At 40.0% G+C, this 72,089-nt stretch overlaps 1 protein-coding gene across 2 annotated transcripts; it reads right to left on the reverse strand.

The window, feature by feature from the left end:
* Positions 1-25,622: 25,622 nt before the first annotated feature.
* On the reverse strand, positions 25,623-42,947 carry DIO2 (iodothyronine deiodinase 2). Of its 2 annotated transcripts, none has more exons than XM_075103636.1 (2): positions 42,221-42,947; positions 25,623-30,914 (listed from the first exon to the last, which is right to left on the reverse strand). In XM_075103636.1, exons 1-2 carry the CDS (start codon positions 42,440-42,442, stop codon positions 30,297-30,299), a joined length of 840 nt encoding a protein of 279 aa, XP_074959737.1. In that variant the 5' UTR covers positions 42,443-42,947; the 3' UTR covers positions 25,623-30,296. The 2 variants fall into 2 exon arrangements, with proteins under 2 accessions (XP_074959737.1, XP_074959738.1); XM_075103637.1 differs by having other exon boundaries at positions 30,342-30,914; positions 42,221-42,910.
* Between the last annotated feature and the right edge of the window lie 29,142 nt (positions 42,948-72,089).

Here is a 72,089-nt window from a genome sequence, read left to right on the forward strand (position 1 = left end):
TTTGCCTAAGTTAGCACTGAGAAAAACAAAGTCTTCTAAACATGGTCCAGTATTGGTTCAGCTACATAAAATTGTGCCGAATCTAGGTATTGCAGTGCCTTTCACCCTTTGACCACCATGCTGTTTCTGAGGAACTGTTTGATATTTGTCCCAATAATTTTTTTTCAATTAAGGGCACTCAAAATTATTTTAAAGCTCAGTGTAGTGAGACACATAGCCAGAACAGATGTCTAGCCTGAGACATCTGGACACAAGATGATCGGATAAGGAACACCAGGTGGCAGCGGGACCCAGGAACATGCCAGCAAACAGAGGTTGAACAGGGGTGGGAGACCTGTCCTGCAGAGAGAAGCAGTAAAGCAAAAAGGCTCAGCTGGTCTTTCCAGACTTCATTTCTAAAGATACCATTCTTCACATTAAACTTTAGGACAGAATTATATTCAAATCTGAATGTGACATATAAACTGGGATTTTCACCAGATCTACCATCTTCAGAAGCTTCTGCGTTCTACAGCCTGGAGAACCAAGTTTGCAAGAAGCAACTTCTCTTTTCTAATGGCTTTGGCAATTCTCCAGTGCAGGACTAGATATGTCTTCCCATGGCAATCGAAGAGATTCCTTTACAAAACACTGTTCAACATAACTGCTATATCTCAAAGCTCTTTTGCTTGTTTATTCTATGTTTCTGTGTCTCTGGGCAGATTTTTGCGAGAAAATTGCTGGCAGTGCTCACATGCCTGCACGAGGGGGCAGGACAAGCTAACAGTTTCGGCAGCAAAAGCTGCCTGCGACAAGAGAAGCAACCGATAAAAGTGACTTTTGCACGGCTGGTCCCTCTGGTTCTTTACCCTTCTTCTCTCTCTGAAGACAGACCTTGCTGCAAATTTACCTTGTAATAGAGACTGGAAAATGAATGGACTTGCAATAAAGCTTGTGTCAACACATATCTGCAGATTTGGCTCAAATGTACACAAGCAGCAGAGATTTTTAGTAGGAAAAGGCCATTTTGCATAGTCATTTCCGTTCCTGTAATTACACTTTGAAATAAATACCAGTAAGAACTGCAGTTAAAAGACAAATCAGGACATTCCCTTTCCTTATGTCTTTTCTCTGACCATAATTAAGACATTGTGCTTTAAAATCAGGAAACACAAACACCATGGCCTGGGAGATGTGAGGAATAGGGTTACAGAAGAAATCAGTGGGATGCCACTTTACAGTTGCAAAGTAGTCCAGTGGAGAGGAGCTTGAGTGAGCCAAGCCATGATCCCATGTAAATCGACATCATTCTCTTGATGCAGTAATACACAATTTACACCTAATAAAGAGTGGCTCACATTCTTCTGCGGGGGAAAAAAAAAAGTGCTGAGAAGAAAAAAGTCTTGTTCATATGTTTACGAAATCCAACTATTTGCTACAGTAATAACCACTAAAATTTGTTTTGGAGCACTACCCTTCAGCCTTCTCATCTCCCATACTTTTTTTTTTTTTAAATAAGTGTATGCACAACAACCATGGGAATAACTGATAGGTCTGAAGCTGAAACCAGCTACTTTTTCCAGAAAATAAATAATTTATGCTTGCAATGCTTTTAGACAGCAGAAAGCTATTGTTTTCCTGTAAAGAGATGAAAACAGGGTCTCATGAAGGCAAAGTGACTTGACATGGGCTCTATAAGAAGACAGAGTAAAGGAGGAGCTCCTTGTCTCTCAACATCTGCTCAGGATCCATCACAAGTGCTGCACTAACCACCTTCATTCATCTGCACAGTAATCCTCAGAGTCTCAGTCCTTCTGCTGCATTACCCTCCATAGGGAGGGATGACATGAACCAGGGTAGATCATTGTGCTCTGAAAATACAGATGGTGCTACTGGGGCAAGAGATATGAAAAAAAGGTGACCTCGCAAGAAGCGGCTGCACTTGTCTAATTGCTGATGCAGAGAGAGGGCCTTTCCCTGCCACAGCTGTGGACAGCTGCTGCCCTTTCCTTTGCACCCATCCCGATGCTTGTCTAACTTGTGAGCTGACTCAACTTGCTAAAGGACCTAATAATAAAGCTAATAAAATACCAAGCTCACCTCTTGTAAAAAGTGATGAGATAGCAGGCCAGCTTCAGTGTCCTACAAAACCTTACCCTGGTGTGTCCAGAAAGCACACCAAGTCATTGTAAACCAGGTAGACTCTACTGACAATGCTGCTGCACCTTCTCAGCTTAGGAGACCCATGAAGAAAGCACTAAGTGTGATGCCAGCACAGACAATGGATCAGACATGCTATAGCTGCAGGAGGGAATCCAGCTCCAGTCTTCTATTGACTTTCTGCATCCATAGCAATAACTCAGGCAGAGGTTTGTGTTCTAGTACTTAGCCCTGGGACTGCTGGTCCTCTTTAAGTACTTTCTCTCCATCGATAGGCTTATTTCTGCCACTGACTATCTCCACATCAATCCTGTCAGCTATTCCTTACTTCAAGGCCATCTCTTTCTTCCATTCCTCTGCCAAGTGAGTGCGTGCTTTGTGTCAGCTCCTTCAACAAACTGCCTCAGAGAGAAAAGTGTCCCGTCTTCATTCCCCAATAACACAGTATTAGTTGATAGTAGTAGTAAAAAAGAAGACTGCCAGATGTGGGTATGACTGTTCTGACTCTTTTCAGTTTTTAGGACTCAGGTAAGAACCCAAGTAGTCCCTGATTTACACAGGCTCATAAACTGACTTAAAATTAAGAATGTGTTTTAAGTACCTTGTTAAATCAGACTTCACTGAGTGACATTGCCTGTGAGGGATACAACAATAAAAAAATCCAGCTGTTGGCACTGAGGAAGCTTTCTTCATGCTGGGTGGCCAAGACTGCATTTTCAAAGCAGGGAGATGAAGGCTATAATTGAGGCTTCCCATGTGTGTTCAAATCAGAGCTTTACACAAAACCTGTTAGAAACAAAGAGAAGCTCTGCAGTGACTTGAAATCATTTTGGACAAGACTGTTACACAGCAAACAATGTGGATAAGGCCACCACAGATTGGCACCCAGGCACTGGAAGCAGGTTGCAGATAAAATAAACCAACTTGGTCCAAACACACCATCAATGAGAAATAGCTCTGCCCCTTATTCCCAGCTGATCCTTAACACAGCCTGCAACAAAATCTCAAGTCTGTGTGCTACATCTTGAGTATATCATTAGTATTTCACTTGGAGAGCTCTTCATATTCCACCAATTCAGCCAAGCCGAATAGATTTGCATAGTGCAGAAATTAGTCATTGGGTAAGTTCATTGGTTTTATTATTTAAGTGCAGGGCTGTATTGTGGCAATGGCAATTGCAGGACAGAATTGCTCACTGCTGAGGCAGAGGTGAAACAGCAATAGTTAAATGCTCCTCCTGTGAAGGTATTAGCATGACTGCTAGGAAATATGTGCCTGAAAATGCCAGAGAAAGTGATTTGTCTGTGACAGAAGCTGTTTTAAGAAGAGAGAAAATGAAACCCACAACCACACTAGAATAAAGCCTCTTTTAATGAGCTTCGGATGCCTTCTGGGAAATTGAGAAAAGCTTTTAATGCATAAATGGTTCTTCTGGTGTATCATTATATTTTCTGGTGGAGGGTTTTGTTGGTTTTTTTTGTTGGTTTGTTTTGGTTTTTTTACCAAGTATATACTTTTTTTTCTTCAACTGAGAACAGGACCTTTGTTGTTAGAAACAGAAAGCAGGAAGGACCAAATTGCTCCAGTCATCACAAGAACCAGTGTGAGAGATGTTTACCTGAACCTAACCTAAATTCCTGAGGATACCCACCAGTATTTCCTGGAGGATGGTTTGGTAATCAATTTAACTTTGTGTTGCTGAGCATGAGTCATTGGAAATCATAATGATCAAGTGTCTGTATCACCCTCAGGTGAAAGTAAGAAGAGGGGAGGACATGGAAAAGAAATCTAATATGCCTTTGCAGACCCCACTTCTGAGCACAGAAAAAGGCCTGCAACACACTTGGAAAAAAATGACACCTCCTGACGGTGTGCTGGTTTTCAGTCTATTTGACTGTTGCAAACCAGCTGTATGCCAGTCTACTGCTCTCCTGTTGAATTCTCTCTTGTGATATTGCCTGCTAGGAAGAACAGACATAACTATGCCATTTTATGTCTTATGTTACCTGTTCTTTAATCTGCTTCATTTTAGACCACTAGAGCCATCAGTGGGATCCTATTAGTGCTATATATGTTGACAAACCAGCATTTTTATCCTTCACTGTAACACTGAAAGTGGGAACCTGTCATTGAGGAAGCAATCCTGAACTTGTTAGCTATTGGTATGCCAGCATCTGACAGCTTCCCAGCCATATTTTTGCACAAAATTGTACGAATATATAGCTCCTGCCTTCCAAATGAATGGAACAGGTAAATCATTGAAAACTATTAACAATCTAGTGTTTCAAGGTGCAATCACTGTACTATTCAATCATACTGTATTCCTGCTTGCTTTCCAGTGAATCTGTACACACTGACCCAGCCTCAAGAAATGCTGAAACTTTTCCCATATGAGGGTTATTTATGGCATCACTGCAGGCAGAAGGCCTATACTCATCTTTAACACTTGCTGAATGAGTAATCCAGCCATGAAACAAAGGTGGTTGCTCCTCCTTCAAACAAGTTTTATGAGAAAATAGCAGTGTTTACAAAAAAAAACACAGGCCAGGCACATATCTGCCAGAAGCAGTTTCAGAAGCTGAATGTCCATTTCAGAAACACCACCTCTGAGATCACTCTCTAAATCTAGGCAATACAGAGAACGTAAGATTCCCCGGTCTCATCAGCATTGCCAGTTGGCTGGATTAGACTTTCCCTCATCCCCTCCATTCGGTATGACTACTATTCTTAGACACCTAAATTTGTTACGTAATGATCTGAAGTCAAGCTTTTGCATTCCTGTGCTGTAAGCAAGCTTTTGAACTGGGGGGGAGGGGTAGGGGAGGAATTGCTGTATTAAATGTTATAATGCCCAAGTCCTAGTCTGGATCTGGTCCTAAGAAAGAAAGGCCTCAGATTCCCTCCTTAAAGAGGAATTTGTTGCGCTTGATCAGACTGTTGAGCTTGATATTTTCTGAACTCTGGCTGGTCATTAACATGCAGGCTGTATGGCAAACATTTATTATTTATTTTCCTCAAGTCCAACTGCCCAGTTACATCTCAAGTTTCCCTTTGCTCATTCCCTCTGCTTGTTCCATGCAGTGGGTGTCCAGGGCAGGAGTGAGCAGGCAGCTCTGCTGCCGTCTGCTGCACAAACAGCAGAGAGAATGGGAAGAGGAGTCATAAAATCCAAGTGGGGAGGAACATCTTATTCACCTATGCAAAGGGTATGTCACTAGCTTTTCTTTTTTTTGTTCTTTTTTTTAAAAAAAAGGCTTTTCAGTAATCAACTGTCTCAGTAGAGACACCTGAAAGGATTTTGTCTGGTAGAAAAGAGACAGTCACAAGCTGCAGAGTTGGGTTTAAGTTTATTTTATTACTTCAGCTTGTGCTTTCACAAGTTGAAGTAATTTGTGATGGGGGTCTCAGAGAGAGCAGAGTCAGTGCTTGCTTTGCTCATTTACAAACTCCAGCTTCCTCTTAGTAAGACGCCTTGTAGTGTGTCTTCACCAAAGACAGTTTTGATTCATGTCTCATCTGTCCTTAATATCTGGCCTTGAAAGTGTGCTCAGCCTCCTGGAGAACCTATTCCATACAGGCTTTTGACTACATGTTCACCAGCAACTCATGTAATTGAAACTCTCTGTAATTAAATGTTCTTTCTCTGAGCTGTGTCAGTGACAGAAGTGTCACTGAGATTCAGATCCTTCATTATCTGCTACCTTCTGCACAGGCTCTCTAAGGCCAATCCATATCCATCCTCCTGCAGCAGTCCTGTGACAACTCCTCTCTGCAGGAGAGAGTAGAAATGCCTTGAGGTTTCAAGCTGTCATGCTCAGGCTTCGGCCTCCATTTCTAATTTGAGCATCAACAAGATCCCATCCAGAAGGGCTGATGAGAAAGAGCAGGCTTGCTGATGAGCCTGGGAGACCTAGTTATTCAATATCTGCCCCCATCTCCCTCTTTACTCCCATCACTTCCTGCCTTACTTCTTTCCTTTTGTCACAGTTTGCCCAGAAAGTAAGGAGGGCATTTGACAGATGGAGGCCTAGCTTGTTTTCTCTTCTTCTCTTCTAGGTGCTACCACACTATGACTATTAATACATAACAGTGAAACAAGGCTGCAGTTTCACAAGCTCATCTCACCAGGGACTGAAGAAGAAAGTTAGTAGCTAAGTCATTAACTCCTCTTGGCTGTTACTAAACTCTTCCTGGCATCAGTGAGAAAGAGCCAAGAGAAGTCCTTAGGAAAAGAAAATGTCTGGTTATAATTACAATGCAGGTGCCCAATCTGTCACATGAGAATCCAAGTCGAAATGATTGAACTCACTCCTGGATAAATGAGACCTAAGTTTGCAAGTTAACTACAAAATCTGTACTACAAAATTAACTACAGAATCAGTGGCCCATGATGAGAAACAGCAGCTGAAGAATAAATTCAAAGAAAACCACACTTCTTGCTCCCCTCTGAGTTACCTTTGCTTTTGCTTTAGAGGTTCTAAGAGTCAACTGTCTGCCTGCATCTGTTAATGACCATTCAATACCTTATCCCTCCAGCTGCCAAGATCGCTAAAACCTAGCATCACTTTTTGCCTACAGCTGGCCAGCTGATTGCCAGAAGGGTGGAAATCATTACAGATTTCAATCACATGCAACTTTAAACCGGCTGGGCAGGATATCACCAGTTTCTCATTCACCTGGCAGTGTACTCAGCGCTAGGAATTGGAGGGGTGCAAGGAACCACATTGCTGTAAAGAGCACAGGAAAGAGTAAGAAAGGCTGCTGCCTTCCATTCAGAAGGCAGATGTATGTCAGTGGTAGATTCAGTGATGCTTACGTATGTTGCAACAAATCCTCTCTGCTACTGCAGCAAATATGAGTAGCTGCACTTCCAAAGAGGGCTTTTATAACGGTAAAAGAAGAGAAGGAAATCCCTTCTGCACAAGCTTGTTGTGCACCACTGCTAGTTGCAAAAATGCATAGCAACTGCTAAACCCACACAGGGCATGATGCACCAGTCATATCTGCACGCTGATCTTGACCCAGTGCCCAGTGTCTGTAGGGTGTGGTTGCCAACACTGCACCCACACTGCTCACTCTCCATAGCCTCATCCCTACAAGCTCCAGCAGGAGAGTTGCAAGAAGTTTACATTACAGGTGTGTTTATGTCCTCCTTATATAAAGAAAGCCACAGGTCTTTAGGGCTAGATGTTTGTGTATTTACACTCTGGTTCATCAACCTCAGTATTTAATTGCTTCTCCCAAATTAAAGCAGAGGAGAAAGACAAGTTCAGTTAATGAATAAACTGTTCCCATTGTTAATTAATCAGCAGCAGAATAATGATTCAGGATCAGAGCTGCTCTGTTCTAGCCCTGCTCAAAAGGAGATCAGCTCACCTCCTCCCAAACACTTGAGAAAGCCTGCATTCAGAGGTTGCCTAGCAAGTTAGCCAACACAGGCTGTGATACAGAGTGTGCTGCCACAAACATTGTCCTGACGCATTCTCACTCCAGCTCCCTCGTCACTAGTACTGGGTATGTGACACTGAAAACAAGGAGCTTCTTCCAGGTAATCAGGGCCTTAAATAGTGAGGACTAAGTTTTGGCCCTGAGTCCTGGCATGCCACCCATATTGTAGAACCCTGGTGTGCAGTGCTCCTGGTAACATGCTTAATAAGCAAGCCACCACAACCCACACTTGTCCTACTCTCCAAATGGTCTCAAGGTTTAACTTTATTTGTTAAAGCCATTAGGGTAGCCCCAGTAGTTAGTGCTGGACACATTCAGGCTTCCTCCTTGAAGCTGTTGCACTGTGATTATTTTCTAGCAAGAATTAGCTGGAAATATTTTCCAAATCAAGTTATATCAGATCTGAGTCTATCTGCATAATAATAAGTAGTGCAGAGCAGCCAGTCAAATTGCCAGGCAGGACAGGAAAGCATATGGCCGGTGAGAAGGAACAGTTCACCTTCATCACAGACCAATTAAGATGGCATCTGCTGAAGGTCTGCCAACTGCTCACATTTCCCTGCCATGAGTTCACCTGTGGCAGCACAGGCAGGAGGGCTGGCTTTGCACGTGGTCAGAACATTTTGCTTTGTTTGAGTACTCGGCAGTCCATTGACCTGGAGTTTTACAACGAACTCCAAGCACAGTTATCCAGAACACTGGGAGACTGAGGGCTGGAGGGCTATTCCAGGAGCTGAACTGACTGAAGTGGATGTTGTCATCGTTTATGGCTTAATCAGTTTAATCATTGTGTCACCAGGGCATTACAAAAATATCACCATCTTCCAGGCTGATCGATACTTTTAGAAGCTTTTTGTACATTGACCTTTTAAAATACAGCTGTGTAATCTGCCCTGATTGAAGAAAATGGCATTTTATCACATTTTGAAAAAAAAGTTTTGGCATGGCATTACCACACTCCAGAGAGAATAGTTAAACTAAAGAAAGGAAGGTCATAACAAGTGTGCTCATGTGAGGATGAAAGGAGTGAATATGAAGTCAAAGAAAAACAGGAAATCGAATTTCCAGGGAGACTGGCAAGCCTGTGGGTGTTTTCTGTGTGCAGTGAGACAGTGATGAAGCATCCACAAAAGGAAGGAGGTCCTTCCAACAGGCTACAACTGAAGACGTTGACAGTTCAAGTTCAGGTACTATGAAGAATGGCATGAGAAGCAACAGGGAAATTTGAGGGACAGAGGTGAACAAAAGGGTTATTAAAGGGAAAAATAAGTGAGGGCAAACTTGAGAGGTGCCCCAGTCAGTGTATACTAAAGAAATCAGGGGCAGGGCAAACTCATTTTGAAAGCTCATATTTTGGGGACCAGGTACACAGTGATAGAGTTAAAGGCCTGGGATGCAAGCAGATCAGACAGTAGTTTCTGAAGTAGCAACAGCAGGAAGTTATGTGGGAAATTAGTAGCAGACAACCTCTTCAGAGACAAATATCCTGTTTTCCTACAAACTTTCCTAGTTAAGAAAAAGAAAGAACCCAAATAAATCCCATATAACGAAGTCATCAGATTATTTTTTTTATTTTTTAAGTAAACAATATGTTCTTTCAAGTTCTGTGAGAGGCATTAGTGGATTTTAAAATAAGAAAAATTAACACCACATTTCCCACAACTAGGCTTGCAGACCACAAGGGTTTTACTGCCCACTCTCTTTTCCTTTGTTATGTTAGTTGTGCTCCACATCAGAAACAATGAAAAATTTTTTTAAAAAAATCTTTCAAATTGAGCTGTAAACCACTCCTGATGTATGTGAGTGTGGATGTGTGGGGGTGTGCGAGCAAGCTTGTTTGTGAGAGCGAGGAAGAGTGGATATATGTGTGGTAGGGGAAAAATGAGAGCTAAGAAGAAAGAAAATCCAGTCTAGGGTGGAATTAAGCAGTAAAAAATGAGTTGTGAAATAGGATTATAACAAGATGAGGTTATTTTTGTGATTTTAGGCCAATTGGGGAAGTGGGAAACCTAGAAATTCTCTCAGTTAATAGCAAGGCAATTCAGAGTTCATTAAATACTCTTGGTTGTTTGGCTGTTTGTTTTAAATCTCCCAGCAACAAGGGGAAGAAGATTTACAAAAGCTATAGGAGATAAAAGTTCCATGAGATTTAAAAAAAAAAAAAACCAAACCAAAAAAACCCACAACCCAAAAAAACCAACTTTTATCCATATGAAAAAAGCTTTCTCTGTGCTGGGCTTCTTTTCACAAGCTTTGCTCATGTTGTCAGTTTCTATATTGTAACAGCTGGGCTGCATTTTTTACCATTCCTTCTTAAACAAAAAAACAGGCATATTAGTGGGACCTAGTGCAGATTACAACAGATCAGGGTAAGTAATCAACTGCCGCTGGGTCAGAAAGAAAGATCCACTGCTGTGAAATGGCAGGAATAGTGCTGTGTGCTGATTCCTCCTGGCAGTTTCTGTACTATAAGGTTTTCTTTTAAAATCATATTTACTTTTCCAGCAGTGATTTAGGCAGTTACTTAAAATCCTGCAGCTAAATCAAATATTTAATTTTCATCTAGTGTCAGTGAAAGATAACAGAGCTCGGCAGGTACTCAGCATCAACAAATTGAGATTTCGATTACTACAAGTACTTCTATCTTCTCCAGATAGCCATAGATACAGTCCATTCAGGCAATGATAAAAGTTAGAGGGACATTCTTCCTAAGATCCATTTTGTCCTTGCTCCTTTCCCAAGGCTGCTGATAGAGCTAGTGCTTACTTGCAATGCACACACCTGATTCCACTGGGCTGAATCCTACCACATGGCATGCAGCAGTCATCTGAGACCTGCGCTCACTGCTGGGGTAGCACAGAGATGAAGTACTCACCTAAAGGTTAAGCAGTCAGTATTCCATTTCCAGTCCTGCAAAGCCATCCAATTACTCACCATGTAATTACTGGGTAGTCAGTAAATAAAGTTCACATGATCAGAAAAATACTGCTTTGTTAGGGAATGGAGGAATGGGATAAATAGAAAATTAGGGGGTTCTTTTCCAGTAGAGAAAAACATCAGTTTCAAAGCTTGTATCCATATTTCTTCTCAAGTTCAGGGATGTTAGTCTGGATCCATTTCTAGTTTTAAGCTGCAGGATGACTTACCATCTAAAAAAAGCCTCACATTTGGGCAATGTGGCTCAAGTCCTTTTCAACTAATTCAGCCTGCAGCTTCCAGAAGCTGGGCCACCTAGGATTTGCTTCATGTGCTGCTAGAAACTGGCAGTGTGTAAGGGAATAGAAGTATTATATGAAATCCTGGTAATGGCTGAATCCTGCCTGCCAGCTTTAATAACTTAATTAAAAAAAAAATTACTCAAGTCTAGCAAATCTGCTGGAAATCCAAAGTTGGAAAGGACCCAGATTTACTTTCTGCCCTGTGTTTAAAGCCACTATTTGAAGACAACTGAAATAATAACAAAAAAATTAGACAGCACACTGGTGTTGAAGAGAACTTTAGTTCTATTCCCCCCACTAGAAACAATGCAGAAAAGTCAAACCCTCATCACCACAAGAGATACATCTGGTTTGTAGACGTATAGGAAAATCACGTGGGATGTTTAGCTTTGTAATATAATGACCTAGGAGTTCTTCCTACATGGCAGAGGGAGAAGTGATGCCACTTTCATTCAGGTTCAGCTAGGTTTGGGGATATGAAAATCTAGTTTAGGTTCAGATAGCTGTAAGGTTACGTGGAAACATTGCTTTAGCAGAGTGGGTGGAAGAAAAGTTTTATAAAGGCTTTGTCCCAGGAAATCCTACCAGGAATTTACATGGGAATGGGCTCACAGTGATCTGTTAAAGAAAGAGGACTTGCTTCCTGAGCTTGTGTTCAGAACAGGTACATAGGCCATGCAGACCACTTCCCTGCCTCAGCAGGTTTCCCCCTACCCCTCTTCTGCTATTGTAGTGAGATGTGCTTTAAAAAGGCAGTGGAGAAAGAGGGGACAAGCACAGAAAGTGTTAGCAGATCCTTTAGATATTCTACAGATAGAACCTATAGATATAGTTACATTTCCAGTGTATTTCTAATCTAATGCTGAGTGTCCTAAAGAGCTAGGATTATGCAACTATACTTTGAACTCAGCTGGACATATTTTAATTCCAGGATTTTTCTTATGATCTTCCATCTCAATTTTCCTTTATACTTATCCTGCCTACCATCCTAAATATTTCCTTTCCCCTGCCGCCTCTCCCCTTGGTATTTTTATCACACAGTTTTTCTGACTGTTATATCTTTCTATCTTAGCATCCCTAAACTAAGACAGATTTAGAATCTTCTCTCATAAATCAAACCCAACATGACAAAAATAACACATCTCTTAAAAGTGGGTCCTCTCACAAAGCTGGACTTGAGAGGTTGTAAAACCCACAGCCCAGGACTTCCTAAATTAGGTGGTACAACTGTAATGAACAATCTCAGCTGTGTATTTCCTACCTTTTTTCCTCATGAAAGCATACATTAATAAACTGATGCAGAGAATCTCCAAAAAGCAGATCATGGAGTTTAGCCCCCTGAAGAAGAGGCAGAAGCCTCAATTTGAATACACAAATCTGAAAATGTTTTACCCTCTGACTTCTTTTACTGCTTTTGGACAAAAGAGAAGAAAAAAATCCCTTCTGTATTACAGATGTGTGAAACAATAAAAATTTGCTGTTCTGCAAGTGTGAAAACTCTAAGCCATAAGGGGAAGGTGGGAGATTTCTTTGCATGTTCCAACCTGCTATAGCAAATTTATCATGTAGACTCTTGGGAATAAGAAGCTGGCATGTCTCAAACATATCCTACTTCTTTGAGTATCACAGTATTGGAAAGAGACATCCAGTGCTCCAGGCTTCTTCTGTACTACAATTAGGTGCAAACCATGCATGGAGACCAATTACTTTGCCCCAGAGCTATTTGGCTCTCGAGGCTGAAAAACCACTAACTGTCTGAGAGCAACTACAGAAATCAAATACACAGCTGGCTCTTTGCAGGTCTTCACACCATGCTGGAAAACAGCATGTCCACCCTTGAGCTTTCAAGGAGCTCTGCGGGAAAATAGTGTGGAGGAATAAAGGGTAGGCATGGGAATTATTTTGCAAGGCAGTATGATTCTGTAATTGCTCAGGAATTAAGAGGAGATGTAATTAGTCACTACAACTAATTCACTGTTTAGCCTTGACAAAAACCCCAGTGACTGATTCTGTGCTCAGGTTTCCCTGTGCACATATTAGGAATATTAGCTAATGCAAAGCAAGAGTCACCCAGATTTTTGAGGAACTTTCAGGAACTCTCTAAATCCAGCCACAGACTATAGAATCACAGAATCATAGAATCATTAAGGTTGGAAAAGATCTCTAGGATCATCAACTCCAACCATCAACCCAACCCAACACCACCATGCTTCCTAAACCATGTCCCCAGGTGCCACGTCTACACATTTTTTGAATAACCCCAGGGATGAAGACTCCACCACCTCTCTGCGCAACCTCTTCCAATGCCTGACCACTCTTTCAGTAAAGAAATTTTTCCTAATATCCAATCTAAACCTCCCCTGATGTAGCTTGAGGCCATTTCCTCTTGTCTTCTCGCGAGTGACTTGGGAGAAGAGACCAACACCCACCTCACTACAACCTCTGAAAGGTGGTTGCAGAGAGCAAGAAGGTCTCCCCTCAGCCTCCTCTTCTCCAGACTAAACAACCCCAGTTCCCTCAACCTCTCTTCATAAGACTTGTTCTCCAGATACTTCACCAGCTTCATTACCCTTCTCTGGACACACTCCAGCAACTCAATGTCCTTCTCGTAGTGAGGGGACAAAAACTGAACACAGTATGCAAGGTGTGGCCTCACCGGTGCTGAGTACAGGGGCACGATCACTCCCCTACTCCTGCTGGCCACACTATTCTTAATACAAGCCAGGATGCTGTTGGCCTTCTTGGCCACCTGAGCACACTGCCGGCTCATGTTTAGCTGGCTGTCAACCAGCACCCCCAGATCCTTCTCCACTGGGCAGCTCTCCAGCCACTCTTCCCCAAGCCTGTAGCATTGCATGGGGTTGTTGTGACCCAAGTGCAGGACCCAGCAACCTTGCCTTGTTAAACCTCATACAGTTGACTTCAGCCCATCTCTCAGAGTACCCCACTTACAAGTTATTATGTAAGAGGTAAAGCAGTCATTTAACTGTAGCCACATTACTAAATCTCCTCACGTGATACTATTTCCAGACTTAAGTACCAGTTGCAAAGAAGTCATACCCCAGATCTGAGAGCCCTTTCCCACCATCTCATTGTCCCTGCACAGCACAGCTGTTACAATAACCCTGAAGACAAGGCCAGGAAGTCTGTGATATACCCCAGGCCCTGACCATCACTGTTTTAAGCTGGCGAATTTTGAGGGCAGTCAGTCTGGAGCATAGGGATGATAAGTGACTGTCATCTTTGTTGTGGGGTATTTGAGTGTCTTCAAGCTTGAACGCCAAATGCTCCTTTAAAGACTGTTATTTTAGCTCCCTTTACAGTGCCAAAGGGATCATCAACACTGAAAGTACAAACATACTTGAGCCAGAGGATAAAAAAATGCTTCTACTACAGAATGCAGCAGACATATGCTAGGGGACACACATATGAAGAGAGGTAAAAGCTCTTACCCTCTTTAAATTTCTTAGTTCCAGACAGCATTTTGGCATGTCTGGATTTGATCCAGTATAAGCAATGTGCTTTTTCAGATTTTGGAATAAACCATATGCCTAAAAGATATTCATGACTGTACCCTTCCCCCTAAAGGATAGCCCAAGCCTTTGCTAAGAGCACATGCCTTGCACTCTGTCCAGAACCTTTATGTAAGAAGATATCAAAAAATAAACTCTCTTCTTGTATTCCTCTGCAGAGGCAGCTCCACAGCCAAACCCTCAACTATACTGGGATGGAAGCACTAGCGTAGGAATCAGAGTCGAGTCCTTTTGAGCCTGCTGTGTCAGGGGCAGTGTAAATTTACACCTGCCTCAGGTTTAATTTAGCAATTAGGAATTATTTAGTAAATTAAGGAAGGCAGGAGAATTTCCTCACAATAAGGCTATTATTAAACAAGAGGAAAACTCAGCACTGGATGAACTGAGCATGTTAGCTCTGCCCTCACGGAGTACCAAAGAGACTAGGGTAGGTTTGTAGAGTTTTAGGGTTTTGGTTTACAAAGATATCTTAGTCTCTTCCATTTTCAACTTTGCTAATGCTGTTGTTGATATTTTGCTGTGCAAATCCACATTCTTTCAAAACTTTTCTTCTGTCTTTGAAAATCATGATTGGCCCAGTCTCCTGCAATACTCAATGGTCAGGTCTTTTTACTGCTTAAATACAAAGCTGGCTAGCAGCAAGAAGCATGTCTCTCCACAGTGAACTGCACAGCTCTGCCCAGTCTAACAAAAATAACCGTATAGCACTAGTACCTGAGGATGTCTCATTTGTTCAAAGTAATGTATAGACATGTCTTTTTACTTACCAAAACCAGCAGAAGACAGTCAGACCAGGTCCTGGTTAATACAAGCAAGTACTTTTTTTTGGTTAGGTGTAAGGTTCACCTTATCTCTTCAGTTAAAAAAAAAAACAAAAAAAACCCTCAAAACTTTTCTGCCCTGAACAAGGCATCCAGTTGTCATGGGGAGAGCTCAAAGGGAGTGGCATTCACTGAATAACAGCCTCATGCAAAGGCAAGGATTTAATGTCTGATTAAATTTCCACCTGTTCTGGGCTGCAGATTAGGAGAAACTCAAGAAAGGCGTGGCAGAGTGTAAGTCAGAAAAAGGCCTGGTCCAGGGCCTGCTGCCATTCAAAGACAAGCAAAGAGCATCAGCCTGTATTAAGGAAGACAAGAATAAGTCTAAGGAGTTTTCTTTAATACCCATCACCTGAAAACCAGGTCCTTATAATATGCTTTCTAAATATTTTTGACTGTGACTTAGTGTCTGTTTGATGGAGCAATAAGCAAAGCTCTCAGGTTTTTCATACTCAGAAAGCCCACAAAACTCTAATGGCAGATTCTCTGGCCCATTTACTTCCAGTTCACAAAACTGGTGGGTCAGGCTTTTCTGGGAATTTGGTCTTTTATGAAGCAGGTATGGGAGGATAACTCTAGAAAATCAGCCCCTTAACATATGAAGGGCATGAGACGTCTTTTGATGTATAGGTGTGCGCTTGTGTTTGAGGGTAAGGAATAAAGGAATGTAACGTTTGAATATATTGTGCCCAGAATTAAAAAAAAATATATATATACAAAAGAAGCACTGTCAGGTAGTTTCACAAGAGTCAGTTAAAAATAACAAAACCTGTAGTCCTTACAAACAGAGGGCCTGCAAGACAAACAGCAGTACTTCGGTCAGTATATGTGATCACAGGTCCTGGTAGTACTGTTTGTTTTCATGCCAGGGTCTACGTACTTGGTAGGTCTTCTCTAGGTTGGCAATGATTTTTGATGCACTATTTACCCAGGTTTGGGTCAGGGTTCTGCCAATTCCACTTGCTCTGACCTTTCCTCCACATACAGCTCAGCAGCGAGTGTGACACCCAGGCAGCACTCAGAACAGCATTATCAAACCAGCACTGAGAACTAGTTTATCAGCAGTTGTCCTCCAACCACCTGCTACAGAAATACAGCAAGAGCTGGCCTGTGCCTGAGCTTCATATGAAAGCCCAGAGTGCCAGGACTGAATTTGTAATAAGCAGGACTGAGTCCCCTGCCTGGCTGGTCAAATGCAAGGAAGGAAAAGGGACTTGCACAAACTAATATTTTGAAAGAGAGTGGGGAAATACCACTACTCTTGTGCAAGCTTAACAGAAATTCAGTAGTGCCCAGGGTCATGGAGGCCTGCCTGGCAGCAGCAGCCTCCAGACTTGTGTTAGAGCATCTCTAGTGTAATACCAATTCAGAGACTGCCCTAACTGATCAGATGACTTCCTACAGCTGCCCAGTTTTTTGGGAAAAAAAAAATCCCAAACCTCCTAGAAAAATGTTCGTAGATGTGAGTGCTGCTTAAACAACAATGCCTACACATGCTTGTTGCATGAAAGGCAGAGATCCCTAGTAACATAAATGCATAATTAATAGTCCAGGAACAATGGCAGACCTGGAAGGATTAATGCTGAAACAGAAAGTATCCAGTGTTGCAAGAAATAAAGATTTATTTTTAAATATCATAGTCATAGAAAAGGGACAGATATGTTTTTCTTGCTTCCCTAAGAAATATTCAAGTGGTGGTGGAAAGGAGAGATTCACATCTTTTATGGAAATAAGGAAAAAAAAAACAAATTCTTGTTGCAAACTACACCTATAACAACCAACATCCTACAAGTAACTTCCAGAGGATACCAAGATATTCAGCAAGTATTTAGTACACAATATTCTGTCTGAATTACCAGTTTCCTCCAAAAAACCTACAGCGGCAACTTTAACACACTGTTTCTTACTTTAAACAGAGGATAGGCTAGCACAAAGTGCCTGCTTTTATGTATCCCAAGCAAAATTTTCATAAGCAAAATCTGGATTACATTTTCAAATGGCTTCTCGATTTACAAAAGACCAAGACAGAATGTTGGCTATTGATTTTCATACCTGGGATTTTCAAAATCCTACAACTACTCTAAACCTTATTTATACATAAGTGACACTTAACATAGATTTCGGACTAGGCAGTGTGGTCTAAGGTTTAAAGCAAAGGGCTGAGAAACAGGAAACTTGGAAGAATTGGGTTGGATGATAGCCTGGATAAATGCATGTGGTTTGTTTGCCTGTTTTTCAGTTAATAACAAAGCAGATTGGGTGTCTCTGAAAATTCAGAAAAGGGAAATAAAACTTTATCCTGCCAGTTAGAAAAAAACCAGAAGACCTTAATATGAAGGTAACCAAACTTGTAAATAGTAATGGAAAGTAGTTTAGTATCTTATCACTTAAAATTGGAACGGAGAAAGTCCTAGATAATGTGCTGCAGGGGACAATCCTGTGCCAGTTTGCAGCAGAACTGCAGTCACAGGTCAAACTGCAGAAATGTTGGGACACCATGAACAAGAACCAACCAGTGATCAGCTGAGTGCTCCTGTCTTCCCACTGACACCAACCAATGATTCAGAAAAAGCTGAACAAAATCCCTTTAATGTATTATGGAAAAGGTTAAAACCATTCTTTAGCTGTTTTCCCAAACCTGCTCTTTCATGTGAGATAGAGCCTAAAGGTATATGAGGTCTAATATGTCTTGTAATTGTTATCCTATCTAGGGCAAGTTCAGATATTGTTGTGTGTGTGTGTGTGTGCGCATTTGCAAAGGTCTGATCTTTTGAAGAAAGCTTGGAATGCTGCCCAAGAGGTTAATTAAAGGCAATGATTATTTTTAAAGGAGACAGTCCAAAGTCTCATAAATAAGGCTGCAGGAATAAGACATCCAATCATTTGAGGTGAAGAAAGGGTTAATTTGGTAGATATTTTACTGTTCCACTGCTGATTCCAAGGCTGTCTCTCTTCTTTGATCTTCTCTGACGCTCATCCCGGCCTCTAAAACCAGAGATCAACATAAGCTCAGAGCGGCTGTAGGCAAGAACAAGGCAATTGAAGGTCTGACCTTGTGACTGGTGCTGCAGATAAAGCACATCCATTTTTCTGCTTTTTTCCTACCTTTTTCCTGAATATTAGTCCTGTGCTTACATTTTCATAATAACTTCCCAATTAAAAAAACCAAAACCAAACAAAACCCAAAACAAACAAACACAAAACCCCAACAAAAATCTGAAAGTTTGTCAGTTTGCATAGTTAAGCATGTAGAAGTGGGCCAGTCTTCAGTTATGCTTCTTATTTTCCTTAAGTCTGGATTACCAGATACTTATCTGGCTTTATTTACAACCTTAAGAATGAAGACATCAATAAGTTATTGCTCCTTGCTTGAGAAACTTTTGGGTTTAGTCAATAAACATAATTTTATATCAAAGCAATCCCTTTTTACCCGAGAACTATTAAGTCAATCACACAGCTTCACTATATGGAAAATATTATTGGGTCTACTTGACATCTGCAGAGAAAATAATTTGCCAAATAGGCTTTAATTTTGGATCCCTCATGATTCAGGCAATATAGGCAGGGTTTGATCTTGGAGGTGAGAGTGCTAAGTCTGGAGTCAAGCTGGTACCAGGTGCTTAACTTAAATCTGATTCACCTAGTGCCTAAGTTCCAGGTAAAAAGGGCTTCATGGTGAATTCAAGCTGTTAAACTAAATGTAAACCTTCTTTAAAAGCTCAGACAAACTTTTTTGCAAACCTGAACAATAAAAATAATAAATTTATTTGCATCACACTGAAATTCAACAGTTTAATGCCAGCTTACTAATCAGATCTGTGAGTATTGTTGATTAATCACAAAAATATTGTTGCTTCAGTATTATTGCTTAAACTTGAGACTTTCTTTTGAGGTACTGTTATCCTTATGAAAAGGGCATGTAGATGAGTTTCTTCTGAAAATTTTGGTTTATACAGCTTACCTGTCTTAACTTTCTGTTGTAATTGCCTGAATTTTTTCTTGGTTAAAATGTCAACATCCAACGTCCTCAATAAATATTACACTTCAAGTGTGTAGAGTGTAAAAACACACTTCTCAAAGTATGTCCAAGTTGGGTAACAACCTTGTTAGGCTGAAGGGTTACTGTACACCACTGCAGACAGTGCTCATGGGTTCTCACATAGAATCCTTCTCAATTCCTTGAAGGAGACCTTCAGTCATGGGATTTTCCTTTTCTTTTCTTGTTTCTTCATATTCTGGCAACATTTCCACTTCTCTGACATTTTTTTCTAGAGTTACATGAATTACCATTTTCTAATACATAAGAAATATCAACAGATGAAAACAGGTGAGTTGAGCAGCTCACATCCTCATGTATGTGTGCAGGAATGGGGAGTGGTGGGGTAGGGTGGTCCTGAGAGCTCATCCTGTCCCTTTGTTCAACAGACCCAGAAACTCCTGGTGTTTGAGACCTGTCTTTCTCCCACCCAATCCATTGGATGAGGGAGAAGATTTTATGTGGACTAAGAAATTTGTTTATTCTTTGGTGTCTTTGGATATTTGATCTGTATGTATGCTATGCCTTATTAATATTTAGTTTGGTATGGCCCATGGCAGCAGAGAAACAGCTAGGACATGACATCTTGACACTGCTGTGGAAGAAGAAATAAAATGAAGCAAGTTATTAACATATTTCTGCAACAAATATTTACATGTGGCATTCTAGACAGTAAAGACTGTATCCACACTGTGGCCCAGATCTGCCTACTTTCTGCATGTGCCCCAACAAGCACAACCACAGGCACAGCCAGAACATGCTCTTCAGCGTATGCAGACCCTGTGTACACCGGGTGTGTTGGCATGTTCCCAGAAACACATGCACAGGCTTTCTCACTAAACAGATTACCTGTAAGACAGCCATGAAGAATAAGGTAGATGGGAAAGGAAGTATATGTATCTCCAAAGATTCATGAAAGAAGGTGTTTTCTTAGAGCAATGTAATTACATTTGCCTATTTAGGGACACAGGGAGACCACAGAATAAAGAAAAAAAAAAAAGGTTAGTTTCAGCAAGGCTCTACAGAAATAGCTAGATAGTCATAACGAGAATTTGGCTGGCCAAGGGGTTGGTTTTACTCATGGAAAGAAAAATCTTCTGAAAATAGAGACATGCTGGATGGCACGTATTTTCCAGTATCATTCCTTTAACATGCCCTGGCTTCTTTTGGAAAGCTTGCTTTAAAGAAGTCATCCTCCACGTTCATCCAGGCCTTCATCTTTATGATTAACTGATAAAGTATGCCCGTGGCAAGTAGTATCACAGTTCGTATTATGTGGTTGTCTTCCTCAGAAAAATGCTCATCTCAAATTTTCAACAGCTTGCTTGAGTATTCTTTTTCCTGAAGATTCCTACTTAAGAGTTTTTATGTGCAACATATCAGGTGAAAAATGTCAGTCATGCTTGGTATGGCCACCTCCTTTTGTTTAAGTGTGATGAAGTTGGTTTTTTTTTTCATGGGAAAAATATGTGTGCCTGTGTATCTCTGTGTGGATATATCTCTATTCTTTACCACATTCTGAAATAGCAATGTAAAATGTCCTGACACTTTCCACCAAAAAAAAAACAATAACAAAAAACCCAACAACTTTGGGATGAGTTCATGCTTGGAATGTTTCTGAAAAAAAAATCACAGAAGATTGTATTTCAAAAGAGAGTGATGAATAATGGAAAGTATGAACTGTGAAGTTCTATTATATCAGTTGTATTTAGGTTAACCACATTTAATTTTTTTTAAGCTCATAAATCCTTAAGAAATGTTAATCACATGATGGACTTATTTGTAAATGTACATACTGCCCTGAAGGAGACACTGATTGCTGCATTCTGTGGTGACTCATTAGCATCTCTGGTTCAGGCTGCCAGGACTGAGAAAACAAACTGAATAGTATGATCCCGTATGAACTGTGATTAAATTTCCAGTAGAGTTATTCTCAGGACACTCCATAACATTTTTTAACACACTAAGATATGAGAACTAAAAAGAGGCTGATATAAAGCAGTCTTTAAGTTTGAAATCTAGCATTGTTTTCTTTCATTCTGTTAAGCTGAAAATTATGCAGTCTAAGCATACATACACACCTGAACAGGAATATCCTATATTTTAGTTGCCAACTATATTCAAAATAGTCATTCCAACAAAGGCACATAAAACCCTTTCAACAAGTACATTAAATTCCTTTTCATTAATAAAGATACTACTATTACTTCTTAATTTCACTTCCAAATTCAAGTATCACCAACTGTTCACAACTGTTCTTGTTGGCTAAATATCAGAAATAAACCTGCATGCATGTTACATTTTAACACATACATATATTTTAAAATTGAATTCTTTATTACATGTCAGTGAAAAAAAAAGTCTACAATAAACTCAAAGCCCTATCAAATGATGCCATCTGTTTTTTCTTCTATTGAAAAGACAAAAAGATTTATGATATGTTTAATTAAAGTATTATTAATGATTAAATATACCATGAGTGACAATGTATGGTACTAGGCACAATTAAAAAGTAGTTACTTGGGTTCCTATTTATCTATTAAAGTGAACTGATTTATCTGCTGTCCATAAATGAACATCAGATGTGATCTAATGGCTTTTTAATAGAAGGAACCTTGAGAAAATACTGGCAGATGGTATTCTGGGTAATGATCCAGACTGCAACGATCCCAGTAATGACTTATTGTATCTATTTACCTGACCTCAAACAAAGCAGAGGGAAAAGCTAGAATGATTCAACTAGCCTAAGCTGCTCTGGCACTGTAAATGTTTGAATCACTGAAGCAGCCCATTTGCTTCTGTAGTGGAGGAAAACATGAAATTGATTAAAACAGCATAAATGCAACAGGAAAATCTTCCTCCTCCGCAGTCAGTTTGGGAATGGAAACTTACCTAGTTCTCATGGCCTTTTTTTTCTGTTGTTGCTCTGAAGTGGTCAGAGTCGGGGAAATGCTGTCCTTTAATGGAAAAAGATCTCTTAGCACCACTGGGCCACTCCAGTATGCCTCTTCTCAAGGAGTGGTGATCTGCTTTCAGAACAGGGGCAATGAGAGTAAGGATGGCTTTAGGAGTCATGAAGGACTGTCGTTTGCCCTGAAAATCTTCCTTTTGCTTCACATTGACATGGATCATGACACAGGGCTTACAATGACTGTTTTTCTGTTTCCCTCTACAACTCACAGAAACAACTCCAAACAGCCATCATAAACCACAAGGAGTATCTCCTGACTTTGTCACAGTTACAGTTTCTGAAACCTGAAAAAAATGTGTATCCTGTAAAATACCATTTTGGATACTGAAAGTCCCATTGAAGGTAGTTTGATGATCTAAGTAAATACAAACAGAAGCTTCATGGAGATTTTCATAAATACCTAAACATATAATGAGAAAACTCTTGCAAATAACATTATATAGTAAATCCCATTGGAACAGGAAAGGTCTGCTGAACTTTCTCTCCCAACCTCACCTACTGCAATACTTCCACTGCTGAAAACAGTGCTGGGAAACTTGTTGATCTACTGTCTCAGAAATGTCCATCCCAATAATAAACAGGATGGCCTGAACTTCAAATCAGCTTAGCACCAGTGTCACACAGTATAAATTAAGAGGTCATTGCAATCTGCTCAATAGGAACTAGGTGTGATGCTGGACAGTTTACCATGGTATTGAACAATAGAGAAACAACATTTCACTGAGGTACACAGGTATTAGTGACAGCCAAGAGAAATATTCTGAGACAACAGCTATGATGTTTATATGTACTTTCAGTCACGACATCCAGCCTAGTTGTTGTCAAATTAGCCCATAGTAGAGAGATATTTCTGATCTTCAAGTTCTTTGAGATGCCCTGGAAGCACAGGTGGCGAAGTTGTGCTATTTTCCATTAGGCACGTTCAGTGTTTAGGTGAACTGCTGTGGACAGTTCTGGCACTGTGAAATCCTGAGCCCCCACAGTGCCATTCAGTCCATCCACAAGGATCACTTAGAAAGAACTTCTGCAGCTAGTAAGAAAATCTGCTGCTCCTTCCGTAGCAGCATCAGCTACAAGACTTCATTTTCGCATATAGCAAGTGCTTTTCATTTACACGCATAGTCCACCAGTTTCTGGTTTGGAAGGATTGCTCTAATTGCCTGTGAGTCTCTGAGAAAAGCTCAGAAAGATTTGTCTCATAAGTTGTCTGGCCAGGTCTAATGTATGGCACTGTGGGGGGCTCAGACCTTCACTCTGTGTGAGTCTGGAGCGTTGGCTTTACGTGTTTCTACAAACTGCTGACAGACCTGGGGAGATATGAACCCTGGTAGATAGGGCTGAGATTAAAATCTGTATGTTCACTCCCTTCCAGTCTGCAGGAAGCTAAATACTTGTTCATGCTGTTATAATCTGCCAAGAAAGCCAGTGTTTAGCTCTGCAGGTTGGCATGTGGAAAACTATGTCTGAGAACAAACCTGCATGCAGATGATCTGCACTGAGCCTACACAGCTAAAGAGAAAAAAAATGCTGTATTCTTGCATATCTCACTTGACCTTCTGACAACAGACATCCTTTAAAAGTACTCATACTTGAAATGAAGTCCTCAGCTAATCTGTAGCCTTAAGCAAACTCCACAAAACCAAAGGCTGAGATGGGAGAATCATCACCAAGGATATTACAAGCTGGAAAAAGCAAGAGAGGGGAAATCAGGTGCAGGATGGGTATAACAGAAAAAGAAGAGAGTTAAAGGACATCAAAGGCTGATTAATTCTTAAAGTCAATAAGGCTCTGGAGAAAACTTCCCTTCCTATTATCTGCACACCTAACCAATAGCTAAGTCACGGTAGCTTTTGTACAGATAACACAAACATACATACAAAAATATGGGAAATACTGATTTACAAAGAGCATTTTTTCCTGCTTACTACTTCTTATTTCATTTTATATAATAGGCACTATCTTAAAGAGAACTAAAACTTTTGAAGCATTCATGTTTCATATTTATGACCTAAAATGGATGCTCCTTCTCTAGTGAAGTGACATGGTGAGGCTCACAAATCTTTAAGGCCTTAAGGATTTGAACAGGTTGCTCACTCAACGTGTTTCCACTTCACATTAGCTTTGTAAGACACATTTAAGCTGGTGGATTCATTAACATGAACGTTAGAAGCACACAGGCATATTCAGCAAGTCAAGTAATGCATCAAACCATGGAAGTGATGCTCACTTTAGCAGAAGTTGATTTGTCTGTGATCAAAGTTTTTAACCAACATGTAGGTCCTTTGTTTGAAGTTTACATTTGGAAAAGGTTTATTATGCCTCAGGAATTCTCCTCTTTGTCAGAAACTAAGTTCTTGAGCAGTAGTCAATCCTCTTGAGATACTGATCTATAAATAATCCATTTTCTATTTTTTTTCCTCCTTCTACCATGGACACCATCAACTCCAGAAAAAAACACTCTTACAAATATTTGGGAGTAGTCAGAGTCTAAGTTTTTGTAACAACGTATTTATTAATGATCCTATTTTATCATAAAACTGTTAGCTTGTCACATCTGCCTTCACCTGATTTATACAGCTGTGAAATAAGAAGCAAATTCTGAAAGGTGTTTTTATTTCTTCCAGAATATTGAGTAGCTCCTTATAGCAAAAATTGATATGAAGGTCATAATCACTAACATCCAGCCTACAGGAATATTCACACAACTCCATAGTCTCCTCTCAGTATTTTGGGGGGTTATTTTTGTGACATGAACTGGATAATATAGAGTTATTTGTTTGGTAGTTTCAAGTCAAACATACTGTTAATACATTTCTGCTAGGGAAGATGTAACCCTTTCCATGGCTTTCCTTCTGGCAATTTGTTTTATTCTTTCTTACCTATATTCACCCACAGTTTTCATATGTAGGGTCCTACAAAACTTCCTGTAACAAAAGATGACAAAGAGGAGGAAATATCTAAAATACAACTAAATCACAAAGTGAGTTTGTTTAGGAAGTTGCCAGACATTCTTCCATTTGACCTTTTCTTCCCTGTAACAGCTATTCAGCTGTGCTTTTGATTTTATTTTTCACCTTTTGTGTGTTCATTGAAATGGAAGCTGCATGTGTAGATGATGCATTCTCAACCAATTCATCCAGGTTTCATGTGCTATGCACAGCTCTGCATGCTTTCGTCAAGCATATACTTTTTTTGAACTGTGAAATGCTGTGTGGACTCAACTGCTGTCCTTGTAGGTCTCAGTTTCTCTCCCCCTTACCTTTCTTAAAAGTTGAGGAGTAGTCAGATATTAAATTAGACCCACCATTTACAAAGGGGTTTGCTCATATTGCTTAAGATCTAGGCAGCGTGGTGTAGGCTATTATATGAAATACAGTTTTAAGTTTTCTTGTCTAATGTCAAGATTCCACTGCATATTAATAACCAATATTAGAATAAGAAGACACAGAAGAGGTATATTTTTTCTTTATTCTTTATTATAATACAAGAAAAACAAATCTAGAAAGCACATATCGTGGAGCACCATATTGTAACAAAATTTTGCTGGCTCTCCTACAAAGTGTATTTTTGACATTTAAACAATGACACACACATAGTCAGTACACACAAGCATCTACACCCCAGCAATCTTATTAATGGCCCCAAAGAGACCCCTCTCTCAAATACACTAAGGTGCACAGAGGAATGCCAGTGTGAGGGCATCTGAACGCCAACTGAGTTAGCTACTCTTTTGTTAGCGATCTTCATAAACACACAAGCCTTCACTTTCATTGTCTCACCCAGTCTCTCTTCTCTGAAGCCTCCACATTGGGCCCAAAGGTCACTGAATACAGATACAGCACAGACATGGTGTAGAGTTGAACAAAACTGGCCAATATTCCCTACCTGATACCTCTTATTGCTTTGGTTATAGTACTGATTGAAAGTCTTAAAAACTCTTAAACCTACAGTCCACATCACAGAAAAGCCACTTTCACACATACAGAAACATAACCTCCCTCCGCTCATACACCCGAACGCATAGCACTGATACATTTTTGAGAAGCTTTGTGGGTTTCCCCACCAAGATCACCTTCATAAAAATGATTGCATTTTGTTTTTCAAAGTGTTCACACAGTTGTTCAACAATATTTCATAATATATTTCTTTCTTTTTAATAGACAGGGCATGTTTTCCTTCTGCCTTAAATTTATGTCATTGTCTACACAAGCAAGAGCAAAACGCTATCGTTTTCATCTGTACAAAATGTTTTACATTCATTTTATACAGTGCTAAATAATGATGCTAAGCACAGAACAATGTAGAATGATAGTCCAGAATAGCTTTTTACCTTGCTCAAAATTAAAAAGTACTGGAAATTTCCCATACTAATGTTGATACGGAGTACTGGGGTCTCTAATATATACAGTAGCCTTCCAGAATACTTTCAGGCACCTATTTTGTGAGCTATAGCTCAATCCGTATGTCACACTGAAGCACCTCAAGTAATATGGTTTAGTGCCCTCAAACAGTGAGAATAGGAGACAAAAGCAAATCCAGCCTCACAACAGACTAGACCGGTTGTGAAGTACGATGCTAGCAATGTAGAAAAATTTCTGCCTAGACCCAAAACAACCCACTGCTACAATAATTTTGGGTATCTGACATATGGCCACTTCTATCATTAACTGAGGACAATGCATGAAGTTTAGTTTAAAACGTTTTCTATAAAATGTTTTAATTTTGTCAAAAAAAAAATTTAAGAGCTTGTATTTCTATCAGCCAATTACAAAAGATATTTTCTTCCTTTAAGCCCATTTCTCTTTGAAATACTTCCCCTGCTTTCTGACCACAAATTATCTGAGGAAATGTAAGGATTTGCAAAATGTATTTCTGTCTTGACAATCAGTGAGGCTGAACTATCTTTAAGTTTTGGGCAGGGTAATGCATTCTTGTTGCCAAGAAAGAAATGAATTTTTCGTGTATTTTTTCTTGTGGAAAATTCTTGTGGATTTCCCATTTACAGGAGCCAATTTTATAATTCCTTTATACTATGTGATGAACAAGCATCTATGAATAACAAGGCAAAGTAATAGAAATTCAAAAGGAGAAATGGACTTGAAAAATAACTGTAACTTTAGATATGCACAGGGGTATTAACTAACTGAACTACTAACTCAGACTCTCCTCCAAGCTAAAGGTATGTTTCAACAGCTGTACTAAACGGTTATCTAACATTTCCCAGGTAAACAGTTCAGACTTCAACTGTATGATGGGGAAAAGAAGAAAAGACTTACTAGGTTAAGTTTTACAAAGGCTATGGAGTTGCTATGGATTAATAAAGTTTCAGATGAATGAAGAATAGGATATAATAAGGAAAAGATGTTGCGCTGGGTATATCAATACATATTTTCACTTGGACTAATGTCTACAGCTTTAATCACATGAGTAAAAGAACAGTGTAGCAAAACCAGAAGAGATTCAGAGACAGGCAAAGAATATGGACCTGTATAAGAATGTGAATTATTGTTTGGCTTAAGAAACAAACAAAAGGTATGTAAATTTTTATATAGAGTATAGAATCACTGACATACAGCTGAAAAAAATGGGATCACTCCTCTTTATACTGTTTTAGCATACAAGAGCAAGAGGTGAGAATGACATTGAAAAGCAGCCAATTTAGATCTGAAAAAAAATCTGGTTTTATTAGTTTTTCTTTGTTCTTAAACATGATGGTTTTTGATTTTAGTATTCCCCATCTTAAGAAATATTTAGATCTCAAAACTCAGGATCAGCCTCTCATAAGGATGATGAGACATCAACAATCACATTAGACAAGGCAAAAATAATAAGGGCTGAAGCTAATGAAAATTCCAGAAGAAATTATTGCACCTTCCCCTGAAGCATCTGATACAGTCAGAGGTAGGACACTGGATTAAATAAGCCGTGTAGTTTGGCTATGTTACTGTTTCTATGATATGAGGTTTAAAAAATTTCAGTTATATATCCCAGTTAGTCATAAAAATTTATAACAATCTTCCACACTAAGCAATGAGTTACAGTAAGATTAATGAATGGAAGGACAGAATAATTATTATTATTGGTCTTAGACACCACTTATGTGTGCATGCATATGTATATACATACATGAAAATATATTATATACATATAAGAGCATACATACATATATACATACACACACACACAGATACATGCCTTCTGAGAAGTGGGGTTCATCAGAAGGTCTGAAGACCATTCTTTACACCCTTTTCTGATACACATTACCAAACCATGTAAGTGTGTGTGTGTATGTTTAACAGTGTGTGGAGGAAAATGTGAGAAGGAAGGGAAGCATGAACCTGAATATGAGAGAAATCACTCATGTTACTGTCATTATTTCAGACCTGTGCTTGAAAACACATTTCCAAATGCCTTGTACATTGGCTAAATTGACCAACAGCCAAGCAAGACGAAATACATGTTATTAAAGGGACACTGTGAAAATGAAAATATTTATGTATGTATTTTCTGTTCTTTCATGTGTTAGTATTAATACATAATATTCCTGACAACTGCCAGGATGATAAATTAAAAGAACTAATTTGATTTTTGCCACTTACTGTGTTTATCTGTTTTATGTTTCTGCCAAAGTTGAGAGAAAATTTGGATAGTCCATCTCCCTATGGATTTTCATTTATCAGCTATAATGGACTAGATCATTGTAAACTTGCCTTTTCATCAGGCTTCATTTTAGTTTTAGAAATACCTAAATTTAATGTATACTCTAAGTTGACAGTATCTCTTTAAACATAATTAATAATACCTCAGACCCATTCGTACGAAAATTCTGCCATCTTTTACACTTATTCACATTAATTCACACTATTTGTCCTCCCTATTTCTCTGGGAAGGCTTTTGAGAACACGAGTGAAACAAACAGACTATCACCTCATCTGATAACAGTACTGCAGCAATCAGTTCTGAGGCTGCAAACAACTTAACTTCCAGACAAACTAACATAGATATAAACTGGTTGCAGGTATCCAAGATAGCAAAAATCAGCATGACTACATTTAACAGGGTAAATGAAAGGATAGGTTTCCATTTCAATGAGGTAAAGTTGTGTATAAGTTCCCCCATCCCCAAAATACATCTGTAAGGTCATTATCGCAAATAAAAATAAAAGACAGAAATAAGTTATTTTTTAAAAAGCTAAAAATGAAATTACTTTTAAGCCTATTGCGAATTGGAAAGAGACCGAGGTGGGTAAAGAAACAGAGAAGAGAACCAGAGAATCTTGATAAATGCATGTTGCCAGCTCTGAGAACCAAGGGCTGGTTGGGATCAGCTGAGGTTTGTCTCATGATGCATGCTCTAGATGGTTCTCGCTGTTTTGTTACAAATAGTCCAGGTCTTTTAGTTTTCAAACTGTAATGGGCTTATTTGATCACCTTTGTTATTTTGGTCCAACTCCATAGTTTTTTAACATCTTTCTCAGCAGGCACAGGCCTGCATACTGGATACACACATACGGATAGACTTACATAGTTGGTGTGCTGTGCAGAGGCATCCATAGAGAGTACAAATACCGACATGCAATGTTTCGTCTTGATATGAGCAGCCAGTCTGCCTGCACGATGCATTGCATGGTGGTTCCTGTAGTCTCTGAACAATAAAATCTCTAGGAGAGGACAATTGCCACACTCCACTGCATTTCTATGCAAAGTAATTGCAAGCCCCCGGGCTCCTCCCAGGTTGCTTGCATTGGCCACAAGAGGGTAAAGAAGCGTTTCTGATTAAATGCATGGCATTGCCTTTCCATAGATTGCCTTCCAAGCAGCAATGCTTCTGCCTTACCCAGGGCTGACGCTTCATGAGACAGGTTCCTGGGAGACAGTTCTTATCTCACCACTCTTCCTGCTCACCAGCAGCACCTTTCTGAAGAAGCCTCTTCACCTCTTCTGTCCCATAGCAAGCACAGGAGTGGGATTTGTTCCATACAATAACATTTCTGTGGAGTTAGTTTTTTGTTTTATTTTCTTTTCATAGTTAATGCTCATTTGACCTTGTTATAAAATGTGTCCTCCTGCAATCATCTGAAAGGCCTTATTCAAACCAACATATGATTTCTTCTTTCCCTTTTACATCACCTTAAAGAGACACATCTGTTGACATAGCTTCTGCAGAGAATGGATTTCATCTTTTGCTGAAGTTTTGTTCTAGCCAAAGCCGAACCTCCTGCAGATTGTAGAAAAAGGGGCCTTTGCCTCCCAAGTAGGCGATTTTTTGTCTCTGCACAATGCATACTCGCTCAAATGAAACCCCGTAGGCCACATTGGCATTGTTGTCCATGCAGTCAGCCACCACTTGGCACTGAGGTGGCAAGGAAAAGCGCTCTAGGAGCTGGTGAGCAGCTGCACATCGGTCTTCTTGGTTCCTGTGTTTCTTAACTTCAAATGAAGAGGGAGAGATTCCAGGGGCAGCCCAGCCATCTGACGGGTGAGCCTCATCGATGTAGACCAACAGAAAGTCAGCCACACCAGAGAACTCCTCCACCAACTTGCTGAAGGCCGACAGCTGGCTTGTGAACGGTGGTCAGGTAGCTGAACCAAAGTTGACCACCAGTGGCCGCTCGGAGTTGGCAAAATCCAGGAGGTGACATTTGGTTCCACACTTGCTACTGACACTCTTCCAGCTGCTACTGCTGCCATCACTGCCTTTGGCTATGTGGATTACACTGGAGTTTGGGGCTTCTCCTCCCAGTTTGACCTGACAGCAAAACAAATTAAAACATAGCAAGTCAGTGTCACTTGCTTGTCCAGTATCCTTATGGCTACTCTCTTCAAATAAATAGTCACCTGTTCAAAGAGTACGCTTAACTACCCGCATGGACACTAGCATCAGGATATAACAAATCATCAAAAGCAGCAGCTTCAAAAAGTTCATCTAGTCCATCTCCACTCACAGGGCAGGGAAATGTAGCATTCCTGACAGGTATAGTGCTTCATTATTGTTAGAAAATTTGATCTGAGACCTGTCTTCTCCTGTCAATTATGCACATAGTCCTGTCTGCCCTTACGTATTTGCAGACTCAAATACATAAGCCCTTTTGTGCTTTCAGACAGAATATCTCCAATTTCTCCTAATTTTTCTCTGAGCACCATATTTTCTAGACATGATTTTTTCTCACTGCCAACCTCTGAGTTCTCTCTACTGAGTTAACATCTTCCTTGAAAAGCAGCGTTCAAAGCTTCAAAAGAGTTTTTACTAATTCTCAGAATAATCAGGCAATTACTTCATGTATATCACAGGCTACACCTGTTTATACATTCCAGATGTTTGCTTTTTATGAAACACCATGACTGTTTTGGAAAAACAGTAGACTGTTGACTAGGGGTTAGCTAGTGAAAAGTCATAATGACTAGGTCCCTTTTTCTGCCTTTCTAGTTGCCTCCCATCATGGGTTTGGGTACTTCATCAGTACAGCCTGAATTTGGTGCTTTGCACTTGGCCCCATTGAACTGCGTCTGTTTTTCCAATTCTCCAAATCATTCTGCATTGTATTCCTGATCTTCACAACACATGCAGTGCTCTCCGAATTGAAAGGTTTGCAGATTTCATGTGTGTACATTCTCTTCCCTCTTGCAGTCCAAGAATGAAAACACTCAGGGTACCAAACACAAGAGAGAACTCTGCAGATGCCCACCCAATATATCATTCTTTTTTGACAGTGGACCATCTAAGACTGCACTCTCCAAAGGGTTTTCTAGCCGCTTTGCAGTAATTTCATCAGTGATTGAGTGACACGCTTCCTTCTACTGCAGTGTTTCTCTAGAAGATGACTGGGGACAAAGCAGCAGGAAAAGGGGAAAGTCTATATGATGGTTGAAGTAGGATGAAGTGAAATTAAGCTGTTCTCAGCTCTAAACCCAGATCTAACTCAGACCTGACAGGCAATTGTGGAAAAGTCATTTTGCCTGACTGTTTCTATTTCCCTGCCTACAGAAAAACAGATAGAATATAAGCATCTCACAGAAGAGACTGCCAGAATAAGGTGGAGCCTGCAGAGGGCTCCAAGATCCTTAGCTGATAACTGCTGTAGAACCACAAAATATTATTACATAAGACAATTAGTTTTTAATGAGGTCTGCCACAGCAATTCCTGTGTATCTGCCTTTAGCATCAAACTCTAGTACAACAATGCAATTATCTTTTTTTTATTTCCCTGACTCTTTCTATCTCCCTCTGTCTCTTGTCTTTGATTATGTTCACAAATGTTCCTTTGAAGGAAACACACAGGGCCAAATTCTGAAGTCTTTCATATTTTATTTTTTCTTTCTGAAGCTATAGTCCAATTGAAGTCAATAGAATTTAACACTGAATGAGAACTGTGTAAAAACTGAATAAATAACTGATTTTCAGTGCACTTCTATTCTACATTACATTATAGTGAGTCATGATATGGTGAGTCAGATACAGTAAGCAGCTGAGTTAACAGCTGAATACCTAACTGATGTGATTGCTGCTGCACTCAGATCCAGAAGCAAGTATATTGTAGATATTGAATCCTCCATTTCTCCCTAAGGAACCTGGCTACCTTGAACAAATCTACAGCTATTAATCACTTGGCATTATTTCATCAGTATAGCAACAGAAGAGTCTAACCAAAGCAAAGTTTGTAAGACACTGTCCTTGAAGCTGCCAGACTTCACAGCTACACAAGAAGGGCTCACAGCATGTTGGTACATGATATAAACATAATTTTGACTATTTTCTATGGGGTAAATTGAGACACAACTGTGCTGCCATTCACTCAGAGATCAGCAAGGAAGAGAGCCACAGACTGTCAGAGACCAACAAATCTCTCCGGGCCAAGCATGTGTTGATCACACCTCTGGAAGCAGGGGATGTGCAGCTGCAGCTGCACCACAGGCAAGGGAAGCAAATGATGCCCCAGAAAAGCACAGCCTCTTGTGGCATCCCTCCCCATAAACCTGCGTCTGCAGCACTGCTATCTGCTATAGCCTTGGTAACAGTTAAAAAGGAGAAAAAAAGAAAAAAAAAAGAAAAAAAAAAAAAAAGGCTTGTTCTCGTTTGCCTTTGAAAGCAAGTGAGGTTTGAAGTAGCTGAGTTTAGGACCTGCTGTGTGAGTGGGCTGTCACTTGAACTTAAGGAAGGAAAAGAGCTGTATCCCAGTTTTTTAGAAGAAAGGATCTATCTGGACAGATGCAGGCTCAGAGATTTGGGCTGTACTATTTAAGAAGTAGCATTAAGCATATTGCAGTGTTTAAGAAGTGCTGCTACATGCCACCTACACCTTAGCAGGTAGTAGGTACTCTTCTGTGCAGCTGTTGAACATCTCATTTCTCTCTCCCATTCTATGCAGCAAAATAGGCAAAGCAGGAGTGAGTAAGGTAAAGGGTCAGACTTGAGTAAAGAAATACACAGGTCAAGATCATGTGCTGGCCATATAATTATCCTAAGGGCTGCATTCAATCCATAAGCCAGCTAGACAACTCAGCATTTTGTGATAAGTTGGTAACTACGAAAAAAGAACACATCTCAAGAAACACAACATCTCCACATCTGCACAAATATTAGATCTCTCTTTACCTAGAAAGCTTAACTGTTCTTGCACTACCAAGCAAATGCTTTTTCAGAGCTAGCTTGCCCAAAATGTGCCTTTTGGGCAAAGCCTGACATGTAAGTATCTGTGCTGCACCCACTCCCTGGATGAATAATGGACCTCAGTATTTAGGAGTGTGCATTCATCCAGTCAAAGAAAAGAAGTAATAACATGTGATTTATCTCATAAATCACAATTAAGCAACACACTTTGGATTTCTGATATTTGCTGGCACTCTTCAGAGGAGAAGAAAAATAAAGGTAAAAAGGATAGAAACAACTAAAACTCGGTAATGAACAGAGCTGCTTAGAAAACAAGAAACATCTTAGCAGCTGTTTCCCCTCATTCTTCTGGTTTTATTTTAACAAAACTATTATGACTGAAAATACTCCAACAAACAGTCTTGAACTGGGAAACCACAGTCTGTTTCTTGATCAGAAAGAGAGGCTACATATTGTAAGCTCCTCATTACCAACTCTTCACTCAGGTCTCCCAAACACTTCTTTTCCTAGGCAAGTTTGCAAACCCTGAAGGAACAGACTAACAAAACAACTCCTATTGAACACCAGCATGGGAATGCCCTTCCAGTACGATTTATCATTGATACGAAGGGTGGCAACATATTTCATTGTCCTCCAACAATACAAGTTTGCATTCTGTCTCTCATGCACCTTATTGACCAAAAAATAGATGGATTTAGGAAATAAAGTACAAATATGCCCTACGTCACCTTACAGCAGTTTCTTTTCATTTCCCACAGCCATGAAGTAAGTCTCATGGCCGCAGGTTACCTATCATTTTAATTTCTGTTTCTAGGAGTGCTTGTGTTGGGTTTTTTCCCCTTAATGAGACATCCTTGCCAAGCAGGCATTCACAAGGCATTTTCTGCTCTTGTAGAGGAGTAATTAGGTCGGTGCCTTGTTCCATGCCAGTGTCAGGCACTCCAAAAAGCAGCCCTGCCCAGTCGTTAATGCTTAAACATAAGCAGCAGCATCTCCACTAATTGGTCTTGATGAAGCGCTGACGTTCCCAAAGGGACTCTTTATTTCACCAGGCTGGGGAACCGATTGACACAGGATGACAATATCATCCTTGCTGATCATCTGCATTGTAGGCTTTGGCTGTCTTCTTTGTTGTTATTTATTGAAAGAAAAAATAGCTCTTGGAAAAGAAAATCAATGCAATGAGAAAACAAACAAAAACCCCCATGTATTCAGCCAAACCGCTTTTGAAATCTTACACAAAGGCAGGCAAAATATAAATTCTGAGAAACAAACTAGCAGAATTCCCCTCACACGCGATCCAGCATTTCTATAATCACGTACTTATGTGTATGAATATTCCGGCATTCGGTGCCAGCCTTCTGGATGAGGTGGAAACCGGGCAGTATGCAGGCACCCCCTCCCACGCAGCCTGCATGGGACACACTAGGTAGGCCAACCAAGTCTGAAAGCCAGCCCAGCCATCAGCAAGAGCAAGCACCAGCCCGACACCAAAGCAGTGTCTTGCATCATTTGTGCAAATTTTGTGTTAGCTAGACAGCCTTGGTACTCCATCTCCTTCTCTGAGGCTGCATGCAGAGTGAAAAGGGAACAAGGTTGCTGATGCTTTAGCAAGCAGACTGCAAAATGAAGGAGACTTAGGAGCAGGAAAGAAAGCCCTATTCATAAACTACAAGCTAGAAATAGCACATACTGCAAACTTTGTTGTACATTCTCCGTGAGGATAAGGAAAAGCCCCACGGACAAAACAAAACCTCCTCATTTACCTTTTCCATTGTTTTGCTTTTATCAGCTTTAGTATAACCCTCCTGGGATTCTATCCACTGGAATACAGCTTTCATGCCCTGCATGAGGGATTTCCAAACAGTTTGGCAGACTCATCAGGCTGTGTCAACCCCCTAAAGAAAATAGGTGTTGCCAGACAATTAGCAGTCTGTGATATTAGCCATTTAAATATGGACATGCTGTGTTCAGGACTGGAGTCCAGCGATTGGTAATGAACTGAATCCCTGGAGCTTTTTACTCCTTTTCAAATTTTCTGCTTTGATTTGATTTGATCCCACTCAGCTAAATATAGCCTCTGAACAGCCTGATATCTCTCAGTGCTTCATCCAAATTATAATCATACTCTGGCTGGAGGATTATACAAATTATTATTTTTGTTTTCTTTATTTACATGACCCAGAGTTGTGCAGTGGATAAAAATTACAGGCGGCCCTTGTCTGGAGTAGCGTACAGGAGTGGGAGCTCTTCATTTGTCATGGGGAGGTGGCAGCTTGCTTTAAGAGACTCGATTACTCGAATTGGAGAACAGACTGGAATTGACTCGAGCTCTTCCAGAGTCCCCAGTCTTTTATTAGGATCAGGTGTGTGAAGCTGCAGAAAGGAAGTGGGAGACAAATTAAAAGGGCACAGTCCAGATAAAAATAACTAGTCAAATGCTGCTCTTTACTTAAAGACTGCCAGTCCCACAAATGAGCATGCATAGCAGGGAGAAAGCATAAAGGAGCCTTTTGCCTTGCACTCTTATAAAAGAAAGTAGATAATTTTAGTTCCTCTGATCAGGGAGCCTACAGCAAGCTTCAGAAGGGCTGATGTTTCCCTCAAGATGGGTGCATGGCCTATGACATCATGGCCTCTGGGCCACTGGCTGCCCTTGAGGACTCTACCTACAGGTGACAGAGGCCTTCACCAGTTTTTGTTAGTCAGCACCTGGAGGACATCTGAAGTTGATTTGGACAGGGCTTTTCTATTTTTTCTACTCAGCTTTAGCACTGTATGAATACACAGTGGTGGTTTTGTTGGAGAGGTAGAACTGATACGCAAGGACTGGGTACGATCCTTTTCCTGGGTGGTGCCTGTTAGCTAATTTTCTGTGTCTAACACAGCCGAACTTGCAAGGGTTTGACAGAGAGGCAAGCAGTCCTTTCAGTCAGTTTTTTGCACATAAGGGTGAAAATGGAAGACTGCAAAGAGGTGGTGTTGAAAAATTGAAGTTAGATCCACAAAATGAAATGGGTAGGATGAGACCCCTTGTGGGTCTCTTTTTCTACCCTTTGTCTTGAGTGTTTGAACTGTAACCTCCATGGGACAAACTGCTCCTCTCTTTTAGGTCACTGCCTAGTACAACGGGTCCCTGGTCTAGGTTGGTCCTCAGGCTCTACTGTAACAAACATGGTCATATATTAGTAATAATGACAATGTTTTAATAATAATGACAAGCCCAAATCCTGTTGAATTTATGTTCCAAATACTGTAGGAAAGGTTTTAATTGTGGTTTTGTTTTGTTTTTCTCACTTCTTTCAAGATTGTTTTCATTTGCAAAAGTCAATGAAAACAATTCTGCTGAGGCTAACTTTGTAAAACCAATAAAATATTTTTAATATCACACAATATCTAGTTCTAAACCCCGAAACTATATAACACATTCTTTCACAAATTCCCCTTATCATTGTCAAATGCAGAGAGAGACATTTCCTTACCTTGCCAGACAAAATAAATACAAATAATAAATATAGAGGTTATGTCTTTGTTCCAACCTTTAAAAGATTTCCCCAAAAAGCAAAGAGTTACTAGACAGCCAAACAACAGGTAAAGGATCATGCCATTTTATTACTTTCACATTTGGCTTTGTGATAATACTGTGCAGCATGCACTTAACATGACAGTTTTCAGGCTGTCCTGCCCTGCATACTGATTTATTTTAGGAATAAAAGATGTAACTATCAGGCAGGCAGAAGTAGCCAAAGGTAATTCAACTGTGCCTCCCTGAAATCTCAGGAAAATCCCACTCAGTGTTTACTGAACCAGTCTACTTGCTGCTACATCCAGAGCTGGGCCTATGCTGTGAAGTTGGGATCGTGTGCCAACCGTTCCCTCCATGCTGGGTCTGTCATGCCAAAGCTTGCTGCTGGCCCATTCTAAAGACAGTAAAAAGCTGTACAAGTACATACACACACCCGTCACCATGCATCGCTTGAGATACTGGCATCCTTCTGAGGGCTGTAATGTACATTTACACACATGGGCATATATGCACACGTGCATGTTACCCCCACAGGTGCACCACAGCATTCCTAAGCATTTGGCTGCTTCAGGGAGAAGCCGTTAAGGTCTTCCCACTAACTACCCTGCACTGAGGTGGAGAAGAGGGAGGATTTCCTCTAGGACACCCTTACAGCTCTCTACTGGAGACCAGGAATGGTAGCTCTGCATTGCTGAAACACAAAGCTCGTATCTGGCACTGGAAAAGCTCCCAACATGAGGCCTCATCACTGCGCACTGCTAATGGGTGCAAGTGTTTCTGTACCCATTTTAAAAGCATTTTAAGATACCAGTTTCTCACCTTTGGAATCTTAGAAAGTGGATTCATCCAGGTACTAAATAAAGCATGGAACTTCACAGGTTAAAAAAGCATTTAAATGTAAATACAATGTTTTTTTTTCAAAACTTCTCTAGCTTCTTCTCTGGATTTATGTAAGATATGTGACACGTTCAGTATACATCCTGTGTGCTAAAACAAATGCTTCACTGCCATTTGTACTGATGACCTATAGAAATCACACAGAAGGCACACTAATGCCCTCCCAGAAATCTCTTTTGTTTTTTCTCTCTTATCAGTAGGTGTGGTTGCATTCATATCTATACATACACATACATATATGTGTGAATACATATATACAGAGAAATGAGAGAGGTCTGACTCCTGAAAGAGCAGATTATGTATGCCTATATGTGTGTATTTTTTCATTTATACACATATATGTATATACATATATATAGACAGATACACACATGTGTATATATCTGTATACATACAAACACATATGAAGGTGTAAACACCTACACACGCATACATTATTTACTCTTCAGGAGTCACTCCATTCATTTCTATAGATAAACAGATCATAAGAGTAAATTAGAAAAATAACATTTAAATAAAATAGTTGCGCTCCTTCAATTATTAAAGGTAATGTAACTTGACTACTAGCTCTATTTATCTCTGTTACAACAATAATCTGGTCCTAAAGACTCTCTTGTTGTGATGTAAGACATGCTTGCCTCTTGGAAAAGGAGGAGGATGTTCTATAAATCACAAAGCTGGTTCACTGTAGACAATATCAACACTGAGCGTGAGATACTGAACCCAGAGCTAAGGAAGTAAAAATAAATATATTAATCATTGATAAAATTTATAAAAGAAATAAAAATAAACAAAAGACCAATCATTTATTATTCCAGTGGGACTGTAAAATATAGAGAAACCAAGTCATATAGAATGCTCCAATAAAAGGAATACTGAAGGTATTCTATTCACAGTACGACAAACTCTGCATTGCTTCTCTACTGAGGATGATAAAATCTTCAATTTTTGGTAGGTAATCTTGCCTATGAAATAATTGCCCTAACCAAGAAGTAATGTGCAGTAATACTTAATACAACAAAAAGCAGAATAAAAGCAAGTTGAAATTTGGGTAAGATAGTCAAAAGTTTTTCTAGAAAGGAAAATGCATCAGAAAAGCTATTTTCAAATATACTCTAAGTATCCCAAGATCATGTCTTGGACACACTAGTACTGAAACAAAATCACTCAATTCTGGGACAGTCTGTGTGCTTTCAAGGCACAGCTTGTGTTAAAGAGCTTGTCCTCTACCCACAGCTTTTCTGGAATGGCTTCTAGCAAATTTTTCTGTGAATAGAAGCTTTACATCAACTACTTCTGTGAAAATGTCATGAAATTTACTCAAGAAAAGTTCTGTGTAAGTGACACAAAACATAGTAAAACCAAGCAGACTTACTGCTTTAATCCTGTCTTCTGCTAACTGGTGGTCTAGCTTTGGTTTATCTCAGACATCTGCAATTCTGCTATTCTGGCTGAAAAATGGTGACTATCTCATAAATACTGCTGAATGGAATGAGCTTAAGCACCTGCTTAAGTACTTTGCTAAAACCTGGCTTCAGCTAGCAAACTGGCACAATAAGCAGTCACTGTTGTGGTATTGACTGCATTTTGCCATGCTGTTTAGTACCTTGATTCCACAATATTTTCATTTCCTACTCTTACTAATCATCTAAGATTAAGATACCACATCTGGGCAGTCCTATTTGGGGTTTAGAAAAGGATAATTCAAGGGAAAAGACAATTTATGAGACAGTATTTAATATATTTCACTATTTCTCATGTTTTTTAAATACGCCACAAAGCAGGGTATATTTCAAATTTTTTCAATTCTACCAGTACAGCTTTCCAGCTGAAACATTATTTTTCTTTCTCTTCCTTACAGAATCAGCAGAAGATTCACCTCTGTTTTAGAGGTGATGACGATTCTTCTCCTAATATTGGTCCTCAGTTTACTGTGCCTCTTCTATAATTTAATTTCTAGACATATCTACCTTTCTGTGACAATCAAGGGTTTCCAATGATCTTCTATTCCTATGGTCCATAATTAAGGAAAACAGTCTTTCCATTAATTATTGGTCAATTATTTTCATCTTAGGGATAGCTGGCATGAATTGATTTCTTTCCCTTTTTGGAACAAGGTGATAAAATCTGGTTATCTTCATATGTATTTTTCTGCTAAGTTCATTAAGGCCCAGAATTCATTCTAGGGACCTTAAAGCCTGATTAGCTTGAACAGCTTATGTCTTTTAATGGTGATAAGGGAGAGTTTTTAATTACCAGATTTCAAGGTATGAGTTTCATTGCCAACACCAAAAATAGCACAGAGTCATCCTTCTTGTAGCTTCCATGGCTGACATGAACAGCATTGAGGAAAAGGCAAAGTATGACTTTGGGAAGTACAGAAAGGCATGAAACATGTTTATTTTAAAACATTTTGTGTTATTTGAGCAAAAAGAGATTGAAAATATCTCATGGATATAAGGTTCCTTACAGCTCCACACCTTCTCCAGACCCTGGGCCACATACAGGCTGAAAATGTGGGAACTGAAAACTTGGCTGTTTTGGAGCCATGCTACCAACTTCCACTGGAGCCTTGACCAAGTCATGTTAACTGTCCTGCTGTGCCTTGTCTGTAAAATGGGAACAATTGTGTTCACCAGCCCATTTAACAAGGCCACTGTAAAATTTACTTAATGTCTGTGAAAAGACTAAAAACAGAAACTAGAAGGACTAGGAGAATAGTGAGACTCATTCAGCATTACTTTATTTAGGTAGCCAGCTGGCTGATTCCTAGGGTGGCAGTAAGAGGTTGGCCCATTTGGCAAAAGCTAATGTTATTTATATTTGTTTTACACTGAAAATTAATGTCCCTGGGGCTTGGGTTTCAGGCTAAGCAACTCATATTCCATCTCACAAAGCCAGCAAACACCAACATCACCAGCTCTTCACATCTCTAGGTAAGAGCAAATATAAAAGCCATTGTGGGGGAGTGAAAGAAGACTGGGGGGAAGGCAATACAAAAAGAATATTTCAGAAGATGCAGAGCTATCATTTGGATAGGACCCCTATGACCTCATGACATCACATGGGGTACGTTAAATTAGATGGTCTAAATAAGACAACGCATTAACAGACTAAGCACTGTTTTGGAAGCCACAGAGCTCTGAATCCAGTTCTTCTACTTACTAACTGGGTGGCCTGTGCAAAGAATTTCACCTTTTTGGGTCCACCTTTTCAATCTATAAAAGGGAACTATAACTACCTCATGAGACCTGGGCAGTACCACTGGGTAATGTTTGTACAAAACTTTAAAGGAAAAAAAAAGTACATGTTGCATAACTACTATTGGCTTCATTAACTTAAATCACTAGGCAGCTGTCCCTCAGCTGGTCAAGTTCATTTTTAATGTCTGACATATCCCTCTGTCATTGCTTTCATGAAGAAAAAAGGCTCAATGTTTCACTCTGTGCCCAGTTTCACTATTACCTGTATGCTTCCTCCAATATAAAAATTAACAAGTAATAGAAAATGCCAGTGTAATGACAAAAGTTCATTTCTATCTTTTACTCTAATTAAAACAATTCTATCTATGTTACATAGATGACATCTACCTGTGTAGACCTGTATCTTAAGATGCAGTCTTTGTAGAATCTCTGAGGATCTCACATGGCAAACAATTAAACAACAGCTGTGAAAGCATCTAGAGCATTTTACCATTATTCCTACATGAAGATCTTGAAATACTTTATAAACATCAAGATCATTATTCGTACTGGTGGGGAAACTGAGGCACAGCTAAAGTAAGTGACATGGCCATGACTGCACAGAGAGTTAGTGACAGAGCAGAGACAGCAGGTCCTGAATCTCGTGAACCCTTAGCCCGGACCTAAAAGTACTGCTTCTTTCAGCTTAGCCCTCTCCCGTCAAACTTAACATCAAACAGGAGATAGCCGGCACCACACAGAGTCACTTCCTTCCCCGCCGCCAACAGGGATGCTCATCACAGCTTACCCACCCCAACCTGTCCCCATCCCCCTGTACCCACCTGCTTGTAGGCGTCCAGGAGGAAGCTGTTCCAGACGCAGCGCAGCCCCTCCGAGGTCAGCATCCTCCGCCACTCACCGCGCCCAGACTTAGACCGGCTCAGAAATAGCACCATGTGCTTCAGGAGGATCACAGAGTCATACAGCGCAAGGAAGAGGCAATTGGAGAAAAAGACCGGCAAGATCTGAAGCGTGATCAGCAAATCCACACTTAGCAGACCCATCTTCCTTGCTGCTTCTCTTCAGCCGGATGCCTTCAGCTCCCTTTTTTTGCTCTGTACCCTCATTTAAAAAAGTAAAATAACAAGCACTTCAAAAGCCTCGTTACCCCTCTCCCTGCCCCTCTCTTTAAAATGAGCAGAGATAGTTAAATATGAGCAGGCTGGTTAAAACCATAACTGCATGATACTCATTCAACTCGGAGCTGCTTATTTTTCAGAAACTAAGATGTTAACAAAAATTCTTCCCTTAACCAGGAGACCTGATTTTGTTGAAGAGAGAGGCAGCTGTGTTTCCAGTTCCCTGCAGTTACAAAATTTAAGCTGAGACTGTTAATTGTTAACTTTCCTGCACTATCCCATTGTTTCTCAGCTATTTAAGCACTGAACGGACCTCTCGTTTCTGTGTCAGTAAAGCTAGCTACCAGGTGCAACAATACTTTTTTTAAAAAAGGTTTGTGTACATAAACTTTCTGTTCCTTCCTCCCTCCCTCCCTCCCTCTCTCTCTCCCTCTCTTTCCCTCCCTCCCTCCCCCCCTCGCCTCTCTGTATTCCTGCCTTCCTCCTGTCGCCCTCTCTCTTGCTATCTGCCTGTGGTGCAAAGTGCTTTCCCCTCTGGAGTCCTAGCTTGCTTCCCTGAAGCCTTTTATACATTCCCTAGCTAATTGCTGCAATAGAGAAATGAAACCCTAATCTTAGTAAAGATCTTGACGTCAATGTAAAAGAGGGCTTTACTTTGGCCAGGACTGCAGTGAATAGAAAAATGAAATTCTCAAAACTTTTTTTTTTTTTTTTGAGAGAGGAGAAAAAAGAGAGACAGCAAGGGTGGAACTTTGCTTTGCTTTGAAAAGGAACAAGAAAAAAACCAATATGTTTCTGACTGCTTTTACAAAATGCTTTCAAATTTGGGGAGAAGTATTTTCATATGACATGGAAGGTGACACAGCAATGTAGGCTTCTGTTGTCGATATTTATTTTAAAATGGCTGTTTTTTTTCCTTTTTCTTTTTGTCTTTTCCAGGAAGGCGTGTGAGTTGATGCATCCCAAGAAAGGGCACATATCTGTACATTTTCCTCCCACCTCCATGAAGTACAACACGTATAGTGTTTAAATTCATTGTCTTCTTGGTATTTAAGGAAACATAAGTAAACACCCAGCACTGACTTCATCAACTGATGCGTAAGAGAAGAAGATAAGAGAGAAAAAGAAGTTTTTGAACAATTTGGGGTTTTTAAGCTAAAGTTCCCTGCTTAAAAATAATATGCTACAGCCTTAAATGCTGTTAATCAACTGAGATTCAAGGACTTTAATATTCCCCTGTGATAACTATTTACATCCACTAGTCTAGTAAGAATAACTAACTTTTGGTTAAAAGCTTACTAAAAAAAAATACAGAAAGAAAGGAGTTCCTCTGGCACAGCCATGTGTGCTTTAACAACCACAAGCATCCCCTGCAGCTCGATGCTGAAGGTTTGCTTTATTCATTTGCACTTCTCTTTGTTTTACCGTTTTAGTCCAATATTTAGTCCTCTTTCCACATGATTTTTTTTTTTTGGTACAGTAGAAGCATTTTCTCTGGTTTTTTGTTTGTTTGTTTGGTGGGGTTTTTTGTTTTGGGGAGTTTGGTGGTTTTTTTAGCATGGTTGTAACTTTCTTGGGTAAATATTTTATGTATTTTATGTATTTCATGTTGCAGACATCCACAATTTTGGTTTTGAGTGGATGTCTTACCTATGTGCTTATGTAGGCTCTCCTCACCAGATACATTTCATTCCCAGAGACACCAGCATGATATCTAACCTCTGTCAACTTACATCTTGATGAGTAGTACAAGCTTTCTTCATTAATATATCTTAAGTCTTCATCAGTCATCACTATCCTTTCACTGCTAGCAACTGCAGAAGGGAAACACCATCAACCTTCCCTACTCTGGGATCTTTCATTTTCAGATCACAACATTTGGGCTGTCATTATACTAGGACGCATACATCTAGAAAGGACACCCCATGCCTTGTTTCGGGCTCACCAAAGAAAAGTTTGTTTCGGTAGCATAATATTAGGCATTTGCAAAAGATATCACCCAGACAGGATATCTTCCAGCAAATGTTTACTCAAAGAAATAACTTTAAAAGGTTAGTCACATTAAACCAGTGACCTTCTGCGTTACTAGCATAAACAAAAAAAAGGAACTGAGTTTCTTTTTCAAACTATAACAATTTTTAAGTCAAAATGTTGGTGATGACAGTGTTCTGTTGCCATAGAAAGGATTGCAACCTCACAGATCTGGCTTTATTACTAAAACTTGCAAAAACAAGTTATAAGCAGGCATTTATATATCCACACACATAGATGAGTCAGCAATGTGAGCGCAACACAGGAACAAGGGTCCCCAGAGCTGCTAAACTAGCTTACTGCCTGACCTCAGGCAAGCATATGTAATCGCTTGATTACAAGCACTCTTAAGCCTACATTACTCTTCTGTAGATCCACCACTAAAACATACATGATTCTGTCTGGGAAGGTCCCCTTTCTTTATTTTGGGAAGGTCTGTTAAAAGGCAGGCCTGGAGACTGTTGATGACGATGCCAGATGAATCATCAGCCATTGTTTCTGAGAACAGTTTGCAAACAGCTCTGAGGACAGTCCAGCCCAGGCTCTTCCTGTTCCTCAGAGGTAAAGTCAGGCAAGAACCTATGCTGGGAACACAATGTATTCTGGGTTCCTGTGAAACAACTGCCCCTACCCACAGAGTGCTTCATGGGTGAAGAGGTTGTTTGTAAGACAGCTGGAGACCACACAGCTACGGAGCTTTGAAGTGCATCAGAGGCTGAGCAGGAAACCCATGGAACACTAACGTGAGATGGTATTTCGTATTTACTACATCACCTTCCTTGCCTATAAAGCAGGCTGCGTATTGAGTTAAACAGAACTACCTCAGACTGTATGTTTAAGCTTCAGTCAACAGATGCTGATAATGACCTAATCCAACCATAAAGACAAAAATCTTTTGACTAAATAAAAATGTAAAAAGACAGTTTTTGCCATTGCGGTCTTCAGAAGCAGTCTGACCCTGCAGGGCACAAGGCACTGCTTCCCAGCTTGACAGTCAGAGTACAGCAGCCCTCAACAGAGAAGGAAAGCATAATGCCTGCTTCTTCTTGTTGATACTGCTTCCCTCCTTCTTGGCTGAAGCAGTTCATCCCTGTATTTATTTCTCTCAGACATCAAAAATACAAGGGAAACCACTATTTGCATCTTTTGTGAAAGACGAGTACCTGCAGCATAATCTCAGTGTTGAAGTCAACAGTCTCTCATTATTTCCCTGCATACCTTCATGAAGCAAGGAAGAAAGGCTGGATCTTTCAGACCTCAAGGCATTAAAAGAGCCTTTACTCTTTTGAAGGAAAACTGGATGAATTTGATACATGAGGAAGAATTAGGCAGGGTCGAAGATATGCATGGAAGAACTGAGATAGGGTTCAGCTAAAGCTTATTTCAGTTACCTGCTGTGCCATACCTTCCTATATAATTTGGGCACAGCCCTACAATGTACCTCAGTTCTCCATCAGCAAAAGAAAATAAAAGTCCTCCCGTAATCTAAGGAGCAGTCAGGTTCAGTAATGGGAAATTAAACATATCATCCATAATTTGTCAAGGTGGAATGAGCAAAGCCAACAACATTAAAGCATTCACTGTTACTAGACCTTGTATGTGGCTAAAGTCAACAGTATCGGTATAGATGTTCATATTCTGTAATGTTTATAGAAATCAGTGCCATCAAAACCGTATCCATGCATAGCTTCATGTTTCTTCCCAGTTTCAACCACAGTAGCATGAAGATTAGGACATGGGGAGCTCATAAGTTTGTTTACTGCAACTCTCTTGATAACTGTGCCTAGATACAGGAAATTGAGGTGGAGTTACTACTGCTTAGGCCACTTTCTCTGATCTCATTTTATAGTGGATCCATATTAGCTTTCTATGTGTCAGATAGTGTCTTTCGCAACCTTCATTTTGTTGTGTAGGTCTTTACTATTTATGGCTGAACTACCTGTGTAAGCTGCCACGGCACTCAATTACAGTGTATCTAGGTACCTAAATGCAAGACCCTAAAGCCTAAAACAAGCAGACTAACTGATATTTTGGTTACTTAGCCTTATTTTCTCAGACCAGTCAAGACCATTTTTAATGCAGTTACTCTTTGCAACACAGCTGGGAAAGGGTACCTCACAGTGACAGGCAAGCAAGGCTGCTGCTCCGGTCCTACCCCCAAGAGGTTCATGGGAGAGATCATCCCAGAGGATTCAGCATAACCTGTGTGCCTGCCTTTCTGCTTTTCACTGCTTTCACTGCCAAAAACAAAGAATGAAGCTTTTTGTTTGAGAGCTAGTTAGTGTGTCCATGAGCTTATCCCTGGAGAATTGCGCAGCTGCAGAGTGATATGGCTAGAGATGGGGAGGAGAAAATTTAGCTTAGCTTTGCCTCCCTGGCCCTGGGCAAAATTTGTTTATTACAGCCAAACAAGAATTTGTACCTCTCATAAAACTGCATTTTTTCTCTTTGCCAAAAGAGAAAAATATTTCCCCTTCTCTCAGCAACAATTCTCTCACTTAAAATGCCATGGAACATTGACTGGCTGTCTATTTCCATTTTAATTAGGATCAGCAGCATATTTTCTTAAAGAAACATTATCTTCAATGAAAAATAATTTTTTTCAGGCAAGTCTCAGTGATACCTGGATGGGTTACCCATGGCGTGGATTCACCAGGCCCTGCCTTCCTCCGTCACTCCTGGCCACAGCACCACATCTGAATGGAGCAACGTTCATCCCGCTGGCATCCAGCCCCATTCTGCCTGCTTAAAGCTGCCTCTGTTCTCTACAGAAATCTACTTACCAGCCTTTCAAAGGTGAGCACACTAAATATATCCTTACTGCCTAATTTATTTACCTTTTGTATCAGCCTTGGTGTTGTTTTATTTGGGTTATTCTACCACTGACATTATGCTGCATAATTGAAAGTTGATTATTCTGTGAAACTGGCAGCTGTGAGAGGTGCTGATTTAATAGCCCTGAAGACCTGATTCCTCAAGTTTATGTGCAGTGGGACTGAGTACAGGTAGTGAGAATGCAAACTGCCCACAGGAGCAGCTCTCCATGGCAATTTGGAGGGGAGTCCCTGAAACAGCAAAAGGAAGCCAGCCTCACTGCCCACTCAGTCCACAAGGCAGCACTACAATTAGAGGACACTTCATCCAATAGATGCCAAACTGAGATAGTGTTCAAATGAACTAAGGAAGAAAAAGGCCGTATAATTGGGACACTTCTAGATAGGGAAAGAACAGGATATCCTAAGAGATGGCAAGTTACACCTAGATTCTGAGTATAACTGAGGCTGTCTTATAGTTAAGCCACAGTGGTTCAGAACTGCGACTGCTGATGTCTCTGCAAAACCTGTTCTGTAGACTACAAATTTGTCATTCTGGCACCTTCTAAAAGTCTGTATTCATTGTATGACAGCAAAGTGAAATAATTGACTCGTGGGCGTGGGTGTGTAATAGTGACAAATTTGAGGCTAGAAGAATTCCCCACATCCCTTGGCTAATGATTCCCAAATTTCTATGCAAAACAAAAATAATCTCCCTGTTTCAATAAACTATAGTGAACAAACCTGATGCTAAAACACACCTGGCTGAGTCAGACTTAATGTTGGAACAAAACAAAACACCCTACCCACCCTAAAGTGTAAGGTAGTTTCTCTTAAGAAAAACAGGAAAGCTGATCTATGAATATGGACAATCAGAAGACTTTGTCAGAAGGAAAATCGGTCATCCCAAAGACTCTGAAAATTGCACAAGAAGAGGAAAAAGACTTAAATGTATTGAACATGAGAAGATAACAACTTCATCTGCTTGTAGATTCTGTAAATTACCTCCCAAACTCCCCAGGGAAGCTGGGACTAGAATTTAAAGTCTTCTACTCATATGACTATCCAGGTGAAGGATACGTATATGGGAGTCTCGCACAGCTGTCAATAAGTTATGATGTCAATGTATTCCTACCTATCTAAAACACCAGAGAGATGGGGGCAGGTGTGGGTGTAAAATTTTTGTAGTATCTCTGTAGGGGTTTCTAAGCAAGTTGGCCTAAAGTTTTAGAAAAGCCCTCCAGACCCAGCTGAGGAAGAGTCATTTCCTTTTTCCCGGCAAACGACTGACCTTTTTCTTCAGTGTATTCCCTTGGAGACCTCCTAATCCAGTGTGTATCAGTGGAATTAAATAAAGTGTGTGTCCTAGTCATTCTTGTCGCATGCTTGTACATGAATTTCAGTTGCTAATGATAGCTATACACAACCCAAGCTTTCAATCTCCCTCCTTCACAGCCTGACGCATTTTAAAGTTGTACCTTTTGTGGATAATTTTCTGTGCAGGAGTGGAGGCAGAAATACTGAAATACCATAATAAAGGTTCTTATAGTGATATTTCCAGTTAAGTCAGAAACAAAAATTGCCAAGAATCCTGTTTCCTTGTAGGTGAATCCTATTCTCCAACCTTTTCTTCCCAAATCAAGACAATGAGATAGTTCAGATCTTATGTGGATTGAGAACTGAGATTTCTAGTCTTTATCAAAAGATATCCAGCTAGAAGAAAAAAAGGCAACCACAGCACCCCCTTATAGAATGTCTAGTATAAAAATTGTTATGGTTTGCCCAAATATTCAATTCCCTTCCAATCTGGGGCATCGGAACACAAAAAAAATTAAACATCTTACAGTAAGAGTAAGTTATGCAGCAGTTTGCCTCTCTGAGTTGAGGGCTTCTTCTCAAGAGGAGCCTCTTAGATGCATGAGATTAGAAACTGTATGCTCTAAGTATTAATCAAAGTCTAGGAAGAGGTGGGTCTGAAGTGGAAGCCATTAGAGATCTATTATTTTATCAGCATCCTGCTCACATTTGATATTAAAACAGTCCTGCACACCCTATCTCTTTTTTTTTTAGCTTAATGTACCAACAACTATTACAAAAAAATATATTTTAAAAACATGTAAACAAACTGCCTTGTTCTCATATTGACCTGGTCTTTACTATAAGTGTAAATGATCAACTTCCATATATTCTTTAGTGCCTTTGCCAGTCTGAAGTCAACAACCTGTCTCCTAGATTTAAGGATCTGATTTATAGATTAAGAAACCATGTTACATATTTCTTACAAACTGCCATCCTAATGCCCTTACACACTACTCTGTTCAGTTCAACCCTCCTCCATCTTGCCAGGCAAGAATGCCGTGGAATGACCATTCCAGCTGACAGTTATGAGTGGTTTCACCAGGGCTTCATTCTCAGTGGTAGCTCAGCTACATGCCATTCACACTCCATCTCAGACCAGACAATTTTGGCTTATTTTTTCAGTAGGATTCAAATTTCCAGCCTAAGCTTGCTTCTCATAGTTTTGTCATATACTCCATTATCATCATTTGCATAAGTTTGCGACAAAATATTAATCTTTTCTTCCTTGGGAAAAAGAGAAATACCTAGGCTTTCTCAGCTGAAGCTGTAAGGAGTTCATGGGCAGTTTACTTTCCTAAGTAAGGACAAGGAACTTCTTATATCAAAGACTGAAAACCAAGGCTTCTTTTTTCATTTCAATATTAATGACAAACTACAGATCTTTGGATGAAACCATATTGTAATGGTCTAAAACTTCTTGTAAACAACCTGGTTTTATATATTTGCTTTCAGGCCATTTAAAAACTGGTATTTCTTTAACTAACTCCTTCAGTTTCCCAGATTCTTTATTAAAAACTGTTAAATGTACATGGGACACATGCACAATACTGCTCAAAGTCTGCCTTAGCCCCAGGACTCTAGTTTTTTCCTAAACTGCTCAGAACATCTGCTCATGCTCTTTTTTTTTTTTTTAACTATGTTTCCTTCAGTTTGAAAAATTGTCCATACAGAACGTTTTTTTTGCTACATTAGAAAAAGTTAATGCTTTCATCCTAAAACAATCTAAATGATAATGCAAGTGTCCACTGTGCTTCCTATAGTGGGGTGTTAAATATGCATAAATTTATGTGCTTTTTTCTCCCCCATGAGCGTATTTTCCAGACCTCTGGTGACACATGAAATGAAGGAAAACATTTGAAACTAGTTACCTCCCCCCAAAAATATACTGCTCTTCAATAAAGTGTCATTTTTGCATGGAAAACAGCATTGCTCACATTTCCGAACTATATTTCCACAGATAATAGGGTAGCTAGACAGGATACTAACTCAATAATGTGAGCAGTAGAAAGTACTCAAGAACTATGTACTGTAAGAAATAAGAATACTTTCTCTCTTCTATTCTGCTGTCACTGACTTCAGGCTTATTCAGAGAGCAGCTTTACTGAAACTTCTGTTTGGATTCTAGTGAAACTTCTCCATTCCCACTTTGTGGTTTTTTTTTAATTCATTTTAATCCCATTACCGTGTTTTGTTTAGAAATTATTTAGGCCTAGGAAGAGTTGAAAAAGTGTGTTCTTTCAGTCTTCAGTTTCTAGGTGGTCGGAATTGTGTGACACTTGTACTATCCCATGACTTGTTCCATCCGCTTTCTACCATAGTTCCCCCCATTAGGGTCATGATTCATGTTCATTTCTTTATGGTCTGTTCATTACAGCAGTAAATATTATGTTTAAGTTAAATAATCAACTATTCTAAGCCTTGTATTAGTTTATATTATAGACAATCCTTGCCTTGAAGGGCTTCAATTTAAATACAAAAGATTGAAGGAAAGAAGTGGAGAAAGGGGTGGAGTCGCAGAGAAATTCAGGAATTTGCACAGTCACAGGTCAGGGCTTGAATTCCAGGGTCCTGTAGTTCTTTCCATAAATCTCTCTACCCATTTTATCAAGACAAAGAATCATTCCAGGAGAAGTAAACAGAAAATAGGTGGTCTTTATTCATGTAGTGCTGCCACAACCGATGTTGGTCAATGACAGAGGGTGAAGTAAAGATTATCCTGACTTTATAATGTTAGAGTATCCCAAAAAAACAAGTGTATAAAATGACATAATTCAAGAACATAAGAAAAACCCAAATAAAGCAGATTTTCAAAACTTGGTCTTTAAGAGAAATTTAGCAAAGGTACAGGGTTTAGGTTTTTTGCTTTTTATCCCCTCACCACATCACAGAATCGCAGAATCATTAAGGTTGGAAAAGAACTCTAGGATCATCAACTCCAACCATCAACCCAACCCAACACCACCGTGCTTCCTAAACCATGTCCCCAAGTGCCACGTCTACACATTTTTTGAATAACCCCAGGGATGAAGACTCCACCACCTCTCTGCGCAGCCTCTTCCAATGCCTGACCACTCTTTCAGTAAAGAAATTTTTCCTAATATCCAATCTAAACCTCCCCTGATGTAGCTTGAGGCCATTTCCTCTTGTCTTCTCGCGAGTGACTTGGGAGAAGAGACCAACACCCACCTCACTACAACCTCTGAAAGGTGGTTGCAGAGAGCAAGAAGGTCTCCCCTCAGCCTCCTCTTCTCCAGACTAAACAACCCCAGTTCCCTCAACCTCTCTTCATAAGACTTGTTCTCCAGATACTTCACCAGCTTCATTACCCTTCTCTGGACACACTCCAGCAACTCAATGTCCTTCTCGTAGTGAGGGGACAAAAACTGAACACAGTATGCAAGGTGTGGCCTCACCGGTGCTGAGTACAGGGGCACGATCACTCCCCTACTCCTGCTGGCCACACTATTCTTAATACAAGCCAGGATGCTGTTGGCCTTCTTGGCCACCTGAGCACACTGCCGGCTCATGTTTAGCTGGCTGTCAAACAGCACCCCCAGATCCTTCTCCACTGGGCAGCTCTCCAGCCACTCTTCCCCAAGCCTGTAGCATTGCATGGGGTTGTTGTGACCCAAGTGCAGGACCCAGCAACCTTGCCTTGTTAAACCTCATACAATTGACCTTGGCCCATTGATCCAGCCTGTCCAGATCTCTCTGCAGAGGCTTTCTTCCCTTAAGCAGATAAACACTCCTGTACAACTTGGTGTCATCTGAAAACTTACTGAGGGCACACTCAGTCCCCTCATCCAGGTCATTGATAAGGAGGTTAAACAAGACTGGCCCCAACACTGAGCCCTGGGGAATATCACTTGTGACCAGCCACCAACTGGATTTAGCTCCTTTCACCACAAGTCTCTGGGCTTGGCCATCCAGACAGTTTTTTACCCAGTGAAGAGTATACCTGTCTAAGCTGTGAGCCTTCAGCTTCTCTAGGAGGATGCTGTGGGAAGACAGTGTCGAAGGCTTTGCCAAAGTCCAGGTAGACATCATCCACAGCCTCTCCCTCATCCACTAAGGCAGGTCATCTGGTCATAGGAGTTCAGGTTGGTCAGGCAGGACCTACCTTTCATGAAGCCATGCTGGCTGGGCCTGATCCCCTGGTTGTCCTGCACATGCCTGGTGAGCACACTCAAGATGAACTGCTCTATAAACTTCCTTGGTACCGAGGTCAGGCTGACAGGCCTGTAGTTCCCTGGATCCTCCTTCTGGCCCTTCCTGTAGATGGGCATCACATTGGCAAGCTTCCAGTCATCTGGGACCTCCCGTGTTAACCAGGACTGCTGATAAATCGTGGAGAGGGGTGTGGCAAGCTCCTCCACCATCTCCCTCGGTACTTTTGGGTGAATCCCATCCAGTCCCACAGACTTGTGAGTCGCCAGGCAGTGTAGCAGGTCATAAACTGCTTCCTCCTGGATTATGGGGGTTTATTCTTCTCCCCATCCCTGTCTTCCAGCTCAGCAGGGAGCTAAAATGTCCTTTGCTCTGAGTACATTTTGCTGTTTATAGTTGCCTAAATAGCTGTTGAGGGATCTGTTATGTCACCTTCCCAACCTAAACAATAAGAAAATTTCCAAGCAGAGCCAGCCTCCTCCTCTTGGGACAGGTAGTCATTATGGGCAATGAAAGCTGCTTGTTCCAAGGTTCAGCACGACAGTCCATTTCAATAACTGAAGCGAGCATGTACCCAAGAACATTAGTCTCCATCTTCTCCTAACAATATTTGAACAGGCATTTGAAATGAAATGTCGTGATTCAGAAATATAATTCCCTTTACATCAGAAGTATCCTGGTGATGGTGGAAATAAGTGTCTTAGATGAACGGTAGATTAAGAGTCAAAAACCCTGTCCCCTCCCCAGTCAGCAAGCAACTGTGTGAATTTAAATAAGCCACTGAAAAACCTCTGCCATGGTTTCCCTACATATTTATTTTTATCTAAAGAGTTATATCAACCACAGGTTTTATGAAACTTAAGCGAGCTTTTTAAAGTCCTTTTTACGTCTTCAGAGGAAAGATGTTTAAGTGTCAGATATTACTAACAGCAGTAATAAGAGTAATACAGCAGAGACACAAATTAATACCATTCACCTCTAAGGTTTAATTATATCTTGGGCTGTTTCCTTGAGTTATCTAGGCAGTAACCTATTATTTTCTTAGACTCAAAGTACCAAGAACCTTATCGAGATTTTAGGTTTTTTTCTTTATGAACTCTCATTGCAAGTGAAAAAAGGGCCCTCATCTTCACTGTGAACAGGTAGAATTAACACTAATAATTTAAGAACTAAAAATATATAGTATATCCAATCTCTTGCCATGTATTTCTTTTAAAAACTCCAAGAGCTAAAGTATTCTTCTGGTCCTTCTGTTACAACCAAACCAAAGTAAAGAAAGAGCTAGACAAGGTGGGTTTTATTTGTAGCCTACATAATGCTATGCAGCATTTACCTTAGAGGTATCCACAATATCATCTGATCCCAATTCTATTAATTCAAAATATTTTCTTGTAGTAAAATTGGGTTTTTACATCAAAATGTTAAGAAAGTGGGGTAAGGCGTGTATATATACACTCACACAAAAAAAGGTAGCTTTATTGACATATTTAGTGGTATACTTTTATATTTATTACCATACATATTAAAGGGGAAACTTGACAGAGCATCTGTTTTAGGACAAACCTAATTTCACAAGAAACAAGTTAAAGATGTACCTCTTCCCAACAAAATCAGATAATTTTCCTAAAACACCCTCAAAATGCCTTCCAAAATACTGAAGCATGCACACACCTAACTTTAAGCAAGAGTTAATCAGTCCAGCACAGAAACTTCAAAAGCATGGATTTTCAAATGCAACCAGCATCTTGCACTTGTACATAAACTGATTTCTTATGACAGCATCAGATGAAGTGTCCCACCAATGAAACACATATGCACAGGCATAATGCAAGTGCCTTGTAGGAGAGACCTTGCACTTTTGACTTTCCGCTGCCCTGTACCTCTCATGACCACTGACACTAGTACAAGTTAGGTATATACTTATCATTTTCCAAGGGTGTGTCCGTTTACATGCATGGTGTGCATCAGTGTTGGTAACTGTAACAAGAACAGAGCTGTGACAAATCATTTTTATGTGTTCATGCTTGCAAATGAGAGCATTGCAATCAAACTCAACATGGCAACTCATAAGTGTATGGTTTCTTAAAGAAGCGTAGCTACAATTGATCTCTGCATTGGTTCAGTTAGTGCTCATACAGTATCATCACTGCTGTAACCAGCAGCGGTAATAATTTGCCGTGGTTTTAAAAAAAAAAGTCAAAGCATTTTATAATGTTAATTTTCCTTCAGAACTAAGGAGCTTAACAGCAGCTAAGTCATAGCTAGTTTTATGGGAAACGTAAAAGATAATAATAATGAGTTGAATAACAATAACAACATTTAGCACTTACGTAGCCCTGTGTACTTTCAAAGTACTGTACAAATACTAAATAATTCATTTTAATTAAAAAGGCTTTTAAAAGATTAAAGGACCCTTGAAATAAGTGAGAAGTGTTGAGGTAATGAGCAACAAGAGAAAGATCTGGCCCTGACTACCTTTGTGTTTGAAATTTATTAAGTAACTAACACTGCAACCTAAGCTTAGGGAAAAATAATGCTTAACCACATGGAATAAGCCTTTGGAAGTCAGTGAAGTTACTTGCACAAGTAAAAGCTGTAAGATCAAACCCTAAATTATACATCACAGCTTTTACAACTTTTCATGGTGTTTTTTTTTGTTTGTTGGGTTTTGTTGTTGTTGTTGTTGTTTTGTGTTTTCTCTTTTTCTTTATTCCAGAGATTTCAGCTTTTCAACATACCAGACAAAAAGTCCCACTAACTTCACCAGGAGCAGTCCCTTAGCAATTTTTTTGTGCTTTCGAAGAAGGTGTTTGTCTTTCCTGAATTGTTCCATACCACGTCAGCTCATTTATGCTCATAGCTATAAAACGAAGCAGCTTTTTTTTTTTTTTGTGCAAAACCACACCTTCCTATTTCTACGAACAGGGCTTGTTCTCAGCGGTCCTGCCACCTGCCATTAAGAGAAACATTGCACTTCCAATTGGAGACCTTGCTTTTGTTCCTCATAAGGAGAAGGTTGCCAATAAAAGGACAGTATATTGCACCGACTTCCACAGCCTCATTTTAATTGTTTTTACACACTTTTCTAGGAGCTGCTCCTCTAGGGTGACAGTTGTATACCAGCTGCCATTCTTCTCGTCATACTAGCCCAAATGTCAGGGCTGCATACAGCAAGCAAGGATACGCTTCAGCTTCTTCTCATAGCTAAAGGCCATACCACCTGATGTACAAATTTTCACTTTCTTTCCTCATATGACTGTCCATCCTTCTCTTTTCTGACTCACTTTTCCCTTTCACAAGAGATCTATATGGACTTGGGATCCATCTCCCTATCTTGTTTTTAATTTTCAAGCATATTAAATTTTAATCCACACAGCATTAAACTCTCAAAGTCAATTTTTCTAGTGCAGGATCAATTTTGTACCTAACTGATCCATGTAGTGCTACAATAAGCCCAGCCAGTCATTGCTCTCTCTACTGAGAGGAAGGAAAATATCTGTCTGGCTATTGAATTTCATCAATCTCTAAAACCATTTCCAGCAATCTGTTCCAAAGATATTTTAACTAAATTTATATAAAACATCCTTTTTGTTTCTCAGAGGTATATTAGTTTCTTCATATTGTGGTCTCAGAGGTCACTGGTGATACATGGATCGCTGGGAGCATACCATATCTACAACAGGCATTCTGTAAATGTGCAAAAGCAGTGAAGTACTGATTTCTGGTCAGCAGATTTTATGAGAATGAACAAAGAATTGCTGCTTACATCTAAGACCTTATAAACTTCTCTATGGAAAAGATAGGGAAGTGTACCACTTAGGCATGTTATATTCTCCATTGAGGGAGGTGGTACAGGAGAAAATAGCAGAGTATAAGTTAGTGGTGGCAGCACATATAAAACTAGAGGAATAACGTACCAAAAATAATCAGCAGTTCGCCTTTACTTTTGGAAGCCAAGATATACTGTGTGTAAGGTTGGGCAAAGTTAGGTGAAAGCGTTTGGTGGAATAGCTTGTCTACATACATTTAGGAGTAGCTTTCATGCAACCACAACCTGAATAAGAAACTACTATTCAGGATTTCAGTTCTGTCTATTCCAGCATATGCAAAATGCCAGGGCTCTGGGCTTGAGCATTAACCCAGTGTTTTTAGAGGACTAAAGCTTAAGCTCTGGAATACAGATTTTAAACAAGCCAGAGATTTTAACAGGAGAATCAGAGTGAGAAAGGGGCAAAATGGGACATGTTCTTGTACTTGATGCTACCAGTGGGAAACTTGAATCCCTTATTCCTGGTCCATGATCTGCAGTAGACTCGCTGACTTCTAAGTCTATATGCCTCACTGTCCCCATCTTAGAGCGTGGGCAGTGACTGACTCTTATCAGAGCTAAATGAAAATACAAGTATTGCAATAATTTTTTTTATCATGAAGAGGAGAAAACAGAATCAGATCTGCATAACAGTTTTGAGAAGAGATGACGTATATTAGGCAGCTATGTTTAATATTTTTCACTGGTAAAGTTTACATTATCTGCATATTTCTCTTTCACAACCTTTGATGGAAGTCAGGTATGTTGCAAGTTTAGCACCTCTCTTGCAGGCATGCAAGCTGTGGTTAAAAACAGCTGGCATCTGGCTCTGGATCCCCTCTGTCATTGATGGCCTGCCTGTATGACCTTGAGTGAGCCAGAGCAGACCTCAGGAGAATTATTCCTTGTACAGAGGATCAACTCACAGCCATCTGACTCAAGTCTACTTCCGCTTTGTCTCTTATGATTTTGCCCTTTGGACCTTAGTGATACTTAATACATTGATGTTTCTGAGACACTTTTGTATTACAGCATTTCAGGCCATAAATTCTGACAGATCTAGTGAGGTCACAAGCAAATTAGAGCTCTCTCTTCAAGATGGATGAAGTTCAGCCATAGTTCACAGTCACAGTGACTGTATTTTCCAAAGCATTCTGTGCAATGTGATAACACGAGCTTCTATCAGCCAGCAACAAGGAATAACAAGATGTCATTGTGGATATTATTTCTGAGAGGCAATGATAATTCACTAGTATTTGCACAGATTACTGAGAACAGGTGTGCAGCAAAGTTGATTCCACTCATTTATATTAATAGGTGTATTAGGGTATTGTATCTTATCACAGTAATTAGTTAGAGTGAATTGAGTTAAGGAGTTGACTAGCAGCTAACTAAAAATTAATGAGGGGCCATACAGTAAAAAGTAACTCTTTATGCTGCCACAAGTAAGCAGAAATACTCCTTTACAGCTAAAATCTGAGGTCTTTTGCCTTTTCCCTTGAAATAGCCAAGTGAACTTTCACAGTATGCTGGGAAGGCGTTGCTGCTCAGATTTCTCTAAAAGTTTTAGGCATATTTGAAGGTATGAACAGCAACAAAGCCAACAAAACCTCCAAATTCAGGTCCTTCAGATAGGCAAAAGATGTAAGGAATGGATAAGCATTCCACAGTTCCACACACATGGAAGAGCACAGCTAGACTAGCAAACCTGGCTTCACACATTTTGCTTTCCTATGGCACATTTGCATTACCCAGGTAAATCCCTCAACTGATCTAGAATCTAAGAGAGCCAGCTCAAACCGTTCTGGGTAACAACAATGCAAAGCTAGTCACTCCCCTTGATTTTTTTTTTTTTTTTAGTACATTTAAACTGCAGTTTTGAGTCACTGTCATGTACAGGTACATCCATATAACACAAATAATATACTGTTTTAGTAATGTGTGTCCCTTTGTGTTGCAATACCTGAATCACAGACATTTGCCTGCACAGGCAGAGACCTGTGCAGTCCACCTCTATGCCAAAATAGGCTTGTTCTCTACAATTATTCTGAAAGGATTGTCTCAACAGGTAGAAGTTTCAAGGCACATGACTTCTGCCACTTCTCTCAGGCAAAGGATTTGACAAATCAACAATTTTTAAAGTTCAAAAGGCTTCTAACCTCCATATTTTCTTCTCAAAAGGTAACTCCAGTAGCCTTACTTTTGCTGAGGAATGCAAAATATGGCAGCTAGTTTTCCCTACTGTTTATAAAGTTCAATTACCTGTGGACAGCTACACAGAATGAGAGAGTGGTGGAGGTTAAAAGGGACCCTCAGAGATCACTTAGCCCAACCCTCTTGCTCAAAGCAGGGTCAGCTACAGCCGGTTGCTCAGGGACTTACCCAGTCACATTTTTAATAACTCCATGAGGGAGACTCCACAACCTCTCCTGGCAACCTGTTCCTGTATTTGACCACCTTCACAATAAAAATGTTTTTTCCTCTGCTGAAGTGGACTTTCCTGTTTTTCAGTTTGTGTCCATTGCCTCTTGTCACTGGGCAACACCAAGAAGAGTCTGACTTCATCTTCTCTACTCCCCCCACATCAGGTATTTAACACATGGATATGGGTGACAATATGACACACACTCTCCCTGCTCCCCCTTCTCTTCTCCAGGCTAAACAGTTCCAGCTCTTTCAGACTCTCCTTAGATGAGAGATGCTCCAATCCCTTAATGACCTTCACGGTCCTTGCTGGACTTGCTCCAGCATGGCGATGACCCTCCTGTACTGGGGATCCCAGTGCCAGACACAGCACCCCAGATAGGCCCTCACTGGTGCTGAGCAGAGGGGAAGATCCCCTCCCTTTTCCTGCTGGCAATATTCTTCCTCATGCAGACCAGAAGGCTGTTATTAGCTTTCTGTGCTGCAAGAGTACGTTACTGACTCATGTCCAACTTGGAGTCCACCAGGACCCCCTAGTCCCTTTTTTATTAAGCTGCTTCCCAGGCAGTCAGCCCCAGCACATAGTGGTGCGTGGGGCTGTTATTCCTCAGGTACAGGACTTGGCACTTCCCTTCATCGAACTTCATGAGATTCCTGCAGGCCCATTTCTCCATCCTGTCCCTCTGGATGGTAACACAACCATCTGGTGTATCATCCCCTCTGAATCTTCCTTTGGGCAAAGTGCATGCATTGGACCATGCAAGTCTGTAATCCAAACTCAGATGGATTACACCCAAGATCAGTCTTGGCTTTGCCCAGTTTGTGTTACTCCACTGGCACAAAAAGATTGTGGTAAGGTTTTTGACAACTGTGCTAGACCTTGCAAAGCCTGTGATGAGGAGAGGAGCCCCGATGGTATAGATGCATCTTACATTTATAATGGGATAAGTACCCTTTTATTTATTTTTTAAATTCAGAATAACAAAGTTCTCCTAAAATTGCACAGAAAGAGTAAACCACTGAACTCCTTTTCCAAAGTACAGAAAAAATCAGGAAACTAGGAAAATAATGTGCACTGATCATTGGGTCACTTTGTAGCTGTGGGTAAGCCTTTCATCTTCACATCTCCCAAATGACACAAATGTGAAAGCTGATGAGAAACAGTAATCTTAATGGAAAACAGATAGTGCAGAGTTGATTCTAATTTACTTAAAAATCATATTCCCTGAGCATCCCGCCCATCCTGACCCACAAGTGGTCAAGTAATTTTCTCAATAGTGACTGCATTTTTTTTTTTGGCAGCAATGTTTTCTTCAACACAGGTGATTCATATTAAAGAAGCCATCTGCCTTTACTACTCAGCTCACTTAAGTGGCAAGTTAGTTATACACATAGTAGTCTTCTGTATCCACTGTGTCCTGGAGGAAGTGTAATATGTTGGCATATTGGCAGCAAGGGTAGTAGTGGTAGGCCAAGGCATTTATGAAGAAATACATCCTACATGACAAATAACTGAGAGAGGCTCCGGCAGAGCCACTACAGACTAGTCTTGGGGCTGCTAAGGGGCAACAGTGAAGCAGCACAGGAGAACTCATACAAGACAGAAAGGTTTCCCCCCACAAAAAAAAAAAAAAAAAAGAAAACAACACAAAAACCAAAACCAAAACCCTCAGGGTTCATGCTGAAGAGAGTGACTCAATTTCATCACCTCTTTAAAATACAAAAGAATAGATTTATTATTTCTGAAGTACTTCAGATCGAAGAGTCATAATATTGTCCTGAATCACTAGTGCTATTTCCTGGGCGTTATTGACATTTTCTTGGAATGCATTCATCCAGATATCACCAGGACTCAACTTTCCTTAATTTTTGAGATCAAACAGCATATTATCTAGGATGGCATAATAAAAAAAAAACCAAAAAACAACATTGTAATGCTATGATGAAATGGCTCAGAGCAAATACATACCAGATCCTGGTCAGGATGAATTTCATGGAGAACTAATGAAAAGGTTTCTATGGTATGGAAAGAACAAGTAACAAAGCTACAAAGAACCTTATACTCTGAGGTCCTCATCTACAATGCATACTATACAAACATGCTCCTTGTTTACAGAGATTATAGCCACAGTATGTGACAGAGCACTTGAGGAGCCTTCCATATTCCAGGATAATCCCATAAACCAACCAGATATCCAAAAGCCTGCTCTCAGTCTATTTGAAATCAGACTACAAATACGATATGAATCTACTGTAAGCAACATCAGAATCATGGTAGGAGAGATTCTGGGGCCTTCCTTTTGGACCAAAGCTATCAAAAATGATAAGACTGGAAAGCTGGAGACTACCTGGGCAAGCAGATATGCCCCTAGGGCTGCTATAAATATGACATACATCCACAGTTCACTGGGAATACCAAGTAAGGAGCCTACAGCCAGCCTCAGTGGCATTCTTGCAGGAAGATAGCACTGAAGAGCAGTTACTTCAGTCTCATTCTGCCATAGAGACCTTTCAGTACAGTGTCAGTATCCCTTTACTCCAGCAGGTTGCAGCTAAAACACCATGTCGCAAGATCACACAAGGACCTTGTGTGTGTCACCTGCTCTCCAGCGTCAGCCTCTTGTCATTATTTAGCCAATAATAACAGCAACCAACAGCCACAGCTTCATTTCTTAACAGATTAGGATAGCAGCTTCCAAGCTTTTTTGCTGGAATTGACTCTTTGGGCTCATGATATGATTGTAGTTCTGAATTTCACTTTTGCAACTGAACTTCCAGTTGGCTCCTTACTTCTTGCATCATTGCCATAATCGTAGGGTTTGGGACTGGCAAGTTCAGGAGTTTGTCTCCAGAGTTCAAGGTCATAAACTAAGAGAAATCTGATAAAGACTAGGTAGAATTCTGAAACCACACTGGAAATATGAAGAAAGTAAAGATCCTGGAGTATGCCAATGAAAAGTTCAATTCATAACAGCTCAGGAAGATTCCAAATCTTCAGCCCTTTTGTCAGCACCTTACAATCTCGGGACAGGGAAAATAGTAAATGCCTTTCTATATATTTGTTTGTGGACAGGTACTTCATGTTCAGAGCTCAAAATTAGCCCTTAAAAAACCAGTATGTTGTAGGTTATGCTGGAAAACAGTGCTTCGAAACCAACCAGGTGTCTTCTTGGCACAGAAGACCTCCCATGATAAAAATCAAGCTGGAGTATTTGGGTGGGTTAGTTTTTTTCCATTTTGTTTTGTTTTTAATAAGTCAGTATGACTGCAAGCCAAGATTAAACAGTGAGAAAGAGCTGAAGTATTCTACCCAGTTTCACAGTGCCTGCAGGCTATGCCAGCTACAATACCTTTCAACACCATTCTATGTCCCATTGTGAAGAATAAAAAAACTAAAAAGCCTTTTTGGCAAAAAGTGGCTGAGACATTAAGAATAAATTGAATGGTTTTTAGAGGAAAAAAAAAAAAAGCCAAGCCATGGTGAAACAACCTGCAGCTGACACCATCTGCTCTAAAAGAGCAGGGCCACAGAACTCCATAAAAAATATTTGGGATAACTGCCGTCCATAGGCAACGTCTGTTTTCTTGTATTGTGCAGAAACACTGGCTTTTCTTTGAATACTCTACAAAGGGCAGGCAAGCCAGACATTGATCATACACCCTGAGGGATTTCCTTCTACCACTTAAATATGGAAAAAGCATATAATGATCATGTTTACAGGAGGTCTTCCAGTTTATCTGGGATTTAGGAACAGCAGACTTTTAGGGGAGAGGGAACCCTGTAGACTGAGTATATTGTTTCTATTGACTCAAGATATTCTGTGTTGATGCTTCATTTGCCCAACATTAATCAGTCAGAGAATGGACAACTAAAACACACAATGACTGGGATGCAGTGTGATCTGATTACTGCAAGGAATTAAGAGTCAAGAGAAAGTCTAATCCTAGCCTTGACAGGCTTTAGTTTATGTATTTTACTGGTTTCTTTTTGTGGTGTCTCTATCTATTTATCTAATTTTTCCTGTGTAAAAATGGAAGATTAGTTTTTATGAACTACTAGATTTAAAAAAAATTTTTTTTTTTTAAACATCACTGCTAAGGCTTCTGCCTCTTATTCTTCCCTCACCTCTGGAGCTGCAGGAAGGAATTTCCACAGCTTTTCACCACTTACAGGGAGATTATTCTGTCTTTGTCTCACAGTGGAGATCTTAAAGCCTAATTTGTCTTCATTTCTAAACCCAGTGTTTGTGCAGCACCTAACACAGGAGCCTTCAGCTAGTACAACAGTAACTACCACCACAACAGCAACAACAGTGTATCCCCATCTGATTTAGCAATTACTTGTACAGTTTGGATTTTCATAATTTTCACTGGAATTCTTTATTCAGATTCAATAGAAAAAGTGCTTAAGCAATGATTTGACTGAAAATCAGGATTATTGCATTGTGAGATTAAAGGCTTTTTGAATTTTTTAATAGTCAGCATATATACACTATGTTCTGCTGCCTATGTGGTTCTCACCTGCGTGTCCTGTCTACTGCTAAAATCTTTTTGACATGAACAACAATGATTGTTTTAATGGATATTATTAATGTCTTGTTTTCAGCATAATTGAAATTATTTTAATTAAACCATTTGCTTATGCATTGATTAATGGCAGGAATATTAAGACAATTTTTGTGGTGGTAGAAAGAAGAACAGAAAAATATGGGGGGGGGGGGGGGAACACAGGACAGGGACAGACACAAAACACCCCAAGACACATGGGAAAAAAGCTCCAGGGCATTGGAGCTTTCCTGCCTAGGCACTTCATCATGATTTCGTGAGATTGTGCAAAGAGATAGCAAGCACCCTTCAACCTGCCAAGTCCTAAATTATTACACTTTATTGTTATTTATTTTTCTTTCCATGTGCCCAAATCATGACATAGGCATGAGTGAGAGAGACTCAGTGAGTGTATATGTACACATATATATTATTAGTAGGATTATTCATAGTTGCATCATAGTGGTACTGGAGCTACAGATAAATTGAAGTCTCTTCACCCACATTCACAAGGCCAACAGTCCGAAATCCATAACCCACTGAAACCAGGTAGTCTAGAGTATTGTCTGAAGGAGGCCTGTGACAAGACCAGGAAATAAGTCCAGATTTCTGAAGGCCCACTCAAGTTCTTTGAAGGTGACACTATTCAAGAGAAAGAAGAAAGTTAACAAGGAGAGAAGGGTTAAGGGATGATGTTGTGTGAACTCAAAGAGCTGAAGTGAAGGCCACAGGGCTCAATACTTGAAAAAATTTAAGAGACCAAAGACTCTGCCTTTAGAATGAATAAGTTTTTTCCAAAGGGTGGTTCATCATACATAGACCTAAGAAGAATTATTTCTTGCAATGAAAATGAGCAGAGGCAATGTGGCAGATCCACAGCTGTTGTCAATTGTCATAGTTTCATATAATTTTGGTGGAGTCAGGCCAACATACATCAGCCAAAGGTCTGTCCTGCACTGTGCCTATGCATTTGTTGCTCATATGTTAAAAGCTAACCAGCACTTCTAGGCTAGAGAAGAAATTTCATTCTGGTTAAGGAAAAGTACAATCTCTTCCTTTCCAATGCAGTGGAAGATGATGCCAGAGCTGAACTTTAATCCAATACCTGTGGACTTAATTTTGATCCTGACACAGAGAAACTATGTCATGTTGGAAAGCTGCACAAGTTCAGTCCTTAAAATGGGGATGGTAATATTTCTCTGTGTCACTGGGGGACTGGAAATCCATGCATTTTTGAAACATAGAGTTGCTAAGAAAATATGACAATATTAGCACCTGGAGAAGCTCTCCAGTGGCAGTATTTTTACAAATTTAAAGCTCTACACACAGAAAATAAAACAATAGTTCAGAGAGAAGAGTGCAAAAACCAAACTTGGGAATGTAATGAAAAACAGCCAGCACATGCATGCACCTTCCTTGTCTTCCTCACACTCTCTAGGATCTTTGTAATATACTACACAAACACAGTCTTCAGTTGTGAGCCCTTCATGTATTGGAAGCCTTCTGTGGCATTTAAAGCTGGAACAATACTGTGTGGTTGAGTAAAATTTCAAGGCTCATAAGAATTCATTCAAAACTCATTTCCATACCATTATGTGAAAGGATGGACCTCTGAGAAAAATAGTAAGATCTGATCCCCTATATCCAGTATAATTTTAAAATATTGTTACACTTACCTGAACTTTTTAGGGTAGTAGGTATACCTCGTATTGCAGATTACTGCCTATTGATAAAGTCCACTCTTGAAGTTTCTGAAATAAAGATGAGATATGCCCCTTCTTTTCTGAATATCCATGCTTTTCTGTATATGTAAATTTGCTCAGGTATCTTACCCCAGGGGACCAAACAAAACTAAAAAAATGAGTTTGCAAGGCAGTTCTGCTTTTCATTTAATTAAAATATTAATTTAAACAAAATAAAACTGCTGCTTTTTCTTGAGAAAAAGATTAAATAACAAACTTAATGGAAGAAAGACATGTTTTCATGTCTTTCTATCTTCCCTCCTTACTTCTGAACAGCACAAATCAAATAAAGTTTATCTGCTCCCTAAGGGCAGATCACCTCCATTACATGTGATTGTGGTCTCTACTTTCAATGATCAGATCAGTTTTTATTCTAGAATTTGAAATACCTGGCTAGTTTTTCTACCAGTCTTTTCCATGAGTTCACCCTACCAAGTGTTTTCAATAAATTCCTTTGCACACCTACTTCCCTTTCACCAAGCAGCCAGACCAAAATAGAAAATTATTACGTTTACTGAAATGGAATAAAAATGTGGTGTAAAACTCATCTCAGCCAAATTTGAGAAACTTGTGTTATTCTTTATTAGCAGTTAGAAACTAATTCCACAAACAATGGCCAATTAATTAATTTCTGTACTACTGCTGTGAAGCAGTACTCTCTTATTACAGAAAGTGAAGATTGGCACAGAGGAATTGAAGCTTGAGGTCTTGATGGCAGAGACCAAAGCTGTGTGAATTCATGTTCCTGCCTCTTGGTTGGTTGTTTTTTTTTGGGGGGTGGAGGTGGGGGTGTGTGTGTGTTTGGTTCTTTTAATTTGCATTGTATTATCTAAAGACTCCACATACAAAGGAATGGGTAAGTCTGCCCAGAGAGCTAACCACACAATAGTCTAAAGCTAAGCAATGCAGTTGCCAGGATACACTTATACTTTGTTCACAAATCCTTATGTATACAGTTACCTTTTACTGTATGCATTGACTAAAGCCTTGTACAGAGGAAAAGTGAAATACAGAAAAGTCAGTATTGTGATCTTTTAGCTTAATCAGAAAGCACATCCCATTTTGAGGGTAGAAGCAGGTGAAAAAATAGTGAGATAAATGCACAGACAGGTCAGGCAGAGGTGACACCATGACAATAAGGTAAGGTAGAAAGAGTAGATAGTTTGCAGTGCTAGTCTTTGAGCTCTGTGGCCATATTCCTAAATGACTCGGCCACGTTGGACACCTTCAAGAGTCGTCTGGACGGGGTGCTGGGCCATCTTGTCTAGACTGTGCTCTTCCTAGAAAGGTTGGACTAGATGATCCCTGAGGTCCCTTCCAACCTGGGATTCTGTGATCTGTAGGAGAGTTAAACCAAGAAGTGCCCTGAGGGCAAAGATAAGAATCTGAGAAAAGAAGAAAACAAGAGGCGACATGGTCCAAAATCAACTGGAGAGAAAGACATAAGTGGCAATATTCTGACCCTTATGCAAGGGTGGTTTTCTGAGTACAGTGGCAGAGGGAAGAATGATAGCTGTTTAATGTGACCAACCTGATTGACAAGTTTAAATGGTGCAGCCAGATCTTTAAAAACAACTGAGACCAAAACAAATAAGGATGGGCTGGGGTCTGGGTGCTCAGAAATTACCGTCACCATAAAGCCATCAATGCTTTGCTCAAGTTATTAGTTGTAATGGTTGCCATCTTCGCTCAGGTAAAATGACCTCAGTGGTGTTACGGCAGCTATACACCCAGCAAAGAAGAATGATTTGCAGTGAAATGCAGGCAGGATAAGCTGGCAGCCCTCAAGGGGCTGATTATAATCCACAGTGTGTAGTTTTGCAGTGTAAACAGTACAGGACAGACCCTTTCAGTCTGCTCTTGCTGTTGTGCACTCTCAAAACTCCTGGGGTTCCCTGGCAACACTGTCTACATTTGTTCTTGATATAGGTAGCCCTTATACACATAGGTCCATGGAATATTCCCAGCAGTAATGACTACTTTCCCAAGAAGGGTTTGTGGAATCACATGTGAGCTGGACTTCAGCTGAATTATTCATGTGTTGGAAGTTAAACACATGCAGAATCGCATTTGCAAGAACTGAGCCCAAGTGAGTATCTCTGTGGAGAGAAAAAGGCTCTGTTTGCAGCTCTCCTATTTTTGTATTATGGGATACACACTTCATGGCAAGAACCAATGTCCCCTTTTTATTTGGCCAAAATCAAAGCTCTTCTATACACTTTATTATGAGAAGAAGCGTAAGTATTTTGCAGAAGGAAGATATTATTTCACATCATACCTGTAGGAAGCTGGAAAACATTTGAGATTTTTTTTTTCTCAAAGACATGATTTTCACAGAAGATACTAGTGTCTTTTCTTATCTCTAAAAAAAAAAATCTAGATTTTCTTGTTGCCACATCTCTCCACCCCACCCCAAAACTGCATTTTAAACACATGATTTTTCAGGCCTGTGTTTACCAAATAATAAACAAGTGTTGAAATATTTGCTCTAAGACTGAAATTTCTAAATGATAATGGGTCCTTGCTTGTAAGAAAAGAAGAATGATAAAATAGTGAGTGGAGGAAACAAGCAAAAATCCATGCATTTTGAGGTATCTTAGTACACCTGCAAAAACTGCACATACATGGGAAAAAAACATTTACAGAGCCACAGCTGTTCTCACCTAAGTGTCCATCCTCTCATTAACTTATGAGGGAATTCTATTAGCTGGCAATCCAGAGGCTGTTTACATACTTCTTTATTGGTCTGCTTTCTTTAGGGTAGAAATGAGGAGCAACCTTAAAGCTAGAAATCAAAACGAGAACATAAGAAATATTTCTGCTTGACTGTATCAGCCCTTTCAGCCTGTCACCACAGGTGAATGTGGAAAAGGCAGCAGGAGCAATGAAAAGATGCTCCTTGTTTGGCAAGGTATAATATTGCCAAATCCAAGGACAACACAAAATAAACTCAGGAGATCTATTTCTGGCCTGAAAAGTAAATAAGTCCCAGTCCCAGAGCACGTGCCCTTGTGCCTTGCATGTTCATGCACCACAGGAGAGTAATGTTGTTCCCCATTTTGCTGTTACTACCCCCACTCCTTACCATCTTCCTATTTTCCATACTCAGATTGACTTCCAAAATGCACTCTGGTCCTGCCTAAAGCATGGCCTGCTTCAGCTGTAGCCTTCACTGCCCTGAAGAGCCACTGTTCACCACCCTTCATCTAATGAGAGGTAACTTCATGGACACAGCAGGCAGTTTTCTCTCTCTAGCTGATTTATTCACAGGCCTCTTCAGTACACTACAAAATAGCTGACAAAGTTCAACTATTTCCTATTCTTGCACTTGCTCAGTCATTTCCCTTTGTGCCAAAAACAACATTATGGACAGACACAAATTTTGCTTATAGTTCTGTTGGCTCTTTCCAAGTCTGTCTGTAGTCACTTCAGACTCTCTGCAGAGTTAATCACTCCCTTCATAAATTCATTGGATAATACTGGATTTGATCCTCACCACAGTAAAACCTATTAAAGTCCTGATTATTCTATTTTCAGTGTCAACATTAGCACAAATAGGAACATTTGCATTTAAGATGGATGACCAAGAATAAAAGTACGAAAAGTGCTTTCCATTAATTTTGTCATGCTTGGCCCAGTGCACAGCTGTGACTCCCCAATTTATGGGTTAAGTTCTGTTGTTTTAAAAAATGCTTGAAAAATCATATATCATTTTTGTGCACATTTATTTTAGGCCATAATACATTTAAGTATTACCAGATTCTATAGAAAAATAAATCCTCAAAGGAATCTCTGATGCTTGATGATAAAATAGAAGGGGGGAAAGAAAGCACACTAACAGTTTCCAGGGTGTTAGAGATTTAAGTTTAGGTTTCTCATAGGCATTACTCAGCCGGCTCTGTGCACTGGGCTGTCATCTGCTCTGCAACTCCATTTCATCTTCACTAGAAACTCCATTCTGGATCTATAACACCTTCCTAAAAATTATAACTGAAAGTAGCAAAAGTCTGCAAAAGGGTTAGATTGCAAAAAATTAATTTCTCAAGTTATTTCCTCATCAGAAAGCAAAACATCCCCATTTGTTAACTTTTCAAAAAATGTATATGATTTCTAGATAATGCACCAGAATGAAATACAGTGAAACCACCATTAATATTTCTTCCTTAGTATTCCAAGTTCCAAAAGTTACAACACACAGGAGATATAACTCACATCTTCATCTTTTTGGCATGCCAATGGACTGTGCTGACAGACCCGACTTTAATCCAATTTATTTAAGTCTGCTGTGCCTGTTAATTCTTATCAGGGTTACTATCGACCATGAGACAAAGTTTACCATTCAGACTTTTAGAAACAACCTTTTAAGAGTACAAGGTATTTTGAGAAGCAAACAGAGAAAATAAATGAAGTGCCATGAAAGGTAAATGGTGCACAAGTATTCCAGAGGTGCTCCAGATGGAGGAGAAGAGGCTAGAGTTCTGGCTTACAAGGACCATAGTGACCACAAATCCCACTAACTACTGAAGTACTCCAGGCTTTTCTGAAGCTGTAGATATCTGCAAGGTAGGTAATCTGCTCTGGGTTAATTTTATGCAAGTGTTTCTTATTGGATAGGAAAAGCTTGGTCAGCATGACATAGAGCTTTGCTTATCTACCTCAGTAGCAGCAGCTGTGGCTTGGTGCAGGCACAGAGCCAGCCAAATATCAGAAAGAACTATGGTATCTTCTGCACTATCACTGAACACAAGACACTGCTCAATAAGTTTCTCTGATGATCTGGAAGACAAGCATGGGTTCATGCCAACAAGAGAACTGCTGAACTGACCCCAGAGCTCTCCTCCCACTCTGATTTTATAAGTACACAGGTGCACAAGGATTAAATGTTCAAGAGACCCATGATGTCTCCTCAGGAATTGTTGTCATGTGTTCTCATTGAATAGCAACGCTTTGTTTGGCAAGTATAATTTCAATAAGTTAAAAGACTTTTGTTCCTCTGCCATTATTTCTTAATCTCTCTTACCACACACATTCTGCAAAGTCAGCAATGACAACTTCTTCTTCAGATCTTTCCCTCAACCCTTTCTCTGACCTTCCTAAAGGCTGTCCCCACCTGAGGGCTGCCACAGTGTTCTGACATCCCACAAGCGCTCCATACTGCCTTTTCCTAGAAGGTCTTGGAAATTTTCCATTTTCTACCCAACTCACAAATACAAATTCCCGCCTGTATTGTCATACCATGCCTCTTTCTGTAGGACATACTGCTATCCCTGATCTCCAACTTGTGGTTTTGCCTGCTTCTTAAACTTTTAGATTTTTAGGTTAAGGAAAGTGTGTTGTTTTGGATCTTGGACAGTTTCAAACTCACAGTTGATATTTAGCAAGACAGAAATAACAGTCTGCATTTTTATTGTATTATTATGGGAAGAATGCACACAAAAGGTCAGAGTCTATTACCCTGTATCTTAGCTCAACTCTTCAGCTGCCATAGGTTTTCATAAGCCAGAATCTGTCTCACCCAAGGACGGTCTCCCTTCCATGGTAGAGTGGTTCATACCGAGTTCCAGCCAGGACTCCATCCTGGGGCAGAGAAGAGCTTTTCTCTGATTATTGTAGCACTTCCTCTTCTGTCTGGAACATCTAAAGCATCATAAAGAAGGAATGTAGTAGTGGCTGTGAAAGCTGACTGAAGCTTTTTACCTAAAAATGACTTGGTGTGCCAATGCTAGCTATATTTGGTACTTTGCTTATGGCCTGGGTTATTTGAAGTTGTGGCTACATGACCACTTCATGACTTATTTTGGAAGACAGAGAAATAGCTTTCTGGTTTGTACCTTAGAAAATTATTAATTCACTTAAGGATTCCAGCTGTCCAGCTGGACCTAATTTGAGTCACTAGTTATCATGGTTGTTTCTCTTTGTATAAGTGGAGGTTATCAGACCATCTCATATGTTGGATTCTGGTCTACTGGCACTTCATAGTCTATTTCAGTAACAGTATTACACTTAGATCTGTAGCTCCCTGACCTTTCTTTGAAGAATATTTGCAGGGGTGAAGAAATAACACAAAAAAGGCTTGTGATAATGGTACTTGTGGCAAATACTACAGGGTAAAGCAGCAGGAAACACTCTTGTTTCACCCTCCTGTTGCATACCCCTCTAGCAGCCAGCTCAAGTGAGGTCATGCAATTTGCTGACCAGCTGGCATTCCCACATCAAGTTTCTTTTAAAAAGTATCATTTAAACTCATGCCAGCTGCTGCTGTCATTACTTTTTTACAGTTTTTGCAATTCTGCTTCCAAAGCAAGACTCTTAGTTCAAAAATACACTATTTTGATTAAAGTATAGAATAGTTCAACAGATACATTCATAAATTCAGAGGTAGATTTGCAGAACTTCAAACACCAAGAAATAGCTAAGAAATTTTAAATACCATTACCAACACTGCTGTTCCATACTTGTTAAATTACTGGAAGACATTGTTAAGGAGCATAATGTCTGCTTCTGCGATTATGTGAAGATTTATTTCATAGCTAAATGTAAACAAATATATTCATCTATACTGTCTCCTCAGTTTTAAAAATTCTGTTAAACAATAGTCTGCCTCTTGCAAATGGACCTCTTCTAATTTACATGTAACTTTTATATTCCTCACTCACAGGATGATGCTAGTAGTATAAAACTGA

Source organism: Phalacrocorax aristotelis, chromosome 9 (assembly GCF_949628215.1).
Source record: "Phalacrocorax aristotelis chromosome 9, bGulAri2.1, whole genome shotgun sequence".
In the NCBI taxonomy this organism is placed as follows: Eukaryota; Metazoa; Chordata; class Aves; order Suliformes; family Phalacrocoracidae; genus Phalacrocorax; species Phalacrocorax aristotelis.